General features: G+C 43.6%; 1 pseudogene across 1 annotated transcript; it reads right to left on the reverse strand.

The window, feature by feature from the left end:
- Positions 1-4,515: 4,515 nt before the first annotated feature.
- On the reverse strand, positions 4,516-30,587 carry LOC147450910 (ABC transporter G family member 42-like; annotated as a pseudogene). Its single transcript, XR_015189241.1, has 20 exons — positions 30,181-30,587; positions 29,871-29,991; positions 29,698-29,786; positions 29,528-29,612; positions 29,211-29,370; positions 29,054-29,130; positions 28,913-28,966; positions 28,746-28,836; positions 27,725-28,026; positions 26,859-27,132; positions 21,066-21,379; positions 19,770-19,930; positions 19,589-19,686; positions 6,898-7,063; positions 6,650-6,834; positions 6,261-6,509; positions 5,840-6,172; positions 5,388-5,678; positions 5,233-5,316; positions 4,516-5,163 (listed from the first exon to the last, which is right to left on the reverse strand). The product of XR_015189241.1 is annotated as an ABC transporter G family member 42-like (transcript).
- Positions 30,588-72,089: the final 41,502 nt, after the last annotated feature.

Raw genomic sequence — 72,089 nt, forward strand, 5'->3', positions numbered from 1 at the left:
ACAAAGTATGTTGGCATGTAACCTTCATTAGGGGTGAACATGTAGTTCTGTGTGTTCCAAAATGTTCAGAAGTCTAACATGAGGACACTCCCTATTCTATCCCTTAGTAGCTATGAGCTTTTCAAGATACTCACGCGAGTTGGAAATCAAGCTCACAACTTCATGGAAAGTTGTGCCAAGGTTTTCTTGCATTTTTTCCAGTATCTTCAGAAAGTCTGAAAATTGGTTATGTCTTTAGACACCTCTTAGTTGTGGTTACCATTTAGATACAAGTGGTTGCAAAAGGACAACAATGTTGAAAATCAAGATGTTGCTCTTGGTTTCATTGAACCTCCTCACTGCACCAAGTATCGGTCATATGGACAATTGGCCCGCGTATGGGATGCCAATAAGGAAAGCATCAGTGTTCTTACGGAGATAATGCCACTTGTGTTTTCGAGGACGAAAACACTTCTCCAAGGGGGAAGTAACGTTAGGCCAAGGGCCAGGATTGGACATGCGGTCAAGGGGGTCCCTATAGTAACCGGGCAAGGCCTATATAGGGCACGGTTGGGTGGAGAATTGCATTGTGCAGTCCCCCTGTGTCTCACAGGGAAGGTAGGGGCGAGGGGGAAGGGGGTAGGGGCGAGGGGTGGGGGAAGGGTAGGGTAGGGACGAGGGGGAAGGGGATAGGGGCGAGTAGGGGGAGGGTAGGCACGAGGGGAAGGGGGTAGGGGCGAGTAGGGGGAGGGTAGGGGCGAGGAGAGGGAGGTAGGGGCGAGGGGGAAGGGGATAGGGGCGAGTAGGGGGAGGGTAGGCACGAGGGGAAGGGGGTAGGGGCGAGTAGGGGGAGGGTAGGGGCGAGGAGAGGGAGGTAGGGGCGAGGGGGAAGGGGGTAGGGGTAGGGTGGGTAGGGACTAGGGGGATGGGTAACCCTAGGATTTGGTATACAAGCAGCAAGAGCTGCAGCCGTATGAAGAGGGAAGTGCAATTGTTTGTACCAATAAAGATAAGAATGTACACCAACCAAAAAGGGAGATCAGGAATGTGATGATCAGTAAGCAGCCACAGGGCACCACAGCCACCAAGAATAAGAAGGGTATCTTCAAAGAGGACAACCCAGTTTGGAAGGACTCTGCAGAGGGAGCCATCAACGAGGCCAACGGTGTCGCCAGGACCTTCAAACAAAGAGGGTGCTATTTGGCTGAACTCCTGTAGAGGAGATTTCTTTTCTCTCAGCTAATCTTCTAAATGCTCCCCATGCCCATAGGCTACCACTGTAGGAGCATCTGAATCATATAGGACCTCCAACCCTACTTCGAGGCTAGGGGGTCCAGTTATTGTAAGAACATTGGGGACTCGGATATCCGCGGGCAAAGAGTGAATAGATACCCTATAACAAGGCATAGATTGGGTAGTTCCAACCACTCTGGCAGGTCTTCATCTAGCCCATCCGATGGAGTAGGCTGTTCTAGTTCGGGATTGGAATCCATGGAAAGAGAACTATGATGCACCACCGGATCCATTCCCCCTTAAGGTGAATCGGTTGCATTGGGGAGCCAGGGGTTCGTATCCACATTGCATCATTTCCCCAATCATGTAGTGCTTTCGTGTGTCGTAGCCATGGTCTGCCAATGAGCAATGGGAAGCCGCCTTCTACCTGGGGAAGGCCATCCACTACAAAATCCAAGCTGAATGTGAAGTCCTGAACTTGCAGAGACACCTTTTCTACAATGCCCAACGGGTAGACAATCCCTTGGTCGGCCAAAGTCACTGTGAATGGGGTAGGCCTAGTGGGCTGGAGACCCAATGCCAGCATAGTGAATTCAGGCATCAGGTTGATACCTGACCCACCATCTACTATGACCCCTGAGAACTCGTGCCCCAGAATAGAAATGGTTAGATGCGGACTCCTGCAATCAGTAAGTGGAGCTTCGGGATAGGAAATCATGTAGGATTCTGAGGGCTGCACGGGGAGGTGCCTGCCACTAGACCCTGCACCAGGGTATAGAGATTGAATGATGGCAAGGATGTTGCTTCAAAAATTTGCGTCAAGTTGAAGCATGTCATACAATGACACTTGCTGAAAGGTATTCTTCAAGATCATCTCTGTTGTAGGTTTTTCGCTTGGATTCAGTGTCTTCTCTGTTTCCTTGATCTTTTGTAAGTCAGCAACTACCTCTAAGAAAGCCCCATCAATATTGGAGAGAATCGATGAGGATTCTTTCTTAGCACTAAGAGATGGCATGTCCTCTGCTGGGGGACTTGTAGGCATTGGGGAGGGAAGGGATGTACTTGCTGGAAGATTGAGACCGAGGGCTGCCCTCTGAGCCCGTGTGAGGACACCAGCTGGCTCCTCTACCAGCTGCAATTTGTCCTGAGAGGCAACCACATGGGTAGAAGGTGGTGTCTTGGGGGTGGTACTAACTGTTATAAGATTGAGCTTGGGAAAGGAGAATTCATGTTGGCTCTGGCTTGGGCTCGAAGAGGTAGAGGCTCATTGTTTTGGACAATCCTTAGTGTAGTGATCCTGAGCCTCAGGGAAAAGTTGGCATGGAGGAGACCCTTGTGACAGAGCGCATTTGCTCTTATAATGTCCATACTCCCCGCATCTGTAGCATAAGATTGGCCTATTGGAGGGGCGAGGTGGTCTTTGCCCTTGTTGCATGGGGGCGGATGCTGATGTGTAAAAGCTTTGGGGGACTGAAGGAGCATTAGCATGATAAAAGCATGAAGATGGAAAATTGTTGTGCATACCTTGCATAGGAGGTGTTGTCAGTAGAGGTGGCATAGGGTTTTGATGGCCATAGGGTGAAACCATGTTGGACGAAGGTGTCAACCCTTGTTGAAGGTTCGGGGCGAGGCTCTGCTGTAGTTGCCGCAATCCCTTCAGATAATAGTACTCTTTGTCATCATGGCCAGGTTTCTCGTAGAAATGGCAGTAAGCTCAAAGTGGACAGTCATGAGGAAGATGCCCTAGAGAGCGACAAGAGGTACACCACACCATCGGCGGCTTAGTGTCTTGCTGCGCCTGGAGATCTTCTAGCTCCCGCTTGATTTGTTCTAAAGCCTCTTGTTGTGGAGATTTATCCGGTCTAAGAGAGAAGGACCTCTCCTCTTGAAGTGCTCTTTGTAACTTCAATGCTTCTAACTCCCTACGTAAAGAAAGAAAGGGGTCAGAGGGATTTTCCGTGAGTGCTGAGGCAGTCTCCACCTGAAGGGGGTCCTTGAATAGCCTCCTTGCTCCTTCTATCCTAGTAGCGACCGCTATAAACTCCTCCAGAGATGCTTCAGGTCAAAGACTTTCGCATAGTTTTTGCTAAGATGTCTTTGGAAGAGCTTTCTCTACCCACTTCTTGACCATAAATTCCCCTGGTTGCTGAGGAAGCTTGGCAACCAGAGACTTGGTTTTAGTCACGAGTTCTGCAAAAGACTCCTCTGGTTGGAGCACCAAGTTGGCCAACTCATCCAAAACCTTTTCCTGGAAGTCACCTGGCCTGAATGTTGCACATAACTATTGTCTTAAAGCTGCCCAAGTTGGAAAGTGATTCCTTGTAAACTGACTGTACCACTTGTCTGCTAAACCATCCAAGATTGATGGAAACAACACCAAATAAGCATTTTCTCTATTAAGACCACGACCCCTGCAGAGAGATACAAACCTCCTTGCATGGTCATCTGCATCTTCTGAGGAGAGTCCCTTGAAAGTAGGAAACTTGATGTTTACCTTGGCCAAAACACTAGTCAACTCCTCCATGGCCTCTTGCTCAGGAGCCTGTTGCTCAATAGCTTGTTGTAACAAAATGGGAGAGAGCTTTACTGGGGAAGGTGACCTAGAAGATGTAGAACCGGATGGAGGAATGGATGATGCTGTATGTGGAGGTATGGGTGATGGGGTTGGTGGACTTCTACTGGGTACCAAGGGTTGACGCCTTCTGTGGTAGTACTTCAGAGGACTCAGTAGTGCGCTTTGATGCTCTAATGACTGCCTTGTATGTGTCATGCAGTAACCACAAACTCAACCAAGCTTTGGGCAAGAAGACCTTTAATTGTTTGAACACCGGTCTAGACTCTACTAGACGGCAGCGAGTGACTAGACCACCTGGCTGGACCAGGGACAAGGAAGGACTAGACCAGGACGAGAGATGGTTGGACCAGAGCGAGAGAGGACCAGACCAGCAGGGCAAGAGACTAGACCAGCTAGACTAAGTTGTCTAGGGTGAAACTGGACTAGACCAGCAGGCTGCACATGCGAGGCGAAGTAGGCAAAGCGAGGTAAAAACCAGCTACCTCCTCGACTTGTACCTCAACAGAGAGTGAGACTTCAGTTGAGGTCCCACAAGGCGTGCCAAAAATGAGAGCACCTGTAGCGTGGATAATGTGTCGTGCTCTCTACAGTGGGTGCTCCTCAGTGCAATGTGCGTGACATCTCACTCCAACAGAATGAAAACACAAGAAACAATGGATACTAGCAAAAACAACACAGCGACACAACAGTAGACTAGAACATATGGGACTCGACTAGCTCAAGGAAACCAGTACAAACTCTGGTGTGGCAACACACTCAGCTTTAGCCCAGAACTCACGGGTACAATGGGGGTGTCGAAGCTTAGATGTGCAGGGATGGTGCAGATGTGCTGTGTGTATAGACTCGCTACTCTAGACGACGACGCTGGACCATATATGAAGAAGATGACGATAAAGACCCCAAACAACTACTCATGTGTACAACCATAAAGAGACACCAACGGCTCATAAATGTCCAGCCAGCTGGTGGTGACCTGGCCACGATGTCCATTAGACCACCACTCATATCTCTGCCCAGCCCAAAGGGTCCATCCAGTGTGAACCAGACCAACTGTCTGTCTTGTGAAAGTGACACTGTAGCCCTGCTACACTGTCGACTCTAACAAAAGACAACATATGCAAGCAGATGATTGCAAAATGTTTCAACAAGATTCCGAGGCAGCTCACCTCTGGCTGTCCCCTGGCTGATGTAAAGAAGTCTGTGATTTGTCTTTGAGACTGGCTCTCCCCTGATGTCCTCTGCAAGCTCTCTCTATGTCTGCGCAACTCTAATAGAAACAATCCGAGACATCTTTGATCCTCGTATCTCATGACTGTAGAAATGGTCCAAAATCCTCTGTAAACAGACAGTGGAAGCGGCCTCGTATCTCATGTGACCTATGGGACCAAAAGTTACAACCATATGAGAGAGAGAGAGAGAGAGAGAGAGAGGTGTCCAGAAATTACCTCAAAGTACTCAATCACATTCTGAGAGCGTCTTCCAAGAGGTCCTGCATATATAACTTGACCGCCCCGCTTCATTAGTAATAGCTGAAAAGTGAAATGGAATGGAATCAGCAGAAAAGAGGGTGATGGAAAAGGTTGAAATCTGTGTGATTTACCTCATCAAAAGCTTCAAATATTTCGATACTTGGCTGATGTATTGTACAAACTATGCTCCGTCCTGTCTTCACAATGTTTTTAACAGCACGCATAACAATGGCAGCAGCTCTGGCATCAAGACCTGAAGTGGGCTCATCCATGAAAATGATGGAAGGGTTTGCCACAAGCTCTACAGCAATGGTAAGCCTCTTGCGCTGCTCAGTGGAGAGCCCACTAATCCCTGGAAGTCCCACCAAGGCATCACTTAGGTTGTCCAATTCAACTAGCTCCATAACCTCGTCCACAAAGGCCTGCAAAACAACATTATTAAGGACTTCAGATCAATTGCAACAGCAAAGTAATCTCTGTGTATATGTAACACATCCTCTCAGCATGTCAGAAAAACCAGACTGACCAACCCATGTGTTGACATCAAGAATTGCGCATGCAGAATAATCTTGAATCCTCTTACCCATCTCACAATATTGTGGATGTCAGGGGATAGGCGAAGCCAAGCCGAATATATCAGTGACTCTCTTACTGTCATCTGAGGGGAGTGTATATCAGTTTGTTCGCAATAGCCAGAGACTCTAGCAAATGTTGTCTGCACTTTGGGGTAACCTGAGATTCGAATATTCCCTTCTATGTAGCCCCCCGTTTTCCTTCCAGCAAGTACATCCATCAGAGTAGTCTTTCCAGCTCCGCTTACTCCCATCAATGCAGTGAGTACTCCAGGCCGAAAAGACCCTGTCACTCCTCGCAGCAATTGTAGGGTTTTTTCTTGAACACCATGAGCCATCATCCCCTGTGTTTTTGCATTCAAGCCAGGTGATTTTGTCATGAATTGTGCAGAGACAGAAATTGCATCAAAAGTGCTGTTGTAAGATACTTACCTCAGGCATGCCTACAAAGTATTGGACATTTTCAAAAGAGATAGAAAGGGGAGTGAAGGGAAGGGACATTCCTTGGTTCACTGTGGCTCTTTGAAGATCAGCAGAATTGAATTTGCCAAAATGCATGGTCCCCGTTTCCATGCAATGCAATTGAGCTTCATCATCTGCTGATGCGACGTACAATGTAAGTTGAGTTTTCTCTTGAAATTTGTGAAATAGGTTTATGTTAATTGAGTTTTCTTTTGAAATCTGTAAATCCAATTAGTTGACTCTGCAGGGCTTAATACAACTGAGTGCAGAATGCCAGACAATGCAGTGAGTTGATCATTGCAGGATGATTTTAATGGTGTTGGAGGGTGATCACAGTTTGGGTTTATGGAAAATATTACTCGAGTAATTATATTGGCGTACTTACAATCCATATCTTCATCAAAAGAAGGCATTGATTCTGCACAGCCCCTGAGCGGGGAAAGTCTTTCCTGAAATGCGAGTAATGAAACTTCCCCTTTATCCTTGTCACCTTGCATGCCATCCGTTTTTTGTTTTGAAACTGTGTCCCTAGACCTTTTTGGTGCTGCAGAAGCACTTTGGATGTGTTACTGATGGTCAGCTATGCAAAGAAGTCTGTTTCACTTGCCTGGAAGTCGCGATAATGCCAGCGTTAAGAGGATGTTGAAAATAATGATGAATCCTATCAAAGCCCCAACACCAGTCCAGTAGTGGTAAGCTTCACTTGGCAGTCCTCTGTCCAGTAGTATCTTCTTGCCAGTGGTGATGTTGGTAAGTCCATTTATTGGTTTATCCTGCCAAGAGTTTGGAGAAATTACCTTACTGAGAATATTACTCTTCAAATCTACCATGAAGTGTAGCTGGGTCTACAGCATGTGTGCGCACATGCACATGCATATGCATCGTTTTTGTAGAAGCATGACTTTATTGTTTGTGCAAAATCTCAGTGTGAGGGAAAATGCAGAAAAGTTATTATGTGAAATCTGCTAACTGTCATGTGCAAAACGGAGAGTCTGCCTAAGGGAGCTGTGAAAGAAAGGAAAGGCATTAGGGCCCTGCTGAAGAAAAAGGACCCCGTTTCTGAATTCCCAAATGGTTCATAAAGCCTTGACCCTTTGCATAACATAAAATCGACCAAAGGTCCATACACAAGAAATATGGGAAAAACCCTAAAAGATACACAATGAGATATTGGGGAAAAATACCCGTACAACCACAAGATACATCAAAGGATAAGATACTCAAATCATGAAGTGGTGAAGAAGCTCCATCTGGCTGTAGGAAGCCTACACAAATCTGCCAAAAGCTCTCTCCGCATCTAGCAATGTAGCGAAACCATAAATACCAGTGCTAGCTACTAAAATGATATTAAAATATTAGTTGTAAGAAACCTCCTGGAGCATCTCATAAAAGCCAAAGGACTATAAAACCCATGTGATGTGCCTGCAATATCATCCGCATCCATTCCATCATCTCTCGATGTGGTACTCCAAAATAAGATGGAGATCTCCAACACAACCAAGCTGTAAGAGAGTAAGGAGGGACCCATTTGTCCTCCATCACAAAAGCCAAGGGAAGGTACCAAGATGAACATTTCTATGACCAAACCAACTTCCCCAAGGCATCATTACTTTGTCTCTCATACAAATTTGCAGAGTCTAATATACATGTAATAGCTGGCCTCCACCGTCGTCTGCTCAATCTATCGCACCATCTTTATCTTGCTGTTTTCCGTTATAGCAGATTTCGTGAATCATTTTGATTGTCGGGTATGCTCTTTTGGCAGTTGCAATCTTTTGTGTTCACTACATGGTCCAATTTTTGCTCAGAGACAGAGAGAGAGAGAGAGAGAGAGAGAGAGAGAGAGAGAGAGAGAGAGAGAGAGAGAGAAATGAAATGAAATGTTATATTAACGTCTTCAAAAGGCCAGAATGACCTATGAGACCAAACTGATACAAAAGTGGTGAATCTGTTACAATGTCTGGGTACCTTAGTACTAAAGTACTAAGTGTGAAAAGTGTGAAAGTGTGAAAATAAATGTGAAAAACTAAATACAAAGTATTAAATAAACATCTTAGGAGCATTCTAGGTGTCTGGCTAGAATGCTTCTAATCTTTTGTTGTAGTCTCCTCCGGTGAAGTGTGCTTCTGCATCTCGGTCGTGGTCGTCTCGATTTCCCAAGCTCAATCGCCCTGTCAATGAGGGTGCCTTTGGTATGAATGTGGGTAATCCTTTGTGCTGGCTGCTGGCCTCTTGCTTCTCCTTCCACTCCTGCTTCTCTCGATCCGAAGAAATCTGTGATCGGCCTCTGAGGCTGTAGTACTCTTTGTCTTCTCATTAGATTATCCCTGTGCCGATGTAGTTCCAGTAGGTACAAGCCTAAGCATCTTTGATCTTGGTATTGCATGATTCTATCTAGAGGTCCAAAGCCTTCTTTAAAGAGGCAATAAAAACGCCCACGTATCTCATAGTATACTGTGCAGTGGCATATATAGTGTAATTCTGTCTCCGGCTCCATTCCACATAACTTGCAAATTCTGCTCTCAGGTGGGATTCCCCTAAATCTGCCAAATTCAATTTCCAACTGGTGTGAGGATGTACGAATCTGACCAATAGTACATCTCAAACCATGAGACAGGTGGGTATCCATGTAACTCGGGCGAATCACAAATCCATCTTCAGATAGTTGTAGGAAGTTTTCTTTGTAGTCGGCCATCTTCGTACCCAATTCTTGTGTAGGGTCTACCCATGTATTCTTAGTATCCAACTGTATAAGATCCTGTCGGATGATTTTATTAATCTCCGTTCGTGTAATTGCCAGTGATGGGGCCTCAAGAGAGTATTGGAAGGGGGGTAATCTTTCCATACTGAACCCGTGTCTCTGAAACCACGAGGACAGTTGCGCATACCAGCATGATGTATCCCCTTTCATTGCTAATTGTTGAGAGGATTCGAGGGCCAGTCTAGTATATCGGCAATTATTTGTCTCCCACAAACCATGTATAAAGGACACTGATCGGGTAAGAGCTTCAATTTCTATCGGAGGGGCCGCTAGTTCCGCTCGGGTAATCGCGTGTGGTACGGAGGCCATGGCTCTAATCATTCCGGAAATCATAGATACCAAAGGTCTCTCCATTGACTTCCAATTATCCTGATCCATAGATGGTCCCCAAATCTGGACCCCATAAAGCATAGCCGAAGCCACCACAGTATCAAAGAGCCAAAGTTTTGTTCGTGGTTCCTGAAACTGCACTTGTGAACACATCGTCTCCAACCCTCCCAAGGCCGCAGAGGCTCTGGATAATCTAGCATCCTCTGCTTTCTTAAGAGTAAACTTCGGTCCTGCAAATACCACCCCAAGGTATGTGTATGCATCTGTGTACTCTACTGTATCCTGGCCATATGCAAATGTAGGTGCCGATTCCCTAACCCATTGCGGTGTGGTGTTAAACACCATAACTTTGGTTCTACCCAAGTTTACCGACAGTCCACTGTCCTCCGCGAATTTATGTAATGCATCTAGCTGCCTCTGCATTCCATCTGGTGATTCTGCTATCAATACAATATCATTTGCATACAACAACAAAGGGATCCATGACCCTGCAAGTTGAGCCCCTCTGTCACCCTCTCTATCAATGTAATCTGATACCTCATCTATGTACATACCAAATAAAGTAGGGGACAGTGGGCATCCTTGCTTTACTCCAACGGTGGAATGAACAATGTCGGAATCCCCTTCTGGAGTACGTACATAACTAGTTACTGACCCGTACAAGGCCATGATCCCTCAAATAATCTCTTTGGGGACCCCTAACTCTTGCATCCTGCGCATCAATCTGGCCCTTGGTACTGTATCAAAAGCTTTCCGAAAATCCACAAAGCAACAATACATCCTTCTCCCGTTTGCTCTTCCTTCCTCAATAATGGCTCTGAGCGTAAGAATATGATCTAAAGTGGAATAACCCCTTCTGAATCCAGCTTGTCCTGATGCTCTTATGCCCTCATTGTCTGCCCATCTACTCAATTTTTGTTCAAGAATGGATGCGTACAGTCGGGTCAAAGTGTGACCTGCCATAATGGTGCGGTAGTTCCAGGGTATCATAGGATCCCCTGACTTGAAAATAGGTACGATAGTAGATAATTTCCAAGATTCATGTAATCCTTCACACATGACCCGATTAAACAGACGAGCAAGGACTTCTGAAAGTAGATCCCTGGCATGGATCAGATGTTCTGCTACTAAACCATCATGATCATATGCTCTTCTTGTCTTCATCTTATCAATGGCTTTTCCCACCATTTCCGTAGTAAAGAAAGTACTAGTAGCAGGTCATGGCTCTAGCGGATCTGGTAATGGAGGCTGTCCAGATACCATATATAATGATGTTACATATTGACCCCAGATCTCAGGAGAAGTAATCGTCGGAGAGAGAGAGAGAGAGAGAGAGAGAGAGAGAGAGAGAGAGAGAGAGAGAGAGAGAGAGAGAGAGAGAGAGAGAGAGAGAGAGAGAGAGAAATGAAATGAAATGTGATATTAACGTCTTCAAAAGGCCAAAGTGACCTATGAGACCAGAAAGTTACAATGTGGTGGATCTAATACAAAGTCAGAGTAACAAAATGACAATATGACAAAATGACAAAATAAAAATACTATGGAACCCTAAACTGCTAGGTGTGAACTAAGCAGTTAGATGGGATAGCTAAATCACAAGAGATTCAACATCGGTTTGCTGGCGGATCTCATCAATCTCCTCCATGGTTAGTAGTGTGACCGGGCGTCGTGCATGTCGGGCCAAATTGATCCGATTCCTCTGATGCAGCCTCCGTCGATGTTGTGTAGTCCTCCGCAGTTGTGGGCGTCTGGATCTCCCCAGCTCGGTCGTTCGGTCGATCAGTGTGCCTCTGGTGTGAGGCGACGAGCTCTGCTATGGTAGTAGCTCCTCCAGGTGTCCTGTGTCTGCTCTAAAGAAGTTTGTGATCTGTCTCTGAGACTGGCTAGCCTCTCCTCTCATCAGGCTCTCTTTGTGTCTGTGCAGCTCGAGCAAAAACAAAACTGTCTCTGAGACTGGCTAGCCTCTCCTCTCATCAGGCTCTCTTTGTGTTTGTGCAGCTCGAGCAAAAACAAACCCAGACATCTCTGATCCTCGTACTGCATGACTCTGGAGAGTGGTCCAAAGCCCTCTCTGAACAAGCAGTGGCAGCGGCCTCGTATCTCGTAGTAGACGGGGCAGTAGCACGTGTAGTGCAACTCTGTCTCAGGCTCCAAGTCACATAGGAGGCATGTCCTGGCCTCTGCTGGTACTCCGCTGTATCTCCCAGTCTCGATCCGCAGCTGGTGTGAAGATGTGCGTATCTAGCCACAATAGCACATCGTATCCCATGAGACAAGTGGGTGTCCATGTATCTGGGCCTCGTCACAAAACCGTCCTCCGTAAGCTGGAGAAGATGCTCTCTGTAGAAAGCCATCTTCGTGCCCAGTTCCTCTGCTGGCTGTATCCATGTCCTCCTGGTGTCTAGCTGAGTCAGGTCCTTGCGAATGAGCGTGGTGATCTCGGACTGTGTAAGAGTCAGAGAGGGTGCATCCAGTGAGTACTGGAAGGGGGGCAATCTGTCTATGCTGAACCCATGCGCCTGAAATCTCCCCATACCAGCATGCTGTATCTCCCTGCATGGCTAACTGTCGAGAGGACTCAAGTGCAAGGCGGGCATATTTGTCTCTGGGAAGTTCCCACATGCGGTGTATAAAGGAGACAGATCTGGTGAGCGCCTCAACCACTAGTGGGGGGCCAGCTAGCTTTGCTCGGATAATGGCACGTGGTACTGAAGCCTTGGCTCTAATGCTCCGCGAGATCATAGAGACTAGAGGCTTCTCCATGTCCCCCATCCATCAGGGCGACCTGTCCTCCCGTGATGATCCAATGAAGGTCCCCATATCTCAGCTCCATAGAGCAATGCAGAAGCCACCAAAGTGTCAGAGAGCCAGAGCTTTGTCCGAGGCTCCTGAAAGTGAACCTGTGAACACATCCTCCCAATCTACCCAATGTTGCATGGGCTCTAGTCAATCTAGTCTCTGCTGCTCTCCTCAATGAAAATGCTGGTCCACTAAAAACCACTCCAAGGTAAGTGTAAGCATCTGTATACTCCACTGTCTCCTAGCCGTATGTGAATGCGGGCGTTGACCTCTTGATCCACTGTGGGGTGGTCCTGTGGTAGAATGGGAGAGGGTGATTCATGGGAGGCTAGGATACAAGATACATGGTATATGAGGGGAGTGTGTTGGGGTTGGAGCTCTATCTCTAGGGGTATGGGTGCACATGTTGGAATGTAATGGTGGATTAGATTCACTTAGATTTAGCTATAGTTAGATTCACCTACTTTAGTCACCTACCCTAGAATCACTTAGATTTAGATATAGTTAGATTTATCTACTTTAGTCACCTACCCTAGATCAGTGGGATCTACTTTTCCTAGATCATAGTCACCTAAAAGTAGTCCCAAATCACACCTACCAATCACTCCTACTTCATCTCTCATGTTGTATATAAACACATTGTACTTTGTCATTTCATTTCAGTAAGTGAATTCAGTCTTGGTGTGTTCTATTCCAGTATTTGTCTCAAGCTTTATCATTTTTGTCTTATCTCTTTTCAATTATCTTTTTATTAGTGTCAAGATTAAGTAGATTAGTTTCCACATGGTATCGAGCTCCACTAATCTTCATTAGCCTTCACTCTAGAGTCCTTGCTTGCTTTCTCTAGCCCACTAAGGTAAACTCTCCATTTCAAGGAATCCGGAACCTTGAAATGGCTGACATAGCTTCTTCATCTGCTTCTGCTACCTCTTATAAGCCTCGCCACACCTTAGATAAGCTTAACGGTACAAATTACCAAATCCGGAAGTTGCAGATTGGAGCTCTATCTGAAGTAACTCCGTCTTTGGGATATTAGCTCAAGCTTGGACCCTGTGCCTGAGCCACCAAAGAACGAGCACTTCGAGGCAAAGTCGAGGTATAAAGCTTGGAAAGCCCGAGATACAAGTGCTTAAGTGCTCATACAGCACTCCATGACAAGCAAGTGCAAATGGTAAAAAATCTTACCAATGCTCAAGCCATTGGCAATTCTTTGAGCATAGATATAAGCACACTGGCCTCATCTATCAAGTCTCCCTAATCAAGAGAATTGTCAACACAAACATCAGGAAAGTCCAAGTTCCTTGATAACTGGCAAACTCTTCTTGATGAGGTCCCCATCTCTAGATTGGAGATCCCCGACCAATTGCAGTCTATGCTTCTACTCGATACTCTATCCTCTTCTTGGAGAGCATTCATTGCTACTCAAGCCACCGTGGAGAACGTGCAACTCCAAGGTTTGGTGGCTAAGATTCAGCAAGAGGAGACTCTACGCGAGCAAAGCTCTAGCTCTCAGAAATCAATAGCACTTGCCACTACCGCTAGAACTACTAAATACTATGAAAATCCCAAGAAGCCTCAATCTCTGTCAAAGCACCTTCAACATCAAGGCCTGAAGAAGAACCAAAAATTTTGCAACAGGTGTCAGCGCTATGGTCACTTGGAGAAAGATTGCAAAAGCAAGCAAAGAAGTCATCAACATTCGCAGCCTCTCCTCCCTGGTCCACCGCGGTATTACCCTCAACGGGGGAACCAGCCACCCTATTTTGGTAACTCCTATCATCATGGCGGTCATCAAGCTCAAGTTCACCCCGCGGAGATTACAAATAACTCAAGTGATACCTATCATGCTCCTCTCCAATTATACGCTAGCATCATCTGTACATACCCCTGCACAAGTCGCTACCAACACTTGACACTACCGCTTAGGGCATGCATCTAGTCACATGATACAAAAATTAAAAAATCGCAAGCTTGTCATAGGTCTTCGTTCTGAGCTCTCTCCTCTCACTTTGTGCGAAGCTTGTGCCTTAGCCAAAGCTCATCAACTACCATTTTCTCGTAGTCACACATGAGCCACAGTTGCCTTAGAACTCTTTGTGGCCCCTTATCCACAAACTCTCTCACTGGTCACAAATATTTTCTCAGTTTCATAGATGATTACTCCCACTACACATACATCTACTTCTTAGCACAAAAATCATCTACATTGACCATGTTGGGGCAATACAAGCAAGAAGTGGAAAATCAGCATGACTCTCGAAATTAGAAGCTGTGCAGTGACAACAGGGGAGAGTACACCTCACGGGAATTCCAACTTCTATGTCAAGAAGCCGGAATTCACCATGAGTTTACAATCCCTGATCATCCACAGCAGAATGGTTTCGCCGAAAGAAAGAACCGCACACATATGGATGCCGCGCATTCAATGCTCCAACATGCACCCCACGCTCCATCCTACTAGGAGGAAGCAATTGCTACTGCTTGCTACATACAAAATCGGCCCATCACCGGTGCCAACCTGGCTACCACTCCCTACACATTTTGGTTTGGCCATTCTCTGGATATATCACATCTACGCACCTTCGGCTCTCTTGCTTATGCACTCGATACACGGCCCTACTCGAAGCTCATGCCACATGCCATCAAAAGTATTTTTATCGGATACGGTGATCGCTTCGGAGTCAAAGCGTATCACCTCTATCAACCTTTTACTTGTTGATTTCTACACAGGCGCTCAGTGGCTTTGCATGAGGAGGAGACAAGCACCATCATCCCCGCTCCCGCCCACACCCATGGACCCGTGCTATTGCCTATGCTCCTGGAAATGCTGCCGCATCTCTGGCTGCCTCTATCGTTTCCCCTCTATCTACTACTTAGGGAAGCAGGCCCCCTGCTTGCAGTCTCGCGCACTGCCCATATCACACTCCACCGCTTCTGGCTCCGCTGCACCGCAATTACCTCCGGCATCCTCTCATGTCCCTCTCATTGACTCCATGAGTCCCATAATGCCTCAGCTCAGCTCCTCACATAGGCCCAACAGCCCCCTCATGTCATTGTTTTTAAACCTAGCTGATGTGGAAAATTTACCTTCAATTAAGGCTCAAACTCACAAATCAGCCAGCGCGGAATTTACTACCCAGCAATCGGCCGAAACTGAAGGGCACTTTTCACCAATATCGAGCAGTGGAATCCAGTTCGCCTCACCTTCTGTAACTAACTCTTGCACACACACACACACCACCTACACTACTCTCAGAAGTACACACATCTCAACAGAGCACATATTCCAATCAACACACCACCTCTCTTCTCACCTGCACCAACACCCACCATGGTCTACACACGACGCACTGCACGCAAATGCACACCCACTAGCAATCCACATGCAAGTCTTCATCGAATTCAGCGTGCTACATCGCCTATTCAGATATTGTTCTTGCCGGTTTCTCTTGGCAATCTCCATCGTCCACTTCACCTCTCGGCATCCTTCTCCAACCATGCCAGATATAGGCATTAGTCGCCGCACCTGTTCTCTGCGGGAAATTTATGATGCCACATGCTTTGCCACTCTTCTTGATGAAGAGTAGGTTGAGGAGCAGCTCCCCAAACCCCTTGAAGAGAAACTTCATATCCCTCTTCACAAGGCATTGGCCTCTCTCGAGGCCACCTTCTGGGAGCAAGCTATTCACGAAGAGCTGGGTGCACTCCAAGCTACTGACACTTGGGATCCCTCCTCCGGACCACCACAGCATTATCAGCTGCAAGTGGTTTCTGCGCTAACACATGGTACTTTGTCATTTCATTTCAGTGAGTGAATTCAATCTTGGTGTGTTCTATTCCAATATTTGTCTCAATCTTTATCATTTTTGTCTCATCTCTTCTCAGTTATCTTTTTATTAGTGTCAAGGTTAAGTAGCTTAGTTTCCACAGAACATCTATATTCTCAGGGAAGTACAATCATGAAGTGCATCAAGCTGGAGAGAAAAATGAAATGAAATGATATATTAACGTCTTCGAAAGGCCAAAATGACCTATGAGACCAAACCGTTACAAACTGGTGAATCTGATACCATGTCTAGGTCCAAAAAAAGAGAAATACTAAAGAGAGAGAGAGAGAGAGAGAGAGAGAGAGAGAGAGAGAGAGAGAGAGAGAGAGAGAGAGAGAGAGAGAGAGAGAGAGAAATGAAATGTTATATTAACGTCTTCAAAAGGCCAGAATGACCTATGAGACCAAACTGATACAAAAGTGGTGAATCTGTTACAATGTCTAGGTACCTTAGTACTGAAGTACTAAGTGTGAAAAGTGTGAAATTTAAATGTGAAACTAAATACAAAGTATTAAATAAACTTCTTAGGATCATTCTGGGTGTCTAGCTAGAATGCTTCTAATCCTTTGTTGTAGTCTCCTCCGGTGAAGTGTGCTTCTGCATCTTGGTCGTGGTCGTCTCGATTTCCTAAGCTCAATTGCTCTGTCAATTAGGGTGCCTTTGGGGAGAATGTGGGTACTCCTTTGTGTTGGCTGCTGGCCTCTTGCTTCCCCTTCCACTCCTGATTCTCTCGATCCGAAGAAGTCTGTGATCTGCCTCTGAGGCTGTAGTGCTCTTTGTCTTCTCATTAGATTATCCCTGTGCCGATGTAGTTCCAGTAGGTACAAGCCTAAGCATCTTTGATCTTGGTATTGCATGATTCTATATAGAGGTCCAAAGCGCTCTTTAAAGAGGCAGTGAAAACGCCCACGTATCTCGTAGTATACTGTGCAGTGGCATATATAGTGTAATTCTGTCTCCGGCTCCATTCTGCATAACTTGCAAATTCTGCTCTCAGGTGGGATTCCCCTAAATCTGCCAAATTCAATTTCCAACTGGTGTGAGGATGTACGAATCTGACCAATAGCACATCTCACCCCATGAGACAGGTGGGTATCCATGTAACTCGGGCGAATCACAAATCCATCTTCAGATAGTTGTAGGAAGTTTTCTTTGTAGTCGGCCATCTTCGTGCCCAATTCTTGTGTAGGGTCTACCCAAGAGAGAGAGAGATGAAATGTTATATTAACGTCTTCAAAAGGCCAGAATGACCTATGAGACCAAACTGATACAAAAGTGATGAATCTGTTACAATGTCTGGGTACCTTAGTACTAAAGTACTAAGTGTGAAAATAAATGTGAAAAACTAAATACAAAGTATTAAATAAACATCTTAGGAGCATTCTGGGTGTCTGGCTAGAATGCTTCTAATCCTTTGTTGTAGTCCCCTCCGGTGAAGTGTGCTTCTGCATCTCGGTCGTGGTCGTCTCGATTTCCCAAGCTCAATCGCCCTGTCAATGAGGGTGCCTTTGGTATGAATGTGGGTAATCCTTTGTGCTGGCTGCTGGCCTCTTGCTTCTCCTTCCACTTCTGCTTCTCTCGATCCGAAGAAATCTGTATCTTCCTCTGAGGCTGTAGTGCTCTTTGTCTTCTCATTAGATTATCCCTGTGCCGATGTAGTTCTAGTAGGTACAAGCCTAAGCATCTTTGATCTTGGTATTGCATGACTCTATCTAGAGGTCCAAAGCCTTCTTTAAATAGGCAATGGAAACGCCCACGTATCTCATAGTATACGGTGCAATGGCATATGTAGTGTAATTCTGTCTCCGGCTCCATTCCACATAACTTGCAAATTCTGCTCTCAGGTGGGATTCCCCTAAATCTGCCAAATTCAATTTCCAACTGGTGTGAGGATGTACGAATCTGACCAATAGCACAATAGCACATCTCAAACCATGAGACATGTGGGTATCCATGTAGCTCGGGCAAATCACAAATCCATCTTCAGATAGCTGTAGGAAGTTTTCTTTGTAGTCGGCCATCTTCGTGCCCAATTCTTGTGTAGGGTCTACCCATGTCCTCTTAGTATCCAACTGTATATCAATCTGGCCCTTGGTACTGTATCAAAAGCTTTCCGAAAATCCACAAAGCAACAATACATCCTTCTCCCGCTTGCTCTTCCTTCCTCAATAATGGCTCTGAGCGTAAGGATATGATCTAAAGTGGAATAACCCCTTCTGAATCCAGCTTGTCCTGTTGCCCTTATTCCCTCATTCTCTGCCCATCTACTCAATTTTTGTTCAAGAATGGATGCGTACAGTCGGGTCAATGTGTGACCTACCATAATGGTACGGTAGTTCCCGGGTATCATAGGATCCCCTGACTTGAAATAGGTACAATAGTAGATAATTTCCAAGATTCAGGTAATCCTTCACACATGACCCGATTAAACAGACGAGCAAGGACTTCTGAAAGTAGATCCCTGGCATGGATCAGATGTTCTGCTACTAAACCATCATGATCATATGCTCTTCTTGTCTTCATCTTATCAATGGATTTTTTCACCATTTCCGTAGTAAAGAAAGTACTAGTAGCAGGGCATGGCTCTAGCGGATCTGGTAATGGAGGCTGTCCAGATACCATATATAATGATGTTACATATTGACCCCAAATCTCAGGAGAAGTAATCGTCAGAGGCGGTGAGTGCATGTGAGTCCTGACTCAAGAAGAGCTGATATAAATCCTTCTCCAGTTTGGCTAAAAATGCCCTTTTCTTGCGACGTACTATACGCCGAAGAGCAATCCGAGACTGCTTATATGTGATGATCCCAAGTGTAAGCTCTTTCTGGACCTGGGTTCTCGTCTCTCTGCATTCCTCGTCATATTAACTGTTTTGAGGCATGTTCCCAGATCCTCTCTTCTGATCAGGTTGAGTATGTGGGTATGCCTCTTGTGCTGCTCCATGTAGTATCTCTGTTAACTGAGAAGTAATCTCCTCTACAGTATATACTGGCTCGGCTGCCCACATCCTATTATAGATCTTTTCCACATAGACTGATCAATCAGTCTCTTGCGTGAAAGTATATCTTGTGTGTGTCTTCTTCCTTTGTACTTGAGAGGCATTGTATTGGAAGGAGATTGATAAGGTCAAGAGAGCATGATCCGCTGCTATCCCAACCGGTCTGGGTCCCACCTTAAAGTCCTCGATACTAGAAATAAAGCTTGGTGAAGTCATGACATAATCCACTGTACTGGCCCCATGCCTGTGCGGGAAGCATGTGAATCCCCCAGATAAAGGGAAATTCTCTAGACCATTAAGTATGGCCAAACCTTGTATAGTTGCCATCTCCATGAGATGTCTCCCATATTCAGTGTGTTCTTTATCCTGTGAGTTTCTAGTAAATCCCCTCTGTGATAAATCCACTTCTTTGAGCATTTCCTCAGAAGTATCATAGAATACTGCTTGAGAGTTGGCCGTTCTGGCATTAAAGTCTCCTAAGAGAACGATGTCTCCATCTCTAGAGAACTCCCATATGTGATTATTCAAGAGAGAGAGAGAGACTGTATGCCTCATTAGGTTCTTGCTAGAAGAAGTCCCTTACCCATCGAGGTGCAAGAAATTCGTTCACTGTTGCTGTTGTCTCTCCATATTCTAGGGGTGAAATCCAGTAACCCCATATCCACCACCGGGGAATCTTTTCTGCAAATTCAAAGAGTTAATTGGTGAGGCAATAATTGAGAAAGGAAACAGATCAAAGCACGCACTTGGCAAGCATGAAGTACCTTTTGGAATAATGAAGCCTCCAAGCATGAATACAAGCAGCAGCACAATGGAACCACCAGTGTTTGCTAAGTCCATAGTCTGACATATGCCACTGATAAGGCGAAAGAGAGAAGAGGACATCTGGTGCATGAGGAAGAGTAAAAGATACTGGCGAAAGAACCTGGTAATGGGAAGGAGTGTGTCAGATTTCATTCTTCAAAAGCAGTGTGAGCAGGTCGAATATATAGGCAAAAATGTCAATAATAGGTAGAGTGTATGAATGTGGTTAATGTATACATACATATATTCTATCTACAAGGACCCATCTCAGAGCATTTAACGTCTGGTTTTAGTGTGTATGATGTGGCAACTACAGTCTCATGCAAACAATAATGAATCATTCAGAAGATTAATACCTTGCAATAGAAATGGGGTGTTCTTTGATGACAATGCAACAGGGTAGTTTTCGTTCGACGTACGGGACGTCCAGTACCGTTCGGTCGGACCCGTTCCGTTCCGTACGTTTAGTACGTTCTGTACGATCGAAAAATGTAGCCGTTTATGACCGTTGGCGGCAGTTTTTGCACGTGTTAGTGGGCGTTTAGGGAGCCATTTTGGAGCATGTTTGCAATCATGTGGCATGTACCAATGCCTATTGCCATGCTCTCCCTCTCACATCCATAATGCCCCATGCTCTCCCTCTCCCATGCTCTTCCTCTTCCTATAATCTATTTAAGCAACTCCTCCACCTTGTTCTCAACACAACTTACAAGCTACAAGCTCTAGCCTCTCAATGCTCTCATCATCCATGTGCTCCCATTGAAGCTCTCAAGTGACAAGGCTCAAGCTCTCCTTCTCTCCCTTGGGTTTCTCCCCCTCAAGCTCCCATTGAAGCTCTCGAGTCTCAAGTGACAAGCTCTCCATCGTCTCTCCCTCTCAAGCTCTCATAATTGTAATCTGTCTAAATGTCAAGTTTCTTTAAGGCCTAAGCCTTAGGCTTAAGAATTATTTTATTTTTTTTATTTTGAACGTACATAACGTCATCGTACATCATAATTTTTTTTAGTTCGTTTAGTACCGCACATCATCGTACGTGTACAAAACGTACAAGACCGTACGAGACCACCCTGCAATGCAACAACACTCACATGCACACGTGGCAACTACTGAATCTTTATGTGTTGAAGGGCTTCTTTTCCCAGAATACTTATCATTGTTGTGATATGGGGCTTAAGTGCATGTGGCATGCAGACCTATTGTGATCAATTCACTTGCATACACAATAAGAAAGGCAAAGGTAATGTAGTCTCACCGGCCGGCTAGGCTCTGGAGCAAATCCAATTGTGTAGTAAGTGAACAAAACCCAAAGGCCTGATTCTATGATGGATTGGGGAATTCGCATAATAAAACTTGGAAATGTGTAAGCCCATGTGGGGTAGAAGAGGAGGTCTCACTGCTTGAAGAACACAGGGAGTCTCATTATAGTTAAGGAAATTTCAGCAAACCCATTAAAGGTAATGATAATCAAAGAGAAGAACAAAGCTCCCAGGTAGTAGTTGCCATCTTCCAAGTCAACTCGAAGGCGTGTTCGAAGGAACACGGTCATTGCAACAAAAGCTACGAATACAAGCTGCAAACATAAGGAGATTCAATAGGTTACATTTTTGTGTAGTGTGTGTGGGTGTTATATTTATGTGCATGTGTGTGTGTGTGTGTAGAGAGAGAGAGAGAGAGAGAGAGAGAGAGAGAGAGAGAGAGAGAGAGAGAGAGAGAGAGAGAGAGAGAGATTTTTTAGCGTCTATGTGAGGCCGAAGTCGACCTATGAGACAAATCAAATATACATGTGTATGTCTTCCATCTATCGGAAAAGACAAACAATCCAAACTGGTACAAAATAGGGATAAAAACTTTGGTTTGTGATGGGATCTATTGGGGGGGGGGATGGAGCTCTAGTACTAGGGATATGTGCATGTCTATATGCTCAAGGTGGTACAACCATGCAAATGCATCAAGCTAGCTAGCTCCATTCTGTGCCAATAGGGGGGGTGTAAAATGTGGTACATGGGAGGATCGTGAGCAAGGGCTGCTCGGATGAATGCAACTGGGTGAACCATCATCTGGGCTCGTCTCTCCTCAGCAGCTCGACGCGGTAGGGTCTAGATCTCCTCAATCTGTCTGCGGTTGAGTCGTGGGGCCCAGCATCCAGTAACACGTGGGCGTCATCTGGCCTGGCTCATCTCAGCCTGCTGGAGAGTTACTCCCCTCGGTGGATTTGGGAGTGGAGGGGGTGTGGTTCCCTAGAAAAAATCTGTAAGCTGTGTCTCTATAGGTGGCTGTAGAAGTGTATCTCTGTGCCTCTGTATCTCCAACAGGTAGCGCCCCAATTGTCGCCCCTGATCTCGTGGAGGGTAGGTTGCCCTCTGAAAATTGACTTGTATCTTCCCCTAATATCATCATAAGCTCTGTATCTGCAAACAAAGTGCTCCTCACTCTCCACCTCCTCTCTGCATACTCGGTAGAGGCTCTCCTCCTTGGGAATGTCATGAGCGCGCCCTACCTCTATCTCTAGTTTGTGTGATGATACTCTGAGCTAACCAATCGCCACTTGTGAGCTGTGTGGCATGCAAAAGGACTATCATGGCAATCATGCAAAACTTTTGCCCTTAGTTCACGTACAGAAGGAACATAAATCTTCCCTTTCCATTTAAGAAATCCATTCTCCACTGAGAAATTTGAAAACAGACTTGGTTGAAAGCTACTCGATCAAATAGACGGAGCTGCATCATCAAGAGCAATAGATTGTGAATTGATCCTAGACTTTATTGATTACAAAAAAGGTCTTCTTGCTGTACTTCCTTTATTTCTTGAAGCAGAGTACTCTCTAGTACAGTAAAACTCATATTATGGGCGACAACATTATCCTCGCCCTTTTTGTAGAGAATTTCCATGTGAAATTTTGCCATCAAGGCAATCCATCTAGCTTGACAACCTTTCAAATCTCGCTGGGTACAAAAATACTTCAAGGTATGATGATCTGTGTAAGCTTTAAACTCTACGCCATAAAGATAATGGCACCAGATCTTAATTGCATACAACTTTAACTCATGCACGTGCCACTTTAACTGTGGAGTGAAAGCTTCTTGCTCTCAAAAGCCATTGGCCTTCCATCTTGACTTAGTACCACACCAATGGTGGATGGCAAAAAGGGGCCGGTCAAGCCTAGCCAGACATCCTCATGGAGCAGGTTTCCACGTCCTTCAATTCCTACTAACGTCTACCACGCAGCAATCTAGTCAGATGCGCGGGAAGAAAGCCAAAGATCCACATATGATCAATACTCTCTCAGGTATAAAAAGAAAAGTTTCTCCTATGGTAGAGAGAGCATTCAATCGCTTGGTGCTGACCCCGTAGCAAAGGGAAAAGGCCATGAAGGAAAGCTTATGCTATGGATGTTTGGGCAAACACAAATTCAAAGATTGCCCTAAACAGTGAGCCCATCCCAACCAAGGGAACACCATCGGCCGAGAGCAAGTAACGCTAAGTGCAATTCATTTTCAGTAAAATCCACCTCCATTGCTTGTGCATCTTGAGGCAAGAAATTGAATGCACCGTAGATAACAGAAGTTGGTGTGCATGATGAATTTCAACGAAAGCCGAAGGAGGAGCAACCAATATATTCCCAAAATGTGAAGCCATGGCATCAGCAAGCTCACGTTTTGAGGCTATCTAAGATGATTGCAGCATAACCCTCTTGATGGTTTGAGAGGCCCTTGAACGGTGTAGATGCTTAAAAAACTATTCTGAGGCATATCCCTTATCCACAAACGCTCGATGTCGAGCGCGAGTCTTCCATTTATTAGTTTGTGTTCATCGTTCTGTTGTAGAAATACACAAGCTTGATAAAGCGCTGTCAATTCACATCCAGTCAATAGGCGCGTATCAGCCAAAAGTTGAAGCTCTTGATAAACATATTTGAAGCATGTAGTGCTTGCCATAATCGTGAATCACACATTGAACACGCATGATGAAACGATACCAAGCAATATCAAGATCAAGATGCATTTGGGTGACCAGTGGGGGAATAACATCATGAATCATCTCGCAAAACATCTCATGCGAAAGATAGGCATTGTTGATGTGTAACAGACGTTTCCTAGATAGAGGCTGACCACAGTGCAATCGCCCAAAGTGCAAGGTCATCAAAATAGGGGCATGATCAGACAACAGCAAGGTGTGGTCTATGCCCAGCTCGCATACAAACTCACCATATTGTTGCATGTTGAGGACATACCATCGATCTAATCGTGCACGATACGAGGAGTGAGCATTTTATTGAAAAGTGTACCCATAAACATTTGGATGCAAAAGGCTCCTCAATCCAATATCCATGTGCATGCAATAAGATCTGTCCAAGCCTGCAATTCCACACCCAACATGTGTGAATGTCCTGGGGTGTTATCAAATAAAGCGGACGCATTGTTAAAATCAACACAAAGCAAAGCATTGGAGAGCCATGGATAGGAAGACATCGCACACCATAAAGCAGCCCGTTGCCCCGAGGCTGTATGCGCATAGACGCCGCCAAATTCATAACTTTGGCCATTGATTATACATTGAACCACTATCCAACAACTTGCTAGATCGTTGTACGCAAGAACTGGCTGCAGTTCATACCTAACCATCATCAAAATGCCTGAAAAGCCCGTCAAACTAGCAAAATACGAACATTGCCCTGCAAATTCATACTTATTGTGCTCTTGCAAATAACAACGTCGGCCTTACATGTATGTACATAATGCCGTGCACATACACACCCACTCTCTCTCACACACACACAAACACACTCACAGACATGTACACCCAATTCCTTTCTCTTTCACATACCTGTTTGCTGGTTCTTTCTGTCTCCTTGCTGCTAGTTGAGGAAGAGAAGGGTTTATGTGCGATTCCGGTATTTGGGTCGAGCAGATTTTGTGCACACATCGGTTTGCTTTACTCTCGAGTATTAGGGCACCGTCATTTGTTATTTCTGAACAGCTTGAGCACAAGATTGGCGACCGTATTGGGATTCTCTCTCAAAGGGGTGGGGTCGCTGCTTTGTCGGATGCACCTATGCTTCGGTCAGCATTCGCGAATGGCTGAAGTGCACTTTAGCCACTTCCGATGAAGGCACAGTGGAGGACATCATCCTACTAGGCAAAGGTACTTTCAATTCTGTTTTCTCATCATGGGAGCTAGTTTCCAGGGTCGTTAGTCGCACTCTTCTCAGTTTTGGGGACAGATTGATTTTTCTACATCCGTGGTATGAGGATTTCTCATTAGCTGCTTTCAAGGACAGATGCTAGGTCTCAAAATACCTTGTAAAAATTGCTTTTCCAGAGCTACCGGCATAGTTTTGATTGCGAGACATGTTGAGGCAGATGGGTTTTATTTTTGATATACCATTCATGTGTTCAGTACAGACCTAGACATCTGTGCCATCTATGAACGTGGCTACCACCCTTTCCACAGAGTTTCTAGATCGCATCACTTTTGAGTGGAAACGGGTGTTACACTCACAAAGGATCGTCGTTATGGGTAGACCGAACTAGTGCCTTAAATGTCATGAGATGGGGCATCTGGTGAGATATTTCCCTAGAGGGCGAAAAAAGAGACGGATTGGTCGTAGGAGGAGACTGCCCTCACAGCCATAGCGAACCCAGCAGAGTTCTGCACAGTAGCAGGGTCCTGCGCGACAGGATGATAGAGATCAAAGGGGTCAGAGTCAACAATAGCAAAGTGCTCAGTAGCAGCACAATGTTGATCATAGAGACAGAGATATGCTGGTAGATAGGTACAGACACAACCTATCCTTGTTTATAAATGGGTAGTGAGACAGAAGTTGGAAGAGGCAGAGCAACCCCTAGATAGACCTCTTGAGGAGAGGTTATGAGATCGAGAGGAGGTCCCAAAGCAGGTGGATAGAGGGATAGAGCATGAGGACCAGCAGTTGATGGAAACTCAAGAGTAGCCTGAGTTACCCCAAGATAGACTAGTTAAGTAGAATTTGGATCTCTTAGAGACTCAATCGTAGGTACCTCTTATAGTAGGCACTGTTGAGGGGGCGTAGGAGAGTGAGTCTTCTCAAATTACGGAGGATTTTGACTATTCAGCAAGTTTTGCATCACCAACAGATGTCCCATTATTTGAGATCTTTCCTGCAGAGTTCTTTGTGGGTGGCCCATGGAGGTTTCCAGATGTCTCTTGGAGGAGTGGGCCACTTTGTGTCGACATGTTTTTCCTACAAATGTCAGGAACACGTCACATTTTCCTTGGTCCAAAGAGAGCTCCCATGATCAGATTCATAGTGCAGGTTTACATGAGGACTCCTCTTGGACGAGGGAGGCTGTTTATGATACCATACAGGTGCAAACAATGGTTGAGGCCAACTACTTTATGGATATCAAACAGTTTGCAGTCTGTTTGAGAGTCATTTTAGTGAGTCCTTGAAGAAATTGGCTTGGTCAAAGAGATGTGCATCTTGGTACCTTCCCTTGGCCTATGTGGTGGTCAAAGAGATGTGCATCTTGGTACCTTCCCTTGGCCTATGTGGTGGTCAAAGAGATGTGCATCTTGGTACCTTCCCTTGGCCTTTGTGGTGGGTCCCTCTAGTATGGTTGTGTCGTAGATCTACATCCTTTTTGGGGTATATCACCAGGAAATGTTGGAGGCATGGCCTAGGGGTTTCACGGTCCCTTGGCTTTTGTGAGGTGCTCCATGAGATTTTTACAGTAGATGCTTTATATCAATCAGATACACAAGAGTGGACTCTGTGGTTTTTGCTACATCCCCTGAGGTGGATAGAGCTTTGGGCAGATTTGTGTAGACTTGTTGACAATCTAGAGAGGTAGTTTTCACCACCTTATTAGAGTATCTTTATCCCTAGATGTATCTTGCGGTTTGTTTTGGGATTTTCCCCCATGATCTCATTATCTATCTTTCAGGTTTTTCCCATATCTCTTGTATATGGACCTATGGTCGATTTATGTAATGCAAAGGGTCAAAGACCTACTTTTTTGCACAGAGAGAGAGAGAGAGAGAGAGAGAGAGAGAGAGAGGAGAGAGAGAACCTGTATACCCTTGAAGATGTATATGAAAGAGTTCCTTTTGATCAAAATCCATTCACGAGTAAATGAAGCCTTCAACAGCTGTGTTTTGTTGCTAGAATACTTGTTTAATGCCAAAGCTGCACTATGACTCGTCTCTGGGATATACTTGGGAAAGCTCATCAGCAAGGGCAAGACCAATATGAGATTGCTGAAATTTCTCAGCGAACTCTTGTGCAGATATATACTGGTAATACCCTTTGTTAGCCCAGTATTGTCTTTGGTCTTAGAAGATTACCTGCATTTAAAAGAAACCAAGACTGCTTTACTGTTGGCGATCTGATCATCTTATGCTCTCTTGAAGGTATTGCTGCATGAATACACAGTGGTTCTGACTTGGGGCTTGGGTGGTCTGTACTTTGAGCTAAACAGTTCCACAAATGCATAAACAAGTGGAAAGGAATTTAGAATCTAGTCATGCAGACAGCGGGTAGATACACTGTCTTTGTTGCACACACACATGCCAATGACAGCTTCCATGCATTCATGCTTGCACACATACATAAGCAAGGAAAACCTAGCTGCATTAATAGCATGTGTCTACAGCCATGATATAAATCTTGAAAAAAAACTCAGCTTTTGGCACAGTATGCATTCAAGGTCAAGGGGAAGGAGCTTACTGCAAAATGAACACTTATGCGGCACCCTTGAATGACTCCTAGAAGCAATTGATTTTAAGGCATTTTATTCTTACATAACTTAAGTTTTCATGTAATCAGGTGAATTTCATCTATTACTGCACCTAAATCATACAAAGTACACACATGGACACAGAATGTTCATACATATCCAAAAAGTGTCCTCTATTCCATGTACAAAAATTTACTTACCTCTTGCAAGAAGTCTGCAACACTTTTTCTGAGTGGGCATTTGAAGCCACTAAGTTCAAAGAACTCCAAGACTCTGTCTCTTGGACCATGATAGATGATTAGTCCTTCGGAAAGCAAGATCACGTCATCGAAAAGTTCAAATGTCTCGGGTTGAGGTTGCAGCAATGTCATTAAGATGGTCCCCTCCAATACACTCGCGAATTGTTGAAGGGACTTGACGACTTGGAATGTGGTGGAACTATCAAGACCAGTTGAAATCTCGTCCATTAAGAGTGTCTTTGTGGGTCCCACAATCATTTCCCCTGTGATGACAAGAGGGTGTTTTAATGTCATGTCATGAAGAAAGGGAAATACTATGTCAGCAGAGGATTTTGTAAATGGATGCATACACATGTATATGATGTTCTACATTTGAAGAGGGTTTCTTATTTACGATTCTCATATGCACAATGGAGGGATATCGTGTCTAATAACATGTTTGTTTGTGTTGGTTGCTGCTGCTCTTAGTCTGTTGTTGCAGATTTGTTTGGGAGAATCCTTCTAGAGTTTTTTGCTGCAGGACGGACGTTGCATCGAGCAGTTTGGTTCTAGAATCTTGTAAGCCGCTATTGTTGCAGGGAATTCCACAGGGTTGCCATTCACTGACCTTTGTGGGTTACATTTGGTGCGGCGCTACTTGGAGGTGAGATTCTTTATATCATGCATTCTATGGAGTCTCCATTGCAGTCAGACTTCCTACAGATACTTTTCACTCCATTGACAGTTCAATGGCTCCATTAGAGAACCGTTGCTTGGTATGCAAGGTGGTGGGATATAGGCTGGATGGTAGAAAGTTGGAGGACTACCTCCAGATTGCACATCTCAACTTTTACACCTCCAAAAGTTAACAGTTCTCACCTTGGTATTTTATTGGGTCATCATACGACATGATTTCTTTGTTCTACTTATGATGTTGTGGTGGGTGCAAAATCAGACCATACAAGGTTGCATGCAAGAATAAGTTTTAGAACGGATGAGCTACCTGTGGTAACCCTTTTTTTCTGGCCACCTGATACTCCTCTTCACAAGGGGTTCCCAATCATGATATCAGCACATGTATCCAAGCCTAGAATCTTCATAAAATACAAGCAAACTATGTCATATGCTCTGTGGTTACACACATAGTGAGCATTCCGTGTAGTAGCTTACTTTAAGGGCATATTCAGTTTGTAGACTATTATTCAACCCTTCCAAGGAGGTGGCCTGCCAACACAGGCTGGTATTCAAATTTTAGCTGACTACATTTGTAGGGATTAAGTTTTGACGCTCTGGTTTTTGCAAGGTGTCTACCTTCATGTACGCATCGATCTCCATGTCCGGAATGATTTGAGATTCCTTCTCTCTGCGAGCAAGCTCAGCCATCATATCTGTTGACAACCATAAGATAAATGTTAGTACATAATTATCAGACTTCTTAAAGTTGAAGTAAACTGAAAGGGTCAAACACCATATTTTGATCCAACTCCTTGTGTCAACACAGAGAAGTCTAGAGTCTCTCTGATGGTCATTTCTCCGATGTGCAGGTCATCTTGGCTGATGTATGCTGATGTCTTTTGAGGTACAAACTCATGAAGAGCATGCCCATTATACGCAATGCTGCCCTTTTTCTGTTTCAGGAGCAAAACACAATGCTAAAAGTCACTCGACATTCGGTGGTCATTATGTATTTAAGGAAACATTATCGATTATCAGAGTGCAAGGGAAAAATGCAGCATTACGTTGACGTTGCCAAAAAAATTTAGGTTGCTATTGCCATATTATTACCTTCAAAGTTGAATCTAGTTTTCCAGACAATGCTAAAAGGAGACTGGTTTTCCCGGATCCAGGAGGGCCAAGGAGAAGAGTCATCCTGTAGAAGAGACTTTGTTTTAGGTGCTGAGCTCAATGTAATGCTTGGAGAACAAGTTGATGGAAAAGCCTCATTGCATGGTTACCTGGAAGGTTTGATTATGCTGGACACTCCTTTCAAGATAGTCAATCTTGTCTGTGTTTTTGAAGTTAAATGAAGAAATTCAAGTAGGTTCTGTTCAACAAATCACTGACTTTGAGGTTCTGCTTGCAGTTATGGGGATGTTCTTAGTGTAAATGAAGAGTGAAAGAAGTGAACCTCTATTGCATTTTTGACGACATTTGAAAGACTTGGCAAGGCTCTCTTCCCCATATAGCACTTTGCCTCGAGCGTGAGATTTGTGAAGCGGACCTCCACTGTTGGTAGTTCAAGTCCTACTCTGCAACAGCATGCATTGTGTGAACAGAAAGCTATATCACATCGAACGTAAGAATGATTTTTTTCCTTCACATATGGTCATGCTAGCCACTACTCATATGGGTGCACCTCCAAGCATCAATGCAGTTCTACTTAGAGAGGATAGCTCTGTATATGAGCTCTAAGTGGATAGTGAAGATAGTGCTCGTACTTGTCTATCCTATTCCGCAGTCTCTGCAAAAACATTTCGTTGTCTTGCTCTGCATCTTTCACAAGTCTCTCCATTAGCAATTGCCTCTCGACAAGGTCCGTCTTCCGGACATCAACATGCTCAGCAATCATCTTTCCATCTTCACATTTCTTGCGCACAGATGTTCGTAGGTGATAGAAGGTGGGCAGTCTCTCTAAGGCTGCCCATTTGAGGGCCTCATCATCCACATCTTTAGCTTCTCTTTGGGAATGTGATGCAAGTGTGAGCACATTGTCTGCTCCTGCTGAAGTCCACTTGTTGAAGCTTGAGTTTCTCGAAGACATGGATGTCCGTCCCTTGCTAAGTGAATGTCGGAGTTGTGTTTCCCATGCTTCGAACTTTTCAGTGTCATCCATTGGTTGAGCCATATGTATGTAAGCAGTGTAGAGGGAGTTGATGCAGCGCAATGTAGGTAAGAGGCGGGTGAAATTAGTTGTATAAGCTACGCCAATGCTGAAGGTGATAGATGAGCAGCCGATATCTAACCTCGGCCCAGGTGATACAGCTTAGTGGATTATGGAAGGTATAAATGTTAAGACAGGTTGAAGGAGAAGAAGAAGAAGCAAAGAGAATTTTGAAGTCGAACAATCCAGCCAAGAGACCTCACAGATGGATACCACCAGTCGTGAACTCAAGCCCTGTTACATAAAGAGGGAATTGGGATAACCAATCTACCATAGTTGGGTGATAGAAAGGTTATAGCAATGGTGCTTCCTATGTGGGTCGGGGGAGTGCGCCCGATTGCAGGTGAGTCCAGAAAGGATGCTCGATTTTTCCCCGGGATTTTTCTGCCCAATCTGCACGAGCCAGCTAGGATTCGCGTACCTGCCTTGCTCTCTACCGCTGCCCTGTCTGAACCCAGCCTATAGCTACAGCACTCACACCGGCGATCAATCTGACGAATTGATACAACTTCTGACAAAAGCAGAGCATCCTACTTTGGACTGTAACGAATGTGCAGCAATGAGTATAATTATCCTCATTCGCTCAAAATCTAAGAGAACAGACTGCTTTGTTTGAGACCAACTGACCACTTCAGCTGCACTTAAGAAGAAGAAAATCTGCCTTTTTGGTCTCAGTATTTTAACTGAGTTGAACCACTAGACAGCTCTTTCCATATGAGAACATGCAGCGTAGTTGTAGGCGACAGCTGAAAAGGGGAAGCTAGTGTGTGTGTGTGAGTGAGAGAGAGAGAGAGAGAGAGTCTCTGATTCTCAGCCCTCAGAGAGAGTTGGTCTGCGAAGTTGATAGCTAGTAGAGCTCTATTGCTAACAGAAAAGCAGGGCATTCGAGTTGGCAGATGCGCGCGCCCATCACGAGGTCTCGAGAGAAGTCGGAGGACGTGTGTATATGAGAGTACGGTGTCCGCCACCTTCGCGCCTTTAAAAATCATAGTAAGAACAAAAACTCTAATCATCCTCTCCCCCCTTCCCCCCGCCCCCCCTTTTCTCTCTCTAGATTGGTTATCCCAGTATCACGTCTCGAGTTCAAGACTCGTCCCGAAAGATCATAGAGGTCTCTTGGGATTGTTCCCCCCCCCCCCCCCCCCCCCCCCCCCCCCCCCTCTCTCTCTCTCTCCTACACCCCCAGTTTGGTACCGGATGGAGCTAGTTCTGCACATCATGGTTGTACTCCTTGAGCGTATAGTTTTTCACATCTACAGGTAATAGAGCTCCACCACCTCCTTATACATGCACATGTACTCACCCCACCTCTGATGAGATTATTGTAGCCACCTCTAGCAGCCTGTACCTTTTTTGGCCGACCCAAACGGCAAAGGCTATAGTGTTTCCTTCTCTTTTTGTTGACTAAAATAGAAAAAAGATTTGAGTTGTATTTTCAAGCAATTTTTGATGGGCAAAAAATGCCGATTGGTTGGAATAAGATAGCGGACACTCATTTAAATGAAAACTATGTACATCTAATGATGACACGTCTTGAGATTTGAAATATGAAATACCAAGGAAAAAATTTTGGGGTGCGTTTGAAAGCATGAAACGAAGTTAAATGATAAAGACTTAGCAAAGATGAGAGGGAGTGTAAGTTCAATGACACCCTTGGCTACTATCGAGTACTCCCCCACTTATTATTGCATAGATTGTGCGTCCATGTGATGATGACATGTAGAGTAACGTATTAGAGAGAGGCTAGGGATCCCCAACATGTGACAGCTTCTCACACAGATCCCAGTGTCCACGACTACACTATTCGTTGCATAGATCAAAGTTTGACCACCTTGGACCTTGGCTATTTTTTCTCGTCAATCTCCACGCTCTAGCTTATGAGGGTTTCTCTAGTTTCGATCGTGGGGGCCATGGCAGAGGTGTGTAGCAGAGAGGTTGCACTAGGGGCCATGGTGGCCTCCGGTTGCAACTTCTGCATGACAGGTCTTGACTGGAGTTGATAAGTGTCCCACCATTCATAGACATTGAGTGAGATATATTGAGCTTGCACCCTACTGCTCTTATCACATGCAGCTCCACAAGTTATCCCTGCTCGACAATGTTAGTGCTTTTAATACTACTATGATTATATCCGAGATGGGCATCTTTGCCCAATACTAGAGCGGTAGCAAGAGGAGAGGGCAAAAGGGAGTTATGCTGTGAAAGCGGCGATGGCAGTGTGGTGATCAAGCTCGCCATAGCTGCTATAGGTGGCTGCTGTACAAAATGGAGGAGGATGATGCCGAGCTGGCGGGGGAGGGGAGCTATTATCTTCTACAAGTAGTATGGAGATGCCGAGCTCATAGGGGAGGGAGAACTTGCCTTCACCAAAGCCCTCGACAATGCCAACAGAGCCCGGGAAGCTGCAAGGGCCATGGCTTTCATGGATACATGATGCTCTTTGATTCTAGTGTCTTGTTACCTGCACTTCTTTGCACTCTCTCTCCCCCATCCTCTCTCTACCGCAGTGCCATTCGCACCCACATGCCATCCTTGAGAGAACAATACTAAGGCTATCAGGCTTGATTAACAAAAAGGGGCCCGTCTCTTTCTTTCAAAGAGTGCCTTGACTATTGTAGAGATTGGGAGGCTGTGCATGAGCCTCCAACCCTTCCTCACCACCAAAAAATTGTCCACACTAGCGGATTGTATCTTTCTTGCTCTCAATACTTCAAGCTTTGAGCTCCATGTTCTTTCTCTACTGGGTTGCATGCTTTGCACACCTGGCCTGGGAAGTGTCTGCGGTTGGGAAGAAGGGGATACAGTAGGGCTGAAACTAGCCGTAAAAGAGGGTAGACGGTGGACCTCTACAGAATGGCTGTCCAAAAACTACATGCAAAAACCAGCAACCAAAAACCGCACATAATTGCAGGATTGCATAGCAAACACCACATGGAGATTAGAGTAGAAGCATAGTTAGGTGAGTTCGTTTCGGAACTGTGGCCGCATAGAAGATGCATGCCCCTTTGTGATAGGTTTTCACTTTGAGAGGTTGCAGTATATGGTGCAGGTGTAGGAGAGGTGGTCCTTTAGAAGTATAAGTAGTTTTTCTTTCTAGAGCCAAGGCGGGTGTTATGAGCTGAATGACTGGGAGACAAAAGAGGGCGAGACAAGGAGGTAAAGTTCTCCAATTGTACATGATTGCCTATAGCACCAAGAATGATCTACAACTTGTTGCATATGCTTGTTAGTAATCACTCTGCTGACTGATTGCTTGGAAGGCAGAAGAGTTGGGTTCTGAAGGAGCAATATTCGAGCAAGCATGGCATAGAGGCTTGGCCATATAGTTGGAGGTGATGTTGAGGCTATGCCAGCCAGAGAAGAGCTCTCCGAGGAGTCCATCAGGTATACTGAGAAACATATGGAGACTAGCGTGTTAATCTTCTATGAATTTATCACTTTCTTGTGTTGATATTATAATGTGCATATATTGGGGTCGTGTGTGTGTGTGTGTAAGTTTTGTGTAGCAGTGCTGGTAATGGCTTTGGAGGACCTGCATGGGTTGGATGTTGTGTAATGAGATCTAAAGCAAGAGAGCATTCTCATCTTTGATGTTGGTCATGTTCTTGCCAACTTAGACACGTTTTTACAGTTACCCAAAGGCAGGCATTGCAGAAAACGATGGACAAGATGAAGCATTGTTGCCAATACAACAGAAAGCACTGGCAATCATGTACCATACTTGCCAAGGAAGGGAAAATTTCTTGCAATGATGCCAATGTTTGCCACCCAAACTAAACCAATCAGGAGATCAAGACAGACATGAAGCATGCACCTCCAAAGTTGGCCAAGATCAAGCAGTTGTGCTACCCATCATTGGTTTGCAAACAAATGCAAGCCCTCCATCCCACCATGATCAGATTTTGTGCGCATGCAACTTTTTTATTGATGTTTGAAGCCATTAGGAGAAATATGAACCTTGCATGGGCCTTGTAAAGAATCCTAATTTTTAGGGATTAAGGCTAATGTTGTGTGGGGTTTAGGGGGCAAGGGTATTGAAGAAGGTAGTTTTGAGTAGGCTTTTCTACCCTTTTTTTTAGACAAATGTAGGATGTGGACCTAAAGGGTTACTTTCTCTCTCTAGCTTTTTTTAAAGTGAAGGAAGCATAGGGGTGTGTCCACATCAACAAAAACGTGGGTCACAAAGAGACAAAATTTGACTTTTAAAAAAATAAAATCATTTTTACTTGTTTCTAACTTAAAACTCCCTCCCAACATATATACATATCCAAAAATCATTTTTTGACCCACAAGCTTAGAAAGTCCACTTTTTCAAAACTCTTTTCTCCCAAAAAGTAATAAACATTTTGTTCTCTCCTTCTCCTCTCTCCTCCCTCCTCCCTCCTCTCTCTCTCTCTCTCCCTCTCCTCTCCCTCCCTCCCCCTACCTTCCTCCTCCTCCCCAATCTCTCCCTCCCCCCCCTCCCTCCTTCTCTCCTCCCATCTTCCTCAACCTCTCTACCCTTCCCCCTCTATCTTCTCATCATTTGCTTCCTCACGCAACAACTTCCATGGTGCTCACGGACATCACACATAGTTTGCTTCCACCACCATGTACTCCGCACACCAAAAGCATACATATTCGCTTACCCACGGTATTTGCACCGAAGACCACTAGTGAAGGTGATCAAAAGTCATCACAGGAACGTCGCACCGCTTGTGAGACCAATGTTGACATTTGGGTGGATGGCCATTTGTACCCTTACGATCCCATAAGCCACTTCCATCCACCATTTAATAGCCTTTCCACATTTCTTCAATTTCTTGGGAGGGGAGAAGCAGGTTTGTTAGGCTATTGCAAGCGGTTGTGTATGGGTGCAGGTGCTTCTTTGCATATGTGAATGCACGAATGTGAAGATCTTCACCTCAAGACGACGACATTACAAGAGAGTGTTGCCTCTTCAGAGAGGGTAGTTAAAACTCTTGAACAACAAATGCAAGAAAAGGAGTCCCACATCCAGAAGCTTACCAACACCATCATATACTTGAAAGAAATATCCCTTGGTGCAAGGGAACGCAAACGCACGTATTCATCCATTGAAACTCTTGCACATTCAGAAGGAGCACGCAAATGACGAGTTACAGCCATAAGGTGATTTGGTCTTTACTTGCATGATGCATTCTTACTTCACACTATTTTCTAACATTTAAGTTTATTTGTTGCTAGAAACTTCATCCAGGAGGCATGCGGTGGAACAAGCCAAGATGATCGAGTCAACCTTCTCACTAGTTGTTTCAATACCCAGGACGTGATTTCTATCTTACAATCACCTGGAGGTAAGCATATTAAGGATGCAGTCACCAAGGACCTTATGCGTAAATTAAGAAATGTGGTTAGTGATGATGACGTTCAACAAGCTTGTGATGAGGCTGGAATCAGCACCAAAGCCTATCAGGTTATTTTCCAACGCCTAAAGGATGCCCTCAAAGAACATGACATTGTGGAAAACCTATTTCCCGTTCCTCACAAGGTCAAGCTCGCAAAGAAGGCCACAAACGAAGATGTGTTCTCCCGCATTGGGACATACCTACACATTGAGGATACAATGCCAACTTCCCTTTATGCTTCGTGCGCAACAAAGACAAGGGGAAAAGGTAAGAAACAATCCATAAGACCTTCGGAGAAGGGCTTTCCTTACACAATGTGGAACAATATTTTCGTGGATCTTAGAAGGTTTCAAGAAGCCATGCTTAGATTTTCGGAGTTACCTGAAGAAGGTGACACACTTTACTTTTTTCTTTGGTATTATTCTTATTATAAATCTGAAGTTTAAGGTCTTAGCACTATTTATTTTGTAGTGCTTGGCACAAAAGTTGCTTTTGTGCTGAAACTCGATGAGTGTCAAATAGTGAAAGGCCGAAGGTTAGAGAGGCTAAGTGTCACTCTAATGAACGAGGCCCTTCTGCAAACCAAGCGAAGGGATTCAATCAAGCCATCTCCCACCCCATCTTTTAGCGTGCAATCAGAGAAAGACATTTGGTGGTTGGGTGCTATTGAGGTGCCCAAAGAGACCAATGGAGTACTTTCATGGATTTTTGAGAGAGCTCCATGGATCACAGAAGTAATACACTCCCAAATTGCAGGTCAGAAGTTGGAGATTGAGGGTTTTGGTAGCTATGATGTGGAGTGGCACTTAGGTGGGGATTTGAAGACCATAAAGTGTTTGCTTGGCTGCAAACAAGGGGCTTCTTCTCTCATGCCTTGTCCATTTTGCACTCGAGGATACAAACCTAATGGAAATAAATCACATAAGAGCACTGCAAAGGCCGGTTCCATGCTTCCATGGCAAGGGCATGGAGAACAAGGGTTAGATTATCGTGATGTCGGAGATGAAGGTAGAGAATGGAAAGCGTCTATTCTGAGATGTCCCATTCTCAATGCCCCAGACCGTGATCAAAAGGACCACGCTTGGAATCCAATCTTTCGATTTCCTCTATCGAATGTACATTTTTGTACATTACACGCATTCATGCGCATTTTTGATAGGCTATTGAAGCTCCACATTGACTATGCTTTCACAATGAAACCGTTGGAAAAGTCTCAAGAAGCGATCGAAAGAGTGGAGGTACTCTTGAATTCCATTGGCTGTCACGGTGGAAATGTGTCTATCGTTGCTGCAAAAAACACAGGGGAGGCCCATGAAATTTCTCAACAAGTGTCAATGAGTGGACAAAAAGCTAGACACTTTTTGAAGAAAGTTTCCCAAGGAAAGCCAAGTTGATATGATGCTCAAAACAGCTCCAACCAGCAGGCAGGTAACCTTTGGGAGCTTTGGAAGGAGTTATGCAAAGCTACTACCGACAATGATTCAAATGGCGAGCTTGCAAACAAGTGCAAGCAAGTTTGGGCACATTTTGATAAAATGGTCAAGCTTATGGGCCTTAACAGCACAACAGAAGAACAACGCCAATCATTTCAAGAAGCCTTGGCGAATTTTACCAAGGTCTTCACCCTTTCTTGGGGTGAAAATAACATCACACATTACATGGTAAGTCATTTTACATGGTGTATTCATTACAAGGGATTGTTTTTATTTAATAATGTGGATCGTTTACTCATGTGAAAAACATATCTTGTTTGCGCATGGTGCATTTTTTATGCACAAGTATGGATCGCTTGAAATTTTTAGCACTCAAGGCATGGAGAAGTCCAATTATCGAGCAAGGGGAGTGTACTTCAAAAATACTCGACATGGTGGTGGAATGGTGCAATCCAATTATTTGGAGGAGATGTTCAATTGGTTTTTTCGCACAACATTTTCTCGTAAGCTCACAATGGAGCGTGCGCGACAATCCAAGATTGCTATTGAAGTGCGGAAATGGAGTCGTTAAGAGCATAGCAACAAGTGGCAAATGTCGCAAGGTCCCACCAAGCATGCTGCATGGCGGCGATGCAGAGTGCAACAAGGATCAAAGTGGATACTACGCGAGTCACTAAACATGAACGCAAGGTCCAGCTCTTAGCGACATGTTTATTTAAAAAATAATACTTTCTTTTAAAAAATTAGTGTGAACAGTGCCCTTTTTAAATGGGCCCTTATAAATATTGCATGCTCTCATAAACCACTCATTTCTTAAGAACAGGTGAGCTCTTACCAACGAAATGGCGCGCACCAAACAAACCGTGAAAGAGCATCCACCTGCCAACAAAAACACCCTCCAAGGATGTGAGACGCCGTCATGGCTTAAAGGCCAAGAAAACGGCCACGAACGCCTGGCCGTTCCAAGAACTCATCTGGTAGTGGGCATGGTGGTAGGGCACGAGAGTCATTGAGGACTATTGAATCTCCACCTCCTCAAGATATAACACCTAGAAGGAGAATGAAGCAACGTGCCCAGCGCTGGAGAGAAGAAGAGGGCCAGCAAACAACAGAGTCCGATAGGGAGCAGCCGTCGCGTCACCAATCACAAGCAGGACCATCCAGGACTCGGGTGGTCCATACAGACACTGAATTAGAGAGTGAGCCACCATGGTTGCGAGAAAAAATACCGCGCACACACCGGGTGGCCGTTGGGGGGAAGACATTGCCTGGAGGCCAGGGAGCTCTCCCCACACGACAAGATCGGCAGCCAAGGGAAGAGGAAGAATCAGAAGAGGCTGTAGAACCAGCCCCTAAGCATGTAAACAGGCGCAAGTCTAAGTTTTTCAAGAAGCCTAAACGCCGCCCGCCAGCAAATGTGCAAGTGCCCCCAAGACAACCGCAGCGGCACCGAAAAATAGCAAGGGCATTTGCAGAAATCCGCCACTACCAGAAGACAACGGAGCTTTTGATTCGACGCGCCCCCTTTGCTCGTACTGTGAAGGAGGTGCTTCAATTAAAGCTATGGAAATCAGTATAGAATGCAAGCAATAGCGCTAGAGGCTATTCAAGAAGATGCAGAGGCCCACATCATTTCGGTGTTGGAAGATACCAACCTTTGCACCATACATACAAAGCGAGTGACAATATAGCCAAAAGATATGCAGCTTGCACGTCGATTGCGACGAGACTTCGAGCATTAGCCAAAGTTACCCCTCTTTTTGTATTTCACACCCTTATCTTTGTAATGATTTGACTTTCCAATGACAATATGATCAACAGTTGTGTCTACTGTGTCTATTATCTTTGTAATGAAATGACTTTGTAATTTCAAGTTCTGTATGTAATTGTAGTCAATTTCAGTAAATTTGTGCTTTTTAAGTACGCTTGAGGGTAGATAAACCTATAAGGTGCATCTAAATGAATGATACAAAACCAATCCATTGCAATAAATTTGTGCTTTGTAGGTATTCTAGGGGGTAGATTAGCCTACTAGGGGCAAAAAAAAGCCTGGCCACAAGGGCGCGCAAATGGCCCATCCAAAACTGATGGATGGACCATTTCACTACAAGAGGTTGTGTGCTCTTGCGACGTTGTTAGCGACGGAAATACACTGGGTTTTTATAACCCCCGGCGTCGCTAATAGCGTCGCTACGAGAGCGTCGCTATAGGCGTCACTATATGTGTCGCTATAAGCGTCGCTATATAGAGACGCTCATAGTGACGGTTACACAGAAGTCTTTAGCGACGCTCATAGCGACGCTCCAAAGTCATAAATAGCGACAGTTATAGCGACGCCCGAGAGAATTGTTTTTTGGTGACAGGGCATTGAATGCCCTGCCACCCATCAACCATATTGTACTTGATTCACTTTTTTAAAAAAGTGCAAGGGTAGATAATAGACCCAAAATAGTCACCCACAAGACGCATTGTTTGCAAAATTGACAAGCGTAAAATTGACAATTGTACACATCATAGGCAAAATGAATTGATTGGCAAATGTAATAATGACAATTGTACAACATCATAGGCATAAAGAATTGATTGGCAAAATGAACTGAGGTGACAAATGTAATAATATACATGGTTCAAAAAGACGTATAAAATCCGTCTCATGATACATAAGCTATGAGAAACCCTAAACTATTGCTATGTAGCAACGGCTAAACTGACGTCGTCTAGTCAGACGTCTCATCGCGTCCAAGCGGCGTATCTGTCGGATTCTGCAAAAAAAGACAATAAGACAGCTTTCAGTAAGTATAAACATATAACGACATTTATAAAACAATACAAAAAATAGAAAAGAGTAAACCCTAATACTAACCATGCCGCCACGAGAATTGAGAATGTCCATCAGGGCGTTTAAGCCCTTCCTGCATGCGTACTCGCGCTCGTACGGTGTGGGATCACGTCCTGTCATCGACCACTGTCAAAACATACAAAGATTTCATTATGTTAGAATTAAAAAACTCATAAACCCTAAACTATCGAACATAAAGACCAATGCGAAAACACTTACAAAATCGGCCTCAAATGATGCCCATCCACCGCTCCCCAAGTGGTGCGAGCTCCCTGCCTCTACTCGCGCTCTGGCTGCATCCTTTTGTTGCTTCCACTTGTCGGGATTCTCGCGCGCTGCTTTCTTCGCATTCTTCCAATCTTCTTTGGCCAGCCAATCTGGCCTGTTCCACCCATGCTTGATTGCTTTTTGCACTTCGGAACGCTTGTGTTTGCAGTATTCGAACATTCGAATATTCATCAGGTCTTCATTGAAGCATTGATCCTGTGTTGGAACGGGAAACTCATCATGAAGTATGCTGATGACTCTGGCTTTTAAATCACTTGGTACTTCACTCCATTTGTTTAGTATGTAGTGTCTAAACAGCTGAGAGCAAAGACCACGCATGCGCGAGATCACCTTCTTGCCGTCATCATCCATGATGATGCCGCCGCTGAAGTCGACGGAGTAAGGCAAGCCCTCTGGCCGGTGACGCGTGAACCTGGGTGTCCCGGCAGGGGTCTCTAGCGGCGTGTCGATGGGGGTACGGACGTCAGGTGTCTCCACCGGCGTCTGGGCCCCGAAGCGAGGAGTGTCGAGTGGGGTGGCTCCTGGCGGAGTAGGTAGAGGTGTGTAGCTGCTAGGAACAGTCAGCCGCGCAAAACCTGGCGTAGATGGCGATGCTGTGGCTGGTGTGGGGGCGGGCAAAGAAGGGGAGGGTAAAGAGCCTCGTCGAACACGAGGCGGTGTGGAGGCATCGGCGGTGGAATCCCTACAACAACCGCCACCGCCACCACTAGAGCGCCGGTGTCTATACGAGTGTGAAGATCGTCTCGTCGACACCGAAGCTTCGGAGCGCGCCGAATGCTCCGAAAGAGATGGAGATGCGGATGGAGTAGGAACGCGCGATGATGCGCCAGAGCGATGACGCTCCACGTACCACTGTCTCTGCTGCGGTGACAAAGAAGAAAGAAAATCCTCATCATCCATACCTGCATTAAACACACGAATATTTAAACTTAATATTGAATGAATAGAGTAGACAATGACGTAATGACGCATATAAATACAATGACGCAATGAATTGAGTGATAGAAGAGGCAAGTCGAAAACTCAGAATTTTCAATCAAAAGATGTGAGCGCCATGCTACCCTCCGGACGTGCTACCAACCTTCTGCCATGCTACCCTCCGGACGTGCCTTTTGACTCACATATCCCTTAAGCGTTTTCATGAAACGTTCTAAGAAGAACATCCATCTGGAATGAACTGTGCCAGCTATTTCCACCTCATCAACTATGTGAACAAGAATATGCACCTGAATGGTTCGCATGGTAGTAGGAAAATGTTTCTCAAACATGCACACAAGGTCCGCAGCATTTAGTTTGGCGAATGGTATGGAGTCTACGTTGATATCCTTTTGTGAGATCCATTGCACCAGCTTTGCAAGTTTGTAGATTGTGTTACGGATGTCGAGAGACAAACATCCCTCAATGGCAACCGGTAAAATAAACTGTAAAGTGTGCAGCAATGATATTAAAGTCCACATTTTATGCAATGATATTAAAGTCCACTATGAACGTACCTGACACATTTTATGCCAATCGTGTGACTTCAAACCGGTAAGCTTTCCTTCTTTAGTAAAACACGTTCGGAGCGAGTGAATTACGCCAGTGGGGGTCTGCAAAGATCGAATGGTCTCTTTTACTTTGCGTTCTTGGGCTCCTGTGAAAATCCATGGTGCTTTAGGGAGTTTTATCGATCCATCAGACGCTGTTTGCGGCCAATATTGCTCCATACGATCCACATTTCTAAGGTCAACTCTGGCTCCAAAAGTATCTTTCTTGCCGGTCAGATGGTCCCATAGTAGATTACCCACATTCTTGAATATGTGCATTGGATCGAGCAAGTGATTGATCATGAGTCGGGGCCAGTATGGTAACTCGTACCATAGAGATAGTCTCTTCATCCCTGGAGGCAATCCGTCATCGCACATCTCCTTCTGCTCTAACCATGCTTGTGCAGACATCCTTGGTGGCTCTCTTCCCTAAAAGCCGTCGCGTAACACATGATTCTCTGGAAGATACACTTGATGACCTTCGTAGATTTGCTTCTTCAGTGAGGGCGCCCTACGTGCATTCAGTCTAGGTCCACATGTGACACATGCTCTGTATCCGCTTGTTTGAAGCCCTGCATGTATACACATGATAATAGATCAACTATGGGAAAAAACAAGATTTACAGTGTCTGAGTGAGGAGTGTCAATAGATCACCTGAGCATTCTGTTAGCCCGGGATAGTCATGCATGGTCCACATTAGAATGCCTCTGATCAAAGCATTCCGTCGTCCTGTGTGTCGGCTCATATCCACCACCTCTATGCCAATCCACAATTGTTGTAGCTCTTCCAATAGTGGATGAAGATACACATCCATATTCTCCACTTTATATCGCCCTGGCACAATCAAGCTTAGCCATAGGTGCCCCTTCTTCGTAGTCAACCACGGGGGAATGTTGTAGTTGACGATGACAACGGGCCATACACTGTAAGATGTTGATCTTTGACCAAATGGATTTACGCCATCCATTGCCAGGCCTAAGCGCAAATTTCGAGCTTCCCTGGCAAAATCTGACCATGTTCCATCTATATGTTTCCTGGCTGCGTAATCTGCAGGAATTCGTAGCACACCATCCGAAGATTTATTCATAACACACAACATAAAAATACCATCCAGTCATGTAAAAATCTATCAGATCATTATACATTTAGAGTGCTATTAAAGTAAACTAATTGTAATAGATCACCTGAAAAGCACTGTGACGCTAGTGTCACTCCATCCAAACTTTGCCTGCATGTTGAGAAGAACCAGGAGTGCTTTCAATCTAGACATACGTGCTCCATTATACAATGGTGTATCGGCTTCACTTTTCATATCATCATAGATAAGCCTTTCTGAATCCATGATCGTCTCGATCATTTCATCAATCTCGGGCTCAAACATTGCCTCGTTGGGAATGTGCTCTGCATGATCATCCCCCGAGCTGTCAGAGGCTAAATCTTGTGGCCTCACATATGCTGCTTGACCAAAGCGCCTGCGAACATGTCTATTGGGTTGCAAGATTGCTGCTTGTTGGCTAGCGTCAGAGTCCGACGAGTTATAATTGGCAACAACTCGATCTATAATAGATGGATCAAACTCGCCCAATTCGCGAACGTGTTGCAAAGAAACACGTCTTGTCCGTCGCACAGCTTGCTTGCATTGATTACAAGGACATAAGACCCTCGTTGAGAGATAGGTGTTTCGGTTGGACGGTCCCACATCCTCGTCACTACTCATAATGAGGATAAAAATCTTATAACATGGACAACAAATTTAATATTCTATTGGCATTCTTCGTCTTATCTCTCTCTCTCTCTCTCTCTCTCTCTACCTCACATTCTCTAGTCATGTCCAATCCCCGCACACCTCAGTCTAGAGGTGCACGGAGATCAGAACCACCGGGTTATAATCTCGTCTTTATTGGTCAATACCTATATTTGTGGATACAAGAAATCTACAGACCCACGTCTACATGATACTGCATGTAGTGGACAAAACCCCTTTGTCTCTTCTCTAGCTGTAGCACTTCACAGCATCTTAACATCTTTTCACAGTAGATCTTTTCACTGTTCGTCTAACTCTAAACCCTAAACCATAAGTAATTCTTGCGTGGACTCGATCTAACGTAAATAAGCGTAAATATAAATAAACGTAAATCTAACTAAAAATAAACCTAAATCTAACTAAAAATAAACCTAAATCTAATTTAACGTAAGTCTACATCTAACCTAATCTTTAACGTCTTTTGGGATAGTTTCCTACGACGTTAAAACTCTCTTCTTCTTGTGTGTGTGTGTGTGTGTGTGTGTAAACCTAAATAAACGTAAGTCTAATCTAATATAACATAAATCTAAATCTAACATAAATTATGTTATATTAAAAACAAATAACTAAACTAACAGGGATTATAAGAACCTTAAAACTGATTTAACACATAATTTTTCACATAACTCGGCAAGAGTTGGCATTCTCATCACTAAAGATGTGAGAGTTAACTTCCGGCAGTGATGCTGCCTCATCTCCATCTACATGTGACGACAGCAATTGGCCCTTTGGACCGTTCTTGCTCTTGTTACTAACTTTGAAGTTGCTGTTGAATGACTAGAGGTTGTCTAGATGGTCATTGTGGGGGATGTAGTGACTCTTGCCGCCCTGAAGATCCACCTTCTTCCCTATCTTCTGAAGACATTTCACCAGTACTTTTGGATCAACGGAGCCCACCATGAGTGAAGGCAGCAATACCCTATATTCCATTGAGGGCTTTCTTCACCCGCTTCATGCAGGCATCGCAGTCTATGGAGACCTAAATCTAATCTAATATAACGTAAATCTAAATCTAGCGTAAATAAACGTAAATCTAACTAAAAATAAACCTAAATCTAATCTAATTTAACTTAAATAAACCTAAATCTAATTTAACGTAAGTTTACATCTAACCTAATCTTTAACGTCTTTTATGATAGTTTCCTACGACGTTATAACTCTCTTCTTCTTGTGTGTGTGCGCGTGTGTGGATGTGTGTGCCAATAAAAAGAGATAAATGATATAACCTTTCTATCACCCATGCCAAGTATGATAGATTGGTTATGCCATTTCCCTCTTGAATAATAGGTCTTGAGTTCAACTCCTCGCCGGCTAGATCTTTAGGTCTTTTAATTTTAATTAGTTTCCTACGACGTTAAATTAGTTTCTCTCTCTTTCTCTCTCAATGTGTGTGCGTTTTTTTGTTTATGCATGTTTTCTCTCTCTTTTCCTCTCTCAATGTGTGCGTTTTTTGTTTATGCATGTTCTCTCTCTCTTTTCCTCTCTCAATGTGTGCGTTTTTTGTTTATGCATGCTCTCTCTCTCTTTTCCTCTCTCAATGTGTGTGTGCATTCTTTGTTTATGTATGTGTGTGTGCGTTTTTGTTTATGTTTGTACTCTTTCTCTCTCTCTCTCTCTCTCTCTCTCTCTCTCTCTCTCTCTCTCTCTCTCAAAAACACTCTGTGTGTGTGTGTGAGAGAGAGAGAGAGAGAGAGAGAGAGGAAGAGAGAAAGAGGGGAAGGGAACATGAGAGTGAGGAGAGGGAAGGAGCATACCTGGCTCTTCTTCCTCTCCTCGTGTGTGTGTGTGTGTGTGTGTGTGGAGAAGAAAGAGAGAGAGAGAGAGAGAGAGAGAGAGAGAGAGGGAGGGAGAGCGTTACCTGCTCCTTGCTTGAGGGCGCCGAAAAACTCAGATCTGAGATCTGAGTTTTTGGGCGCTCTCTGTTATTTTTTTTAGCCCAGTCGGCGTCGCTATGAACGTCGCAAATTTACTTGTAAATTTGCGACGCTCATAGCGACGCCGGGATTTTTTTTTTTTGAGCGTCGCTGTGTGAGCATCGCTAATATGAATAGCCTCTTGTAGTGTTTGCGCACCCTTGTGGCCAGGCTTTTTTTTGCCCCTTGTAGGCTTATCTACCCCCTAGGATACCTAGAAAGCACTAATTTACTAAAACCTATTGGTTTTGCATCATTATTTTACATGGATCCTTGTGGACACCCTTTTTTGGCCATTTCAAGCTTTGAATTCCCTATAGGATATAAAAATAAATAACATATTGTGAAACCAAGTGTCTATGCAATAGTAATTTGGATTTTTCAAATGTCCAATGTAATTGGACTTTTTGGTGCAGGGGTGTACTAGGTATAGCTGAAGCAGGTGATAGTGTGCTGGAAACTTCATCTCATAATTGATTTCACCTTTTCTAGTGTCCTTAAGTGTGAACATATGCTGGAATTGCCATAAAAAGGGTGCATCTAAATGAGTGATGCAAAACCAATCCATTGCAATCAATTTGTGCTTTGTAGGTATCCTAGGGGGTAGATTAGCCTAATAAGGGCAAAAAAAAGCCTAGCCACAAGGGCGCGCAAATGGCACATCCAAAACTGATAGATGGGCCATATGCGCGCCCTTGTGGCCAGGATTTTTTTTGGCCCTTATAGGCTTATCTACCTCCAAGGGTACTTAAAAAGCACAAATTTACTGAAATTGACTGCAATTACATACAGAACTTGAAATTACAAAGTCACCAATCAAAAAAAAAATCATATCACCAATTGAAACAATTTTGAAGATTGACAAATCACATTCAAAAGAATTTGCAATATAGAGAGACAATTTCAAATATTTTTTATTCCTTCCAAAACGGTGATTTTACATCATGTATCTAAGGAGTTCATAATTTTTTTGATCATTTCCTGGCGCCTATTTTGCGCGTAAGACAACTCCCCAGTCAAGAGGGACTGCACTATGGCCTTTGGGTCAATTGAGCCAATGGAAGCATGTATCCCTATCTGGGCAAGTACTTTACCACGAAAGCCAGTGCCAAACGCTGTGCATACAAGGGATCTACGCACTAGGAACAATTGATGCGCAGTTTGAGCAATGGTACTCAAACACAAAAACTTGCTCAAAGCTTTTAACGACCAAGTCATAAAATGGGCTTGGGGAGTAAATTCATTATGGATAATGGCCACATCGCCAGGGGGGAGTTGTCCGAGGTAATGTGCAAGGGAAGCTTGAGGTCCAAAGCCCGTCCGCTTGCCACCCGTCCTTGCAGCAAAATCATCAACCTCCACAACATCCTGTCATAAACCGATGAAGGTTGAGAAAAAAGACAACGAAGGATAAAATAGTAACATGAAAATTAGGATACAGTTTACCTCCTGCTCCTTGTCATCCTCCTCCCTGTTGCCCTTTGCATCCAAGTCAATGGTCCCATGCACCACAGATACAAGCTTTGGATCATCAGATGGGAGGTTGCATAATGGCATAGGCATCCTAGCAGCCTCAACCTTGGCTTGCGTGGCTTGGAAATCTTCATCAGCCACGTGCAACTGCTCTGCTGCCAGGACCTCCGCACATACAACTGCAATAGTGTCAGCAACAGAGTCCCCATCTGGCAAGAGCTTGCTTTCTAGGGCATCTGGCGTATTGTCTAAGGGACATTTGCTGCTGTTGCATAGAACGCTCAAGCATGCCAAATGCTTTCTCCAAATCATGCAGGAACACATACTCCTCCCCATCCACTAACACTGAGGAGAAGCGGCTTATTTCTACCTCTGGGATAGCTACATCCGTCAGTGCTAGTGGCACTGGAGTGTCACTAGGGCCAGCCACAACTATGGATTTCTCAACCACTTCCTCAAGACCCCTAGGGTACTCGAGCCGGTGTGCTTTTTCTTCCGCTGCAGGGTTCATGGGTATAACCTGCTGCTCCTTGGTGTCCTTGATAAAGGACCCAACTTGAAGGTGTGGTAAGCAGAGCTCCTCCAGATTAGGTTCCTCGCTCACCAAGAAGATAAATGTTGCAAGCCGAGAAAGGTACTCCACCCCCAACTTGCGCTTCTTGAGCGCTGACACCCCAGGGGCTTGCTCGTCCAAGTAATGGCTTGCATCAGTTGCAATTTCTTGGAATCGTTGCAACCGCTTGGAGAATGGGCGATCACCTTTGTGTATATAGCGCAAAAGATTGCAAGGCACCCAGATCCCTGCATGTGGGGGGATAGATACAGAATATTTTATGATGTGCTCCTCCATGAACGCAAAAATCTCCTCAAATGCATCCATGTGAAGGGCAATTGTGGCGTCAAGGTCAGGGAGACGAGTAAAACAGGTGTGGAGGTCCAACTTCCCTTTGTATTTGGTGTCCTCGAGGAAGAGGATGAAGCGTGACAAAGGGGTGGATGTGGGTGCAGATGCAGAGGCTGTGGCAGCATCCATGTCTAGCTTGGGGTGTAGATAGAGAGCGGAGGAGCTCAAGAGTTGCAAAAGTGAAAATAGTGAATGAGTTAGGTGGCCCCCCTTTAATAATGGACCCTTTTTTTAAGACATTAAAAAAAAAGGCACTTTCACCAAAAAATGATTTCTCATCCCAATGCAAAAAATTATATTCAAAGGCATGATTTGCCGAAGCAAATCATGTTGATTACAGCGGGGATCAATATGAAAATTGCAAGAGTTACAAAGTTATAAGATCAATAGCATAGTTCCATCTATCCCCCAGTCCTCCTCGACCTTCAATTTGTCTTCCATTCTCTTCTCAATCTGCGGACATTCATTACAATAAGCATCCAATGATCGACAAACCATGATGTATTGAAAATGTGGTGGAAGGATTCTCACCTTGTGACCTTGTAAACAAAATTGTGCTTGTTGAAGGGCCTCAAAACCCATAATAACCAAATGTTCTCGAACATTACTAAGAGTCCAATGCTTATTCACTTGGACTGCCTCCAAAGCATCATTGGGCATCTTCACTGCAATGTCAAAGCTTGCAATAGCACCGTCTACACTCTGTAAGGGAGTCCACACTCCAAGCTTGCACATCCAACGGTCATAGTGAAATCGTATGTACAAGGAGGTGCGGGATTTCAAATAGCGTTTTCCAATACCTGAAGCTCCAACCTTACAACGGTACCGGTCCCTGTTGTGCATGCCCTTCACAAAACCCCAGTCCTCTTCTAAAAGCCTTCCTAATTCCTCGTAATGCGTATCTTTACATACAAGCATTGTGGTAGTCTCCACAAATCCAAACTCTTTAAAAATGTGCACAAAACAATGAATAGGCAAACACCAACTCAAGCCCACAGACCTAGAAGCTTTAGAGTATTTCAAAGAGTTTTGGACATCCATTATCATCTTTTGCTTGAAAGATGCTACCGACCACAAATCTGGGACCGGCCACTCCATACTTAATAAGGAAGTTACTTTGATGGGTTCAAGCGTTCCAAACGATTGTGTAGAAGTAGGGACAATATAGGAGTGAGAATAGAAGAAAATCCTTCTTTGAACTAGTTTGGTTGGGCAAAGATGTGGGAACATTATTGCTCCAATATCCGCATGTATAGCATTGAATGTGCCGGAGAGACTATGTAGTGGCTGCTCCTCCACCAACGTGGATGGAAATATGACTATAAATGCATGACAAATGTTAAGTATGAATCCATAATAACATTACACTGTGATTTCACACCTAGATTTGTATTCTCAAAACATGTACTTATAATGTGTTGGAAATCGAGGTGGTTATTGTAAGTGCATGGTTGACATTGAGAAAACATGTTGCACAATGGCTACGGTCCCCTTGTCTTTGCGGTTCTTGAAGCCAAGGAGCTTTCCTTTCCAATGAAGATCCAAGTTTGCACGATTCCGCACACGATGAGGGCCAATAGCAGATGGTTGCATGTATACCCAAGCACCTTTGGTGAACTCTTGTGGCACCCACTCATCATCTACACCTCTAGTGTTGTGGCATGCAACTGCTCTGACCTCATCCTTTGGCCGCCTTTGCGAAGTAGAGTTGGCCATGGTTGAGCAAAGAAAACTAGGAGGAGGAGAAGGACCTTGCTTGTTGCTACAATGTAGGTGGGATAAAGTGATATGAGAAGGTGGTTAATCCTTGTGGCAATGGGAGGAGAAGGTGGATAACCCTTGCTTGGTGTGGCAATGGAAGGTGGTAGGGGAGGAGAGAGGAGCTTCCTTGCTGCAGCAATGGAGATGGTGTAGAGAGAGAGAGAGAGAGAGAGTGTTGGAGTAGAGGATGAGTGTGATGGTTGCAACCAAGGAGGGGTTGGAAAAGGGGTTCTAGAGAGAGAAAATCACTTTTTGTCTAATAACTACTTTTGGGGGAGCTCTGGATAGCAAAAAAAGATTTTTCAAAAGTTTTTTAAAAAATTTGAATTTTAGGGTTTTTGGATGCACGTTTTGACTTTTTGAAATCAAAAAATTCTTTTTTGATCATAAAATAGTTTTAGGGGGGTTTTTAGAAGATGAAATTTGAGTTTTGAAAATTTTGAAAAATTTCAAATTTTTGGGATTTTTTCAAAACCGGATAAAAAAAGAGGAAAGTTGGAGGTTCCATATGGCCCACCCCCCCCACCCCACCTTCTCACTAGGTAAGAGCCCATTTAAAAAGTGTAAGATTACTTTGTCCCCCTACATTTTTGAGGGCATAGAGTGTGTCCACCACCCTCTTCTTATTGGCTGGCCTCTAATTAACCTTAATCCCAAAGGGCCCCTAGAGGGTTCATATTTTTCCTAATGCTTGTGCTTCTTCGACAACTTTAAGACTATGCTGCCTATTGTGGCTGCTTACAATGGCCCATGTGCTTTGTATTGCAAGGGATTCTCAAGTCTAATAGAGTTTGAATTCGATACCCTTGTGTAGTAATGAGTATTCATTTGGTTGATCTGCATGTGTGTGACCTTTGTAAGGATCTTTACTCATCTTCAGTTTTTTACTAGGCTTATATCTTTCTAGCCTTTGGCAAGCCTTGTGATTTTATCACTTGTTTATTTTCAGCACTTTTATCCCTACCCAGAGGATACACACGTACATGGTTTTGTCTCATAGGCCGACTTTGGCCTCTACAAGATGTTAATAAAGCTCTCTCTCTCTCTCTCTCTCTCTCTCACACACACACACACACACACACACACACACACATTCACCACATAAAAGTGGTGTAAAGGATCAACTAAGAATACTATATTATACATTGTGCAGAACTTATGAGTATTTAAGCAAATGGATTTGTACATATGGACATGACACAAAGTACCGGATTTCTTTTTTGCCCTTTTACCTTGTAGCTTAGAAAACATGTACACGCTTGAGTAACACCGGCTAGTGAACACTAGTGTGATCGGCCACCTCTCTCTCTCTTTCTCTCTCTCTATCCCTTTATCGCACACACCCATAAATTTTTCATAGAGGACTTTTGGACTATAGCTCATTTTTCGTAGATTGTGACATGTATTAGAGGCACCCCCCTAAGATGCAAACCTCTTGCTGTATACTTATGCACTGCATACATCACACATTCAACACTAACCAAAGGACGGGCATCTCTCTCTCTCTCTCTCTCTCTCTCTCTCTCTCTCTCTCTCATCCTCATCAACCCTATTCCCTCTTTCATAAGCACTCTCAAATTCAAGACTCATTGTGGATAGATCTTTGAGGTCTCTTGGGATTATTCCTACGATCATGAAAACTCTCCTCTTCTTCTTTTTATTATAAAAGCTCTTCTCTTCTTCGTTGGACATGCACTCATATCAACTAAATTTGCTTATCAAATTTACTCTATTAGCAGATTGATCAAAAGTCGTTGACATTCTAAAGACATTGTATAACAAATATACGCACTGCGCTTATTGAAGAAAGTGTTATTACAACAATTGTGTAGTGAGTTTGCACATCAACTATGGGAATAACCCTTCTCACAAACTATGGCTTTTGATTGTTTGTAGAAGAGCCATGATGATAGGGGCTAACCAGCTTCTTCTTCACACAAATTCTGGACTTTGTCCAAGTAGTCCTGCCCCTCTCTCCCATATATCATATCGGTCTCTCTACGCCACCGATTTGCATCTTATGTATTGCTACCATGGATGATGTCAAGGACCTCACTTGCGTAACAATAGCAAAATGCCACAAACCAAAGCTACCACAATCAAAATCTAGCATTAAAAAGAAAGATCAAGCTCTTAGATTCTTGCATAGGGATGAAGCAGGCCTAAGATAAGTATTGATGTGGTTCTTGATTTTTTTATAAACTTTGCAAACAGTTCAGCTTAGGTTTTTCAAAGAAAAGTCATATTGTGCTCACACAATATTTTAGCTAAGTTTTTTTTTAAAAAACACTCACTAACCATTGCGCTTCAATTACCTCTATTGACGGCTTCAATTCGTAGACACTTCGTGCGGTTGCTCAATTGTTTGGAGGTTGGAGGGTGGACGACAACTGCCAATACACTGGGGTTTATGGAGGGTCGAGAGTGAATGGAGGATGTGAAGAACTGCCAATAGCAAGGTCGCAAGATGGACGAGTTGCAGGTTCCATCGTTATCCTCTGATGCATCATGTAGCATCTCATGGGATGGTGTGCAGTATCTACGATGCCGATACCCATCCATGGTGGGATGAACATTGCATGAGCTGCAAGGACTTGAGTTGAGTCGACGATGGGAGGAGGGGAACGCACACAACATGGACTGGCATGTAATTTGCATGCGAAGAAGCAGCATAGCTAGGAGGAGAGTAGACGGAGGAGGCACAGAGCCGTCAGCACCAAGGTCGTAGCTGAGTCAATGGGAGAAGAGGAATGCATGCAGCACGGGCTGTCACATAATTTGCACTCGGGGAAGCAACATAGCTAGGAGGAGCGTATAAGAAGGAGGAGGCGAATAGCCGTCAGCATCAAGGTTGCATCTGAGTCGATGGGGGGAGAGGAACACATGCAGCAATATCGGCTCGCACATTTGCACGCGGGCAAGCAGCAGAGCTGGGAGGAGAATAGACTAAGGAAGCAGTACAGATCCATCAGCGTTGCAAGAGGAGCGCCTGTACATGCGAAGGCAGTATCATAGGCATGAGAGAACATGAAATAGAAAAAATGAGAGAAGAGGGAGGATGCTTAAGTAAACCCCCCTTCCTGCCGTAGTTCAAGGTGGTGACAGAGATGGGTCTTGCACTCTCAACTCCTCATGGTGGAGAAGGGTCCCCGCCTCGCAGCGCAAGGGGCACGGTGATACAAAAGGAGTAGGCCAGCCCACTACGCCTGCAACTCAAGGTAAGAAGCCAATGTGGCAGCCAACGTGGATAAGATGAAGGAGAGGAAGAGCCTGGAGTGAGGCCGTGGTGGCTGCATGCATATACAGCCACGTGGAGCCTCACTCCAAGCTCCTTTACATGTGCAATTTGAGGTGCTACAACTAATCTTTGTTGCAGTAGGGGGTACCAGCTGGCGCTATTCCGTAAAAAAAAGCAGAATCTGAAAAAGAAATGGGAGAAAGATGCTCTCAACTTTGGGAGTTGGAGGTCCAGTGGAATTGAGGTCCGTGCATGAGGACTTACTATGAAGGAACTGGAGAGAGAGAGAGAGAGAGAGAGAGATTGTTTTGATAAATGCAAAATGATGCGATTATGTCTTCACGTGCAGATGCCTTTGTGAAGATTAACGTGCTGCTTGTTCCTATTGCGTGAATTTTATATAGCCGCTCATGCATGGTGCACACTTGTGTTTTATTCTCTCTCTCTCTCTCTCTCTCTCTCTCTCTCTCTCTCTCTCTCTCTTGCTGGTCGATGTACGCAGAGCGGCAAAACCTAGGACTAGTTGGAAAGGGTATGCCATGGACTCGCCAATGCTTTCACCTGAAGCCCTGGAGGCAGAGGTGCATGAGCAGAGCTCTCTCTCTCTCTCTCTCTCTCTCTCTCTCTCGTTTCTAGGGCTACACAGATGCGAAGGGAACGCCTTTCTCTTGATGATGCTTTCTCCTTGAAGGCATGTGGCCTTAAGCAAGATGCTGACCCTGGTGAGAAATTTCAGGGCTTCATCAATAGCTGAAGAAAGTTGTCGTGCTTTGGCAATACTTTGATCTGTAAGCGTTTTTCTTGTGTGTGGGGGGATATTGACAGGAGGAGGCGAGGAGGGCAGAAGGCGGAGAGAGCGGCGACTTGACAAGAAGAAGAGAGTCGACAAATCTGTCAACTAATTCATTTTATTTTTAAACAACCCAGTATGAAAGAGGAAGTGCCATCTTCGTGCAGAGACATAGAAGGTGGACGAGGTGCAAGGGAGGAGGTTGCACGGACCAATGGAGATGGGCAGAAGAGAGGTCTTCACGTAGAGATACAGAGATGGAGAAGCTGGGCAAGGTGCAGGGGAGGAGGCTGCTCAGCCCAAAGGATATTGGGGGGGGGGGATGGGGAAGGTGGACAGTGCAGGCAAGGATGCAGATGGCGAAGGCAGGCTGAGACAAGCGTTTTTGCAGGCGAGGGCACAGATGGCGAGAGCGGGCTGAGGTGCAGATGACGAAGGGTTTTGTAAGGGGGGATCTTCTTACTAATGCTTTTTTTAAAAGTAGAGCCAATAGTAGGCAGTATTTGATTGAGATTTAACAATATTATTTTGGCTTTGGGCTTTTCAGACTGGCTTTAGGAATATGCTTTTTCTTATGGAGTGGTATGAGGTGCCTTTGAAGGCCATATATAGAATTTGAGATTTTTTTGGTTGCTAATAACTCCTTGTAGTAGTAATTTTTCTGTTGAATATTTTTTTTGGTAATCATTTTTATGGGTAGTAGTTTCTTATTATAGTAAGTAGAACTCATTTGAAAGCTTTAACATATCAATACATTGCAAGTTTTTGGTCATTGGGTCTACCTCTTGCCCTTGCATGTGAGTTTTTGTCTTTGTGGTGCTCTCTCTCTACATGTAGTCTTGCCATGAAAGTCTTTTGTTACTGCTAATTTGAAGAGCTTGCAGAGAATTTTCAAGATCTAAAGTGCTCAATTTGGAATTTTGGTTTTCTAGATACAACATGTTTCTTGTAGTGTTCATGGTATAGCAACCTTATGGTAATTATGTATAAGGAGATTTAAAGAAGCTTGGATGTAAATTGGGAGATGTATGCTTTGAAATTATGGTTTTAAAATGTGACTATGAAAGAGAATTCTTTGTATAAGTGCACTGATTGCTGCGAGCCATAAATTTGTGCCTAAAGAGTTTTTGTCTTTTTGGAGGTCTGATCTCTTGGGTGGATGCTTGCTTGTAAATCCCCAAGGGATTGTTTTTGTTTATTGGTGTAGTTCCTCAATGAGATTTGGAGAGTTTTATAATAACATAGCAATAGAGATACTGCGCTTGTTTGTTTATCTAACAAACAATCGGTGAGAGCTTCAAGTTACCTCCAATTTACACTTTTCTCATAATTTCATGGTAAAGCAAATGAAAATGCCAAAGATTTTATTTAGTGAATTGAGTTTTCTTTTCTTCTTGTCTTCTTGCTTACAAGAAATACCCATCATTAGTTGCATACATGCTATTCACAAGTTTGAGGAGTAGCCTACGTCTAAAGGTGGAGGTTAAGGAGATCAAGAGGGTGAATGAAGTAGATGAAATTGTGGATAAAATTGCAAAGAAAAAAGAGTGGAATGTTGAACATTTTAATTCAACTTGAAATTAGTACAGATTCAAAGATTCAAGTGGAAGTTGGAAAGCTGCCAAGGGTCCCTACCAAAGAAAAAGCATCAAAGTATATCAACGTGTTTCTTTTGATGTGGATCGTTTTAATAAGGAGATGCAAGAGATGGTGTGGATCTCATGAAAAAACTTAGTGTACACATGGTGGGATGTGAAGGCGGTCGTTGCATGTGGTGGAGTAAGAGGCACATATGGAAGAGGGGATAGTTTTCAGTGATCAATACAACTTTTAATATGGAATTTTCTTAGGGATTTTTACTTGAACCTTTACTAGTTCCTTTCTTTATTATTGTATAGTTTTCAGTACACTAAAAGTTGAGATTTCTACCCATGGGCATCTCATATAAGGAGAAGAGGATGGCCAGAGGAAGGTGAAGAAATGTAATCCCATAGCCTTCTTGATGTATTCTTGGACCAGCTAGTACTTAGCCTTTCCTAAGTTCTTGCAGGTTTCCTAATGCTTATAAGAGGATCCTTTAACATTTTTGTGGTTCTAAGCTATTATGAATGAGAATCTAGAGGGATTTGAACACTTTGCTTTGTAATACCTCTCAAGTATTCTATATTTTTAGTATTCAACATGCCTATGAATCCTGAATTCTTAAAGTGGTGACTTGAAAGTTGAATCGTGTACTTGGGATGTTGATCTATTTGGTGATCACATTTGTAGACCCTAAACACTTTGGAAATCCTGCTAGTGCCTCTCTTTTAGTTATCTTCTCCTTACAACTTATCTTCTCTTGATGGGGTAGTGGCTACATGGAAGACCCTAAACACTTTGGAAATCCTGCTAGTGCCTCTCTTTTAGTTATCTTCTCCTTACAACTTATCTTCTCTTGATGGGGCAGTGGCTACATGCAAGAGAGATAAGTGTTTGTGTGAGGCATCATATTAAAGAGAAGAAGACCTAAATAATGGGTGAGCATGACATGCTTCAATTATTGGTTGTTTTTGGTCAGTTTTTAGTTTTCCAATTTGTAATCTATGTAGTTTTGCATTCTACATAGTTTTGTAGTGCTAAAGTGCTGCAGTATGCAAATCGGCAAATTTATGTAGTATGCGGTTTGGTGCGGTTGTGAATGGTAGCACAGCTGCATGCAATTTGTAATTGTACATGATTTTCAAGTTCATGTAGTGTGCAGGCCAATGTAAAATCATAAAACTAGATGGAGAGCCCTACATATGATTCGAGAAGTTTAAGTTATTATTCTTCCTCGTTCCTTTGATACTCAATCAATGGGAAAGAAGAATAAGAAAAAGAGGTGCATTATTTGTGGAAAGAATGGCCATCACATTAAGGAGTACCCTTATATTTCCAATCCTTGCAAGAAGGAGGACATATGTGTTGAAAATCACACAAAATTGCATAAGAACCTTTATTGTAGTGCTAAATGTTTTCAAATGCATTAGCTATGATGGATTTTGTGAACCCAAAGAGAATTTCAATGAGCTTTTTGATTTTCTAGATGAAGCACTTGAGTGGCATAAACATTGGCTAGAGAAGGATGTCATGCTCCAATGCACGAAGGATCTCAATGTTGCAAGAAGGGGTTGAGAATATACTTGAGAAGTATAAACATGATTTTAAGATGATGCATATGATGGTGATGATGAATGGCTTTTTTAGTAACACATTAATACTTCCAACTTAAAGCAATTTGAAGAAGTCAAGCTTCAATTACCTTCAATATTTTAGGCTCCAAGGTCTTGATGTATTTTGATGATGAGTATCCTACCAAGGGAATTCAAAACGATGTTTGGGATGATGGGGAAGTAGATTTGAGAGACTTGAAGGATGAAAATATATTTCCAAAATATTGATGAGTATTCATAAAGTCAAGATAAGACTGTTAAAATTTAGGTCCCTAAATTATAAGATTCCATAAGGCAAGCCCTTGACGTCAAATTGCTCATTTGCAAGGAAGTTCTTTCCTTGGATTTGTTGAACTTCAAAGTCTTGTTGTTTCACAAACTAAAATGGTCAACACACCTTCTTTAGAGTTGGAAAATGAGAGGTATTCAAATGTTCTTAAAATGAATGAAGCTTGTGAATTTATAAGCATCTTATTCTTACATACCTCGGCTTCAGGTAATGAGGTGAATTTCATCTATTAGTGCACCTACATTTATCATTAATTCATGCAGAAGTACATACAAAGACACATAATGCTCATAGATTTCAAAAAAGTGTCCTCTATCCTCTGTACAAAAATTTACTTACCTGAAGCTTCTGTGTATGTGCCCGTGTGAGTGGCGTGTCTTTTTAATAGTGTTTAGTCAGCAAATGGTATCAGAGAAAAAAGATATGCAGGTAGGCTGATCAAGCGAAAGAATAGCTAAAGAGGGAAAGGTAAAAATTGCAAAGTTCAATGGATAGAACTTTTAGTTGTGGCAAATGCAGATTGTGGATTATCTCTAAGACAAGGATATCTACTTGTTAAAAGAGATGGAGCAAGAGTGTGACAAATCAAGCATGGGACACCTTTTGCATTGAATTAGGGTTTTTTCGTGAAGAAGCTCTTTAGTGTATAAACGTTTAAGGGAGGATCGTTGATTGAGCCATTGACCTATGGCCATAGGGGAATCTCTATCCACCCGACACAGTCTTTAGTGCTCCTCCACCCTTTACTAACATCAATGGTTTTGTCGGTGATGGGTTCAATGTTGTGCTTGGATATTGTTGAAGATTGTATGTCCCTCCTTAGAAGATCTTGCAAGGACAAAGGAATTGCAATGGGCATTTGACCAACTTCAAACCTCTTCCACTGTGGAGAACAAAAGGATGACTCAAAGAATCGGTGAGGAGGTGGCTATGCAAAAGAGAAGGAAACTTGAAGAGCGTGGCCTCACAATTGATCACGTTATAAACAACTATATTCACCTCCGATCCTCCACCCGCAACCTTCGCCGGTGTGTGGACCACCTCACACACCTTCCCATTGGCTTTCATGCAAGACAAAGAAGGCACAATGTAGTAGAGTTTCTCTCCAAGAATGGAGGGGCACGCAAAAGGTGAGTCCATGCAACAAGGTAAAAAATGCTCTTATTGATTCAATGTCATTGCATCATGAAACTTTTTTTGTAGATCACCAAGTGAGTTTTATGTGGTGGCGAATGTGCCAAAGCAATGTTTGGGTGCAATGGAGAAGAGGACAAGATACAAGCTTCACTACTAGAGCATCTCATCCATGAAAGGGATATTATCAAGATGATATTTAGTCCATCTAATGAGAGGTTGTGAAATCTTTGCAAGAATTTTTCTTGCAAGAGGTACAATTCCTTGTCACTCCAAGAGAGATGCTCAAAGAGTGTGATTCTATAGGTATCAATCGATGAAGCTACAGAGCCATATACCACTTGGTCACTTTAGCATTGCATGCGAAGGGCTTCCAACTCCATACAACTTCCAAATGGCAAGGAAATCAATCAACAGGACATTGTGACTATGTTTGGTGGTTTCAAGTGCATTGAAAGACACGATGCCAATGTTTTCTACAAAGTTGATCCATTACAATGATCCCAATAACGTGTTCATTGAGGTAGAGGTACTTCAATGGGAAATGATCCAATTTTATGATCTCACCCTCGAGGAGGTAGATGGAAAAGCAATCTTTGCTCTCAAACTTGATGAGTGTCAAGTGTCAAGGTGAATGGGTGGAGCGCGTTAGTTTAATGCTCATGAGTAGGGCTTTAAAGGGGAAGGTACTACAATGTGAGAAAGAAATAGAGCAAGTTGGGGGGAAAACACCAAACAAAGCGAAAGTAAGAATATTATGGTGTGCAGTAGGAGAAGAATATATGGTGGCTAGCAGCATGGAACCTCACACATGAGAACCATGACAACTCGAGGTGGTACTTCACTCAATCAGGCATCCAAGAGATTGTCCATTGTCAAGGGAATGAGCAACAACTTCACATTCCAGGAGTAGAGATGCTCGACATTGAATGACATTTAGGAGGGACACTTCCCTACCCTTGCTCCCGCCTAATAGGCCTCCTAACTAACATTGAAGCTCTTCAGATGGAGATGAGAAGGGCATGAGCATAACCCTTTTATGAGAGCACTGAATTGATGAATGCATCTAGTGCACATACTACAAATCCTTTGGTCATCTAGTGCACATAATGCAAATTCTTTGGTCATCTATGGAACACATGTAGAATTTGGATGCACCATTTTAGATAAGGTAAGGACGTATCAGTGATTGTGTTTTGACCAATACTGAACCACTTAAGCAAGATAACGTAATAGTGGCATGGCTAGAAGAGGGAGAGGCCGGGGTAGAGGTGATTACACCAGAAGTATTTACAATTGCTATACCTGTGACAAATATGGGCACTTTGCAGCACAATGTCCAAACAATGAAAAAGTTGAAGTGATCAAAGCAAAGGTGACAGAGCAAGTTCCAGTGTGAGTAATCACTAGGAGTTTTGGAGTTGTCATTAAAGATACTAGATGAGTCGACCAATAAAATGAAGCAAAGCAAAGAGGCTTAAAAGTGGGAAAAACAAATGGCTTTCTAAAAGGCTAAGGGAAAGGCCAAGGAAGTGAATGAGTGGTAGAAGAAGAGGGTGCTGGCTGCTCAAATCAGTGAGGATTCGGAGCAAAGGAGGCTAGAAAGACTAGAATGCTCAAAAGCTCAATTCATCCAGAGGCTTTTGTTGGTAGCTTGAGAAGCTCTACAAGGAGATATCCCAACTTTTAGGTATGGTAAGAAGACTGCTGAGATAGCAGAAAAAGGATCTACTGACATTCCTAAGAAGGATGTATGACAAGACAAGATGGACTTGACTAAAGCTAATAAAAAGGATTTGGGATCAAAAGATGTTCAGAAGGAACAATTTGAAATCCCTCTTAAGGGTCCATCAACTTGGAGGCAGAGGAGGTTAGCAGAGGCATGGCAATGTGAAGATAGTTTCCCAAAGGAAAGGTCGTCCAACTCAAATAGTAGTTTGGAAATGAGCAAGATGAAATATATGTCAAATTGTGTGAACAAATCCAAAAACTAAATATTGAACTCGATGACATCAGAAGGACATTACTTGAAGCTACCAATTTCATCAGAAGGTAGAGGAAAAGAGAGTTAGACACATTGGTAGTCTACCTATCTGAAATCAAGGATGACAAAGTACCCATCATTCATATTGACTACAAAGTAAGAAGACAATGGGAACCATTGTCGGGTGTCATTTGGATAGGGGTGATGGAGTGAATATTTTGGGGGAGCATACTAGGTAGAAATTGTGGATTCATGATATGAAACCTGTCACTTTTAGAATTAAGATAGAAGACCAAAGGATTAAGCAAGCCAGTGGTCTGATTGAGAACCTCCAGATTAGGGTTGGATCAGAGAAGTTCAAAACTAGCTTCATGGTTTTGGATGTCCAACGTGCATACAACATGCTCTTAGGAAGGCCATGGCTAAGTAGTGTAGGAGCCACACACGATTATGCGAGCCAAAAATTAACCATACAAGGACCAAATAGAAGAATCTGAGTCAGGAAAAAAAACATCAGAACCTAGAAAAGAGGCATGTGACCAGAGGAATTATGCATGAAGTATGGGAACAAGAAGATAGAAAAAATGTTAGTCCCAATGAATATCTTTCCCATTGTTGAAATTTCCTTGAATGCAGTCCTACTAGATTAGAAGAAATCGGAAGAACAAAGACATCAGTATCTTGAAAATTTCACAGAGTCAAATGAGGGATTTAGATCAATTAGTCTGGATGACCGAGCTTCAAGAGGAGGAGTCGGTCAGTCAATTGGGAAAGAGCTAGATGAGAATACACCTAAAATGAATGAATCAGATAGAGATGACATTGAGTTCATAAATTAGGATACGGGGTCACTAGATGGCATAAGGCAGATAGTATCTGAAGGAGAATAGACTTTGAGAAATTTAGACACAACTGACAACAATTTTTTCGTTGGGATTTGAACAGAGAAAGAAGTTGAATCCTTGGTCAAAAGAAAAGTAGGTGGGACACTGAACTGGTTACTACTAGATGGCCAGGAAGTTGAGAAATGGAACTTGGGTTTAGAGTCACATCCAAAAATGACAAAAATCAACAAACATAGGAAGGCAGTGTTTACAAAAGAAAGCTAGACAGTTATGCCTGGGAGCACATGGATCTGAAGGGTGACGACCGAGAAGTCTGCCAACATCAGATACCATTGAAATCTGATGCTAGACTAGTCCCATTATAGAGGTACATGATAGACCCAAACTATGCAAAGAAGGTCAAAGAAGAGATTGACAACCTTCTAAAGGTGGGTTTCATCACTAAAGTTGCAAGCAATGACTAGTTGTTCCCAATAGTGGTAGTTCCAAAGAAGAATGGGAAACTCAAGGTATGTGTTGATTACAAAAAACTTATTGCTCATACAATTAGAGGTCGATTCCCACTACCCTTTACGGATTCTTGATGAGATAGCTAGAAATGAGATATATAGCTTTCTGGATGGGTACAGTGGGTATAACCAGTCAAAGATAGCACCAGACAATCAAGATATATAGCTTTTTGGATGGGTACTGTGGATATAACTAGTTAAAGATAGCACCAGAGCAAGGGTATTCAACAAAAGAAAGGGAGGCAATGGGGATGGTGTTTAGAGCCACAAAGTTTAGACATTATTTGATGGGGAAGCTCTTCCACTTCTATGTTGATCATCAGGCTTTGTTTTATCTGATTAATAAGGTTGTCATCCAAGGAATATTAATCAGATGGATGATGTTCCTTATGGAATTTGATTTCAAGATCTTTCATAAGCCTGGAAAAACTCACTATGGTGCACTTCTTGTTGAGAAGTACGGAACGTATCTCATCAACATCCTTAAGAGATGAATCAGTAAATGTTGAATTATTTCAAGCAATGACTTTTGAGGATCCAGATCTAGATCCAGAGCGGTAGGATGTGTATGATTTCTTGCAATAAGGTGGAGTATTAAAAGACTGGTCGCAATCCAAAAAGAAGGTCCTTAGTGAAAGTTTAAAGTTTATAATCATAGCCGAATCTTTATAATCTTTATACAAACTGGGTATTGATGGAGTATCAAGAAGAAAGTTTGCTAGAAATAATTCAACAACCTCATTAGTCTCTCCAAAAAAAAGAGGGTATCTTGAAATTTGGCATTTGCCTTACATTATTGCAGTTGATTACAACAAGGACTACACCAAGAGACTCATTATCAATCACCCCATCAAATGAGGAAGTCAAGAAATACCACTCTAGATTCTCTTTTTGGGCTATCCAAGATTCAATGAGGTATCATGAGCAGCCACAAGACTTAAGACAAGCCTAATTGAGTTCATTTTTACAATAGGAGAAAATATTTCATTAAAGTCAATACCTTTCTTTTGAGAAAAACCTTTTACCACAAGCCTAGACTTGTACCTTTTCTTCCCACCTTCTTTTTCCTTTAGCTTGTACACCCATTTGTTTTGAAGTGCCCACTTACCTGTAGGCAACTCAACCAACTCCCATGTTTGGTTGCGATGTAGTGAGTCCATGTCCACTTGCATGCTCTTCGTCCATTCTTCTTTGGATTCATGTTGCATAGCTTCTTCATATGATTCCGGATCTCCAGAATCTGAGATCAAGAGTTGGTTGAAGGAAGGAACAAACCTTTCTGGAGGTGTACTTGCTCTTGTAGATCTTCGGGGAATAGGTTGAGGCTCCTCATTTGGTTGATGTTGTTGCACATTGTCACCGTTTGCAGTCCTTGAGTCTTCACCGTCCTCAAGCTCCATGTACTCATCACCTGTTTCTTTTGTTTGTTTTCTTTCCAAGTAATCTTTGTACATATTTTGTTCGTTAAAAATTACATCCCTAGTCCTTAATATTTTACCATCTTCAGGATTCCATACACGATACCCAAAGTCACCTTCTCCATATCCAATGAAGAAACACTTTTTAGACTTTGCATCTAGCTTTGATCTTAGGCTTCTATCTATGTGTATGAAAGCCTCACACCCAAACACTTTGACAAATGCATAATTCACAGGTTTACCTGTCCATGCCTCTTCTGGAACTCCCCCATCCAATGCCGTTGAGGGTGACCGATTGATTAAGTACACAGACGTACTTACAGCTTCCGCCCAAATCTCAAGCGGTAGGCCTGCATGTAGCCGCATGCTTCGTGCTCGCTCCATGATTGTCCTGTTCATCCTTTCCAAAATCCCATTTTGTTGAGGTGTCCTTGGGGTTGTCCTTTGCCTCCGAATGCCATTGCTAGCACAAATGCTTTCAAAAGCTTGGCTGCAATATTCACCTCCATTGTCGGATCTGAGGCATTTAACCTTGGTACCTGTTTCATTCTCCACAAAGGCTTTCCACCTTTGAAATATGGAAAATACATCGGATTTATTCTTCATGACATAAACCCATGTTTTTCTAGTCGCATCGTCTATGAATGTTACATAGTACAATGAGCCACAAAGTGATGGTGTACTTGCAGGACCCCAAACATCAGAATGAACCAACTCAAGTTTTTTATTTTTTCTTTCATTTCCTGATTTTTGAAATTTTATCCTCTTTTGTTTACCATAAACACAATCTTCACAGAACTCTAAGTCCACTTCTTTCAAACCTGGTAGAAGCTTCTTTGTTTGAAGGATTTGCATTCCTTTGGGACTCATATGCCCAAGTCGATAGTGCCACACCGCACTGTCAACTTCTGTAGTTGCTGCACAAGCTGAAGGTTGCGTGCTAACAGTACACAAGTAAAGTGTACCGAATTTTTCTACTTTGGCAACCACCAAAGATCCCTTTGAGATCTTCCACCATTTGTTTCCGAATGCAATGTTGTGACCTTCATCGTCCAATTGTCCTGTAGAGATCAAATTTTTGCGAAGAGAAGGAACATGCCTAACATCTTTAAGATTCCATTCATTTTTGTTAGCAGTTTTGACAGAAACGGTACCTTTGCCGACAATCTCACAAGCTTCATCATCTCCCAAGTATACATACCCAAAATTACCTTTGGTGTAGTCTTGGAAATGTTGCTTGTGTGGTGTCGCATGGAATGAAGCCCCGGAATCTACTATCCAGGAATTAGACACATTGTCTAATGAGAGAATTAGAGCATCTTGCTCTACTTTACCTACCACATTGGCCTCCGATGTTGGCTTGTTGTCTTGAGACTCTGTCTCCTTCTTCTTCTTGGACCAGCAATCCTTCTTGATGTGGCCCTTCTTGCCGCAGTTCCAACATTCAAGAACTGACTTTGTGCATGACTTGCTCCGCCTTGAGCGATCACGACCCTTTTGGTTTTTGAACCTCTCCTTAAGCCTTCCTCTTGTTTCCACTGATAGTGCAGCACTTGATGATTCTCCTGTGCTTCTCCTTCGTATTTCCTCGCTTAGGAGAACACCCACAATATCATCAAACTTAAGAGTATTTGTGCCAGAGATAGAATTACTTACAGCCATCACAAGGCTGTCCCAACTATTTGGTAGAGATGATAGTATAAGGAGAGTTCGCACTTCGTCATCGAAATTGATTTTCACTAATCGAAGTTGACTTATGTTTGTGTTAAAGTCATTTAGGTGTTCTGCAATTGAACCATTCTCTGCCATCTTTAGATTGAACAAGCGCTTCATAAGAAATACCTTATTGGATGCCGATGGTTTCTCGTAGAAGTGGTCAAGTGACTTCATCAAGTCCTCCGTGGTCTTCATCTCCGAAACATTGAAGGCCACCGTTGACGCCAAGCTTAACCGGATTGTTCCCAGTGCCTTTCGATCAAGGACAATCCATGCTTCATCTGCCATTGTTGCGAGCTTCTTCGCAAGACTGCCTAGTGGCAAATAGAGGTCCTTCTGGTAGAGATAGTCTTCAATCTGCATCTTCCAATGTTGGTAGTTTTTGCCATTGAACTTCTCAATCTTGAGCTTCCCTTCCTCCGCCATAACTCCCACTCAATTCAAGGAATCCTTTCCTTGAGATAATTTAGCTACGAGCAAACCTTGCTCTGATACCAGTTGTTAGGAAATAAGACGTAGCTAAATAGATAATTGAGTAGATTACTTAATGGAGAGAGACAAATTTATATACACGAGATTATAGAGTAGAGAGAGAGAGAGAGAGAGAGTACACACGAGATACGTGGTTCACCCAATGTGGGCTACGTCCATGGGAAAGCAGCCACTCAATGGCTTTAGTACTTCAAAACAAGAAGTAGTTTACAAAGGGATTATACCCTTAATGGAGCTCCCGCCTTGCTTCACTCTCACCACCTCACACTCACCTTGTTGCATCAACTTCACACTATGAAATGTGTGTAGAAATGGCCTCCTTTTATAGGCCAAAAGGGTTGCCCTCTCTTATGAGAGACAGCCATGTGTAGCCGCCCTTGTGCGAATAAGTCCAAATCGGACCCTCCAATCCGCCCATGTGTGGCCGCCCTTGAGAAGACAAGTCCGCTTTTGAATTCGGCCACCGGCCATTGACTTCCGACCACCGGCTACCGGCCATTGACTTCCGACCACCGGCCATTGGTCATTGACTACCGGCCACCGGCCAACTGATCGGTTGTTTTCCGACCACTTTCCGGCCGCTGTCCGGTCATAATATTCCGGCGAAAAAAAAGTCTCGAGGGCGTCCGCCCCCGAGGCCTTTAAAGTTGCCCCTGATTCTTGTTCGTGAAAATTTTGGTTTCCGGTGAGTGATTTTCCTTCACGCACGATGGCTTCTCTTCATAATGGGGGCCTTACAAATGTGCGCTTTTACCAAAGAAAATTACAAGGATAAATCAGGCTCCATACTTAACACTACATGGCTTGACGATTCTCAAAGCCTAGACAATTTGTATGAAAAAGAGATCTTCCTACTTATTGAAGACAGTGAAAAAGTAGCAATTGATTAGCAACTCATTATCATAAAACCCTACCTACTTCAAGTGAGGAATCCTTCTTGTAATTTCATACAACACATCTTGTTTAAGCCTAAAGAAATTTCAAGATTAAACAATTCCTTTTGTGCTACAAGAATCTTGGACAACAAATCTTTAGGATTATTGTTTGATTAATCTAAAGCAAAAAGATCTTACAAAGTCTCGAGAAATAGTGTTTTAATGAAGGTAGCAAAATATAAAAACTTATACATCGCAACTATGTTTTTACACCCTCTCCATAGAGACAAGCTCTAAATAGCTCACTATCCCCTTATTGATAGTAAAGGAAGATGATTAAAAAGTCAAAGATGAGGGAGAAACTCTCCAAATGTTAGCCAATGAAGGTTGAATTGTGGCTATGGGTTTCCTCTCCCTAGTGTTAAAGGACACACTCCATACTCCAAAACATATCCTATTGACCAAAAGTATGGCACATACAAGTTGGATAAAAGCACCGTCTGTTGGAATTAGGGTTGCATGGATGTACACACAACTTGGAGAACAAGAAGAAATTCAAGGTAGACAACAAAGAGTGTATTGCTTAGTGTGCAAATAGAAAGATAAGATAGCCCTAGAGTGATGGACATATATACAATTCGTGGAGAAAAAAGCCTCCTAGTGAGGGAAAAAGTGCCCCAGCGGTCCTAAGTGTGTTCACACATATCACTACCACATAAATGGTAACAAATTCCCCTTGGGAGTGATGTGGTGAATAAGAACTGGCACATAGTGTATAGGGAAGTGCCATGAAAGTTAGAGATAAGAAATCACCAAGCTATTATTTATATGTAATGCAGCTGTAAAATGAGATCCGACAAGAGCAATTCCAATTTTGTATAAGCACCAGAGAAAAAGCATCCTAGCTATACCCCTTCAAGCAAATTCCATTTATTTAAACCCAAGGACGCTAGCAAGGCTTTGGTGCAAACCCAATCCACAACTATCTACACATATCTAGTCAGCCATTATTTAGAACCATAAAAAAGAATAACAACCTCAAAGTTATCCAAAAACTAGAAACAAACAAGAAAGTAGAAGTCTACGAGCTTTGCATTATGTCAGGAATAGGAAAATAAGAATTTAACAAGGTATATGTCAAGAAATGAGCAGAAGTCCTGTGAGGAGGAAGTTCCTTGCATTCTATTCAAGGAAAATCAGCACAAAGCTTCCACAAAGCATAAGGGATGCTTTGTGGGACATCACCTCAGAGCCATTTTCTTCTTTCACTTATCTATTACTTTTATAATGGAGCTTGAAATGAACCAATGAGTGACACGTGGATGCATTCAATCTCTCTCTCTCTCTCTCTCTCTCTCTCTCTCTCTCTCTCTCTGTCTCCTCCATTCTGTCTTCTACGTACTACTGGCATCCAAACAATTGCACAAGAGCTCTCTCTCTCTCTCTCTCTCTCTCTCTCTCTCTCTCTCTCTCTCTCTCACACACACACACACACACACACACACACACACACACACACACACACACACACACACGGCGCTATTGCCACTTCAAAAAAACTACGTGAAAGAATTTTAGAGGTAAATTGTCTATATTGAAAGTTTTTAACACTAAAATTTGTAGGTTTTTTCACCGAAGTTTTTTTCGAACACTACCAATGGGAGTACTTGAGAGAGAAAAAGAGGGCGAGAGCACTTGTGTTGCTAGTGCACCGAGACAGAGAGAGGGAAAGAGGCTAAGCAACAGAGCTCTTTCCATTAGAGAGAGAGAGAGAGAGAGAGAGAGAGAGAAGAGAGAGAGAGAGAGAGAGAGAGAGAGAGAGAGAGAGAGAGAGAGAGAGAGAGAGAGAGACAAAAATCTCCCGTCAAGATCTTCCTCCCATAAGCGATAGAGAAAAAGGTTCGGAGTCGTGTTTGATGACAATTGATGGTTCATGGCCATCGATTGTAGCCGAGAAGGGATGACTCACATTAGAGCATCTAAACGATTCGCACAACAAGCATCCATCTCACGGTGAGCACACCTTCGTTCGCCTTCATTGTTAACCACATTCCTACAAATGATAAATTGTAGAGGTGACTTGAAGGTTTTTACAATAAATGTCTCTAGGCTTTGTAGTTTACTCACCTCCAAATTTTGAATTTAGAGATAAACCTAAAAACTTTTAGTAGTGGACAGTTTTGAGTACCTCCTCGAGAAGAAGGTAGACTCGAGTGGAGGTGAAAAACGAAGAACACATTGAGAGAGAGAGAGAGGGGGGGGGGGGGGGGGGGGGGGGGGGGGGGGGGGGAAGAGTGAGAGAGTGACGTACGATTGCGCATGCCCATAGCCCCCCACGTTGAGAGAGAGACTTTGCATCAATTCTTAGTGGGTTGTGTATGTGTGTGTGTGTGTGTGTGTGTGTGTGTGTGAGAGAGAGAGAGAGAGAGAGAGAGAGAGAGAGAGAGAGAGAGAGAGAGAGAGAGAGAGAGAGAGAGAGATGTATGATTGATCCTGGCACGATGTGTGTGTGTGTGTGTGCTTGTGTGTGTGTGTGTGTGTGTGTGTGTGTGAGAGAGAGAGAGAGAGAGAGAGAGAGAGAGAGAGAGAGAGAGAGAGAGAGAGAGAGAGAGAGAGAGAGAGAGAGAGACATACAAGTACTGACTCCCAATCGTTCTCTCTCTCTCCCCCTCTCTATCTTTTGCATACTATTGGCCTCCAAACAATCCTGATGGTTACCTTGTTTATTGGCTGCATATCCTGTATGAACCTCAATGTGCCATTATTTTTGGGAACTGTAAACCACCTGTTAGAGTAAGGAGCACAAGAAGGTTCCAAAATACCCATCTTAATCTTTTCATTAAGCAAATCCACCAACTTTGGAAGATGAGCTTTCGGAATAGGAATATGCCGCAAATTCCAAGGTAGATGTGGAACAGTGAATATTACCATTGGGGCTACTACACTTGGGTCTACACATCCAATCTCACCTGGCTGGAAAGCAAAAGCTTTCCCATGCTTCTTCAACATTTCCCGAAAACATACCATCTCTTCTTCATTTAAGAAATCTGCATCACCAATCTTCAACTTGTGTAGAGTTTCTTCAGTAAAGGAATGCCCAATTTTACGTGGATCTCAGAGAGTAGGCTGTTGAGAAGCCTTCTCCATGACTTCATCGCTTTCTTTTGGCAGCGGCATAGCCACTGGTTTGACCTTCTTCGCCACTATTTTATACTTTGTGTTTACCTGTGCTTCGCCTGTGCTTCGTCTGCATCTAATCTTTCTTTGAATTGCAAAAGGAAATTGTACATATCAAGAGAATTTACCTGAACAATATCCTCCCCAGCTTGGTTATTGGATTGCATAGCTGCATCCAATTCCCCCATTGTATCCACAAACGCATATTCTTCAAAAATACCTGAAATTGCTTCACCTGGATCCAATACTTCACATTCTTGTAGCATACCTTGGGCGTTGCAAACATGTTGCTTCTCCCATCTACACAAATCATTAAACTTCCTGTAAGAGACCGAACCCTCTGAAGTCAATCCCAAAAATCCTGAAGAAAAAGCCTCCCTGTAAACATCCGCTGGCAATGAGAACTCCTCCTTCAAAGCACCATCATAGTCTCGCTTTACGATGGCACTTGGAAAAAATCCTGGAAGCCCCTATGCTCTTTGAATTCCTTTTTTACCCTTGGTAAAGGATGTTCTCTCAAAGTGTCCCTGTTTCTAGTATGATCAACATAAACAGTTAGAAATTGAACCGCTTTCATACCATCTCGGCTCCGGATCCTAGCATATGCAGATCCATCATCCAAGACCTTTTTCTCCATTTGCACAGCCATAATGAAAGGTTGACCTAATATGACTCGATAGGTAGAATGTTCCTGTATAAAAAAATTCTGCTCCATCACTGACATCCCCTATGGTAACCTTCACATTAGGACATGCACCATATAAATCCCCTGGTTGTGCATTGGTAGCTCGAATACGCCACCCATGCTCTAGATCAACAGGCCACTTTCCTCTTGAAAGTAAGCTCTTCGACATAAGATTCACTTTTGACCCATGATCTACCAAAGCAACGACCGGCTCTTCAAAATCCTCTATCTTCACCAACATTTCAATGGTAGCCCTTGCCCAATGGTTCCGTGTAAAGTGACTACGGGGTATCTCTTCCATGTAATCATCTTCCTCGTGGAACCTAACATGTTTGACTCGTCTTGGAAAATCATTATTGTCCACAATGCTTCCCCATTCATCCTCACCAAGTGCCTCTTCATTGACTCCACTCAAGATAGCTTCAATTTGATCATAGATGCTCTGCACCCCCTGTGTTCTTGCCGGGTCATTCTCAGGTCCATACAGTATTTGCCGCTTCCTCTTCATAAGGTCGATAATACTGTCATGAAATTCCCGCTTTGCAATACCAAGAAGTTCACCCAAGGTAAACTCCACCCCGCTATTCAGTATGCGCTCCTCAAGGACTTTCTTCACATCAGTAGCCTGTTCAATATCATATTTTAGTTTATAAGATGGACCATGTGATTTACCTGACTTTTTCTCTTTTTCTGCTTCTTCCATTGAAACTTCTGGTGGAAAAGAAGATCCTCCCTTGGTAGACTCTCCTTCCTTTGATGCTGTCGACCTCGTTGCTCTTTTTGAAGCTTCTGCTAGCTCTTCTTCCCTTTTCCGCTTTTCCTCAACGATAGCCTCATTGGTTTGAGACCTAGCTATGTATGCATAGACCAAGAGGGAATCTACTAGATCTTCCCACCCAGTGGTCTTTCTAATACAATTTCCCACTTGGCATAGTTGCTGATATGCCACCTTCCCCTTCCGTGCCGTTGACATAGCAAATGGCCAGAGAGCTCCATTTTGACAAGATCTTTTAGTATTCTTTTCGCGATAAGCACTTTCAATCTGTACGCCATAAGTCAAAGCTTCAGCTACACTCGCATGATGCTCTTGAAGCATCTCCCCCATACTCTTTTTCATACCGCCTTTCCCATATTTGTTCCTAAGCTAAAAAGCCTGTTTCTCGCAAATGTATTAGCCCGTCCTTCCAAAAAACCACATCCTTACGCTTGGCTTCAGCAAATTCCTCGCAATCATTTCTGACATAGTCAAGGCTATCGCACCACATACAGTTTTGATTTCCTCCCCCCCTCTGTTGACCACTTTGCCTTGATCGTGGCACCGAACCTCTCTCATCAAGCTTCACAGCTTTCAAATTAAGGTTTAACTCATGAATTCCCTTCACAAGTTTGTCCATAACTGTTTCCTCAAGCTTTGGGCTCTTCTCCTTCTGCCGCATAGGAATTTCTTCTTCCACTTCATCTACATCTGCACTGAATGCAACTAGCTTATCAAGCCATTTTTGCCTTTTTACCACCATGTTGATTGCTTCTGCCACTTCCTTCCAATCCGACTTCAACCCCAACTCCCCTGCCGGATCTTCAAGAAGATCCACTAAACTCTTTTGCAACTTTTAATCTGCAGCTTGCACAAAAAGTTCAACTTTTTCAGCACTTAAAGCGGTACGTTCAGTTGCAGATAATTGGTCAAACCGCTTCTCGAATTCTCTCTACAATTCAGGTGCAGAGAGGCCTTTGTTGCGCTGTTGAATACACTTCAGAAAAGATTTCTTTGTAACGCGTTCCTTATCCTCAAGAAAATACTCATCCTTGAGA

The sequence above is a fragment of the Adiantum capillus-veneris genome, chromosome 9, assembly GCF_014529385.1.
Source record: "Adiantum capillus-veneris isolate H3 chromosome 9, ASM1452938v2, whole genome shotgun sequence".
Classification (NCBI taxonomy): domain Eukaryota; kingdom Viridiplantae; phylum Streptophyta; class Polypodiopsida; order Polypodiales; family Pteridaceae; genus Adiantum; species Adiantum capillus-veneris.